The 71,014-nt window shown below is 40.9% G+C and overlaps 4 protein-coding genes across 7 annotated transcripts; all 4 read left to right on the top strand.

The window, feature by feature from the left end:
* Positions 1-715: 715 nt before the first annotated feature.
* On the top strand, positions 716-12,311 carry ankrd52a (ankyrin repeat domain 52a; the record flags this gene model as incomplete). Its single annotated transcript, XM_080031227.1, has 29 exons — positions 716-828; positions 1,668-1,751; positions 1,879-1,957; positions 2,543-2,613; positions 2,882-3,082; positions 3,457-3,544; positions 3,766-3,810; positions 3,963-4,105; positions 4,253-4,465; positions 5,106-5,184; positions 5,303-5,417; positions 5,548-5,630; positions 5,916-6,033; positions 6,152-6,220; positions 6,314-6,454; positions 6,779-6,841; positions 6,980-7,091; positions 7,845-7,916; positions 8,021-8,222; positions 8,346-8,433; positions 8,565-8,682; positions 9,469-9,688; positions 9,847-9,934; positions 10,061-10,144; positions 10,521-10,666; positions 10,840-10,922; positions 11,094-11,176; positions 11,391-11,482; positions 12,037-12,311. The coding sequence occupies exons 1-29, from the start codon at positions 802-804 to the stop codon at positions 12,309-12,311; spliced, it is 3,282 nt and encodes a 1,093-aa protein (XP_079887353.1). The 5' UTR covers positions 716-801.
* Positions 12,312-23,265: 10,954 nt separating this feature from the next.
* On the top strand, positions 23,266-28,204 carry rnf41 (ring finger protein 41). 4 transcript variants are annotated; one of them, XM_080030534.1, is made up of 7 exons: positions 23,266-23,391; positions 24,207-24,312; positions 24,425-24,540; positions 24,651-24,922; positions 25,462-25,597; positions 26,123-26,226; positions 26,572-28,204. In XM_080030534.1, exons 3-7 carry the CDS (start codon positions 24,451-24,453, stop codon positions 26,924-26,926), a joined length of 957 nt encoding a protein of 318 aa, XP_079886660.1. In that variant the 5' UTR covers positions 23,266-23,391; positions 24,207-24,312; positions 24,425-24,450; the 3' UTR covers positions 26,927-28,204. The 4 variants fall into 4 exon arrangements, with proteins under 4 accessions (XP_079886660.1, XP_079886662.1, XP_079886663.1 ...); XM_080030536.1 differs by having other exon boundaries at positions 24,207-24,303; XM_080030535.1 differs by lacking the exon at positions 23,266-23,391 and adding an exon at positions 23,398-23,786.
* Positions 28,205-30,554: 2,350 nt separating this feature from the next.
* On the top strand, positions 30,555-52,486 carry dgkaa (diacylglycerol kinase, alpha a). The gene is made up of 24 exons (XM_080030404.1): positions 30,555-30,678; positions 38,452-38,544; positions 39,072-39,148; positions 40,542-40,671; positions 40,863-40,937; positions 41,038-41,087; positions 41,289-41,363; positions 41,662-41,778; positions 43,465-43,582; positions 43,825-43,913; positions 44,029-44,148; positions 44,745-44,843; positions 45,064-45,150; positions 45,495-45,568; positions 45,654-45,728; positions 45,853-45,938; positions 46,251-46,340; positions 46,590-46,750; positions 46,849-46,913; positions 47,268-47,358; positions 47,496-47,670; positions 48,979-49,096; positions 49,328-49,388; positions 51,463-52,486. The coding sequence occupies exons 2-24, from the start codon at positions 38,469-38,471 to the stop codon at positions 51,541-51,543; spliced, it is 2,190 nt and encodes a 729-aa protein (XP_079886530.1). The 5' UTR covers positions 30,555-30,678; positions 38,452-38,468; the 3' UTR covers positions 51,544-52,486.
* Positions 52,487-53,849: 1,363 nt separating this feature from the next.
* On the top strand, positions 53,850-65,692 carry tamalin (trafficking regulator and scaffold protein tamalin). The gene is made up of 8 exons (XM_080030308.1): positions 53,850-54,164; positions 56,228-56,280; positions 57,402-57,456; positions 59,563-59,665; positions 61,279-61,372; positions 63,031-63,097; positions 64,251-64,317; positions 64,700-65,692. The coding sequence occupies exons 1-8, from the start codon at positions 53,955-53,957 to the stop codon at positions 65,218-65,220; spliced, it is 1,170 nt and encodes a 389-aa protein (XP_079886434.1). The 5' UTR covers positions 53,850-53,954; the 3' UTR covers positions 65,221-65,692.
* The last annotated feature ends 5,322 nt before the right edge of the window (positions 65,693-71,014 follow it).

The following is a 71,014-nucleotide window of genomic DNA, read 5'->3' on the forward strand; positions in this document are numbered from 1 at the left end:
TTTTATTTTTTAAAACACAAGATAACTGCATAATTTTATTTAGTTATTTAAAAATGTGAAGTTTAATGTTAAAAAAGACGACGTGTGTGCTTTGTCTCTGCATATACTTTCAAGAAATATTTAAAAATAAAAATAAAATAGCAGGGTGTAAACTGTAGCAGCCACTTTAGGAAATATGGTAGGAGGAACCTACTTACTAATGAAAGACATTCATTTGAAATTTTAATGATTTTATTTAGAAATCCGAGGCCATACCAATGGTCTCATTTAATTTATTTAAAGATTTTAGTTACACGTTTACCCGTTTATGTTAAAAAGTAATTCTGGGGTCTGTTAAAAATAAGAAAAAGGAAAAAAAAAACATGACAACTTTGAGTTAAATTAAATGCCCTGTCACTATACATTTGTTTTGTATTGGACTGCACTGCTCTCTTTGGCCTGAACTTTGCTCAATTACATCGGTTTCATAACTTGTATTAATAGGCTAGTTGTTCTCAATCCCTATGTCCCTGTTGACCTCGTACAAAGGCTTACTGTATTTCTGCCGCAAGGTGGCGCCAATTCACCCCGAAATGGCAAAACCAGAACAGACCGCCACGCCTGTAGGCGGACCAGCACAGTCGTAGCCTGCGTCGTCAGAGCAGACAGAGGATACAGACAACAACAGTGACAGATCGAGACCGCATTTCTGCTCGCAAACAGCAATGGGTGTAGTCTGAAACGGTGGATACAGTAGCGCACCGCCATATACCTCGAAGTTTTATCCTCATGAAGGAGCTCCGTCCGGGCTGAGTTTGGGAGATGGGAGTACTCAACATTGTAGACCAGGTGAGAGAAAGCGCTCCGTGGTAACGCTGCTGTGTGGCGCAGTCTAGTTGCTGGGAAGAAAAACCTGCTCTTGTGCGCAACATAGCAAACTACGTCTTATCTGCGGAACGGCTTGTTTTCATTTTGTCCTCTTGCTGGTGCATGGTTATTTTAATGGATATTTCAATAATAATATAACACCGTTCTGTGTTTGGAGATGCTTGGCGTTAACACACATATAATATGTTGTAGCTGCTCTTGTGTAGGCCCTGCTATGTACCGAGACAAGGGCCTGAAGGCCTCATTCAGGGTATTTGCTGGAAGGAAACAAGAATCATATTCGATAACTTTACGCTACAGTTAACGCTCTGAATGCTACATTTTAACATCAACATCCCGGTAGCACATTCAACCATTGCAGTGAATAGTTAATGGCTATAACCAACATTTAACCTGCCTAGAGAGAAGTCATAGTGCTATGGAAACAGCCGAAGCGTCACACGGATCAGCGTTAACGTAATTATAAGCCCTTCTATGTTGAGCTGAGAATACTTTTTTTTGTTCATTATCCTGAAATGTTTTGCAGCACTGATGATGACGGGATGGAATGGTTGTTTATTTGCAATGTTTACAAGTTGGCCTATTTTGTTGCGAAAGCCTGGAAGAAACGTCAGGAGGATGGTGTATTTTCTTAGTATGTCAAGCATCTACTTTTGGTTTCTGGTCTCTTTGTTTCAGTAATGGTGTCATGCATATTGTTTATGCATGACAAAATAATACAATTAAATAAATCCTTATAAGAAACCCTTTGATTGTTTTTTAATAGCATGACTTACTTTGCATCCATTTCTGCATTGCAGCCTCCTCTGGTCCAGGCCATCTTCAATCGTAATGCTGAAGAAGTTCAACAATTATTGCACAAAAAGGAGGATGTCAATGCACTGGTATGTATGTTATGATGCACGTTAAGTTGCAATGCAAAATACCATGCAGGATTTTGTGACAGCTGACAAATATGGATATTAAGTGTCATATTCCTCCTTTAAATGATCATATGTTTCTGTCCCTCAGGACCACGAGCGCCGTACGCCACTTCATGCTGCTGCCTGTGTGGGGGACGTCCATATAATGGACCTCCTCATTGAATCAGGTGAGATAGCCAGCAGAATGCTATAATTGTATAGTATACAATATTATTATATGTGACTGTGTGAATTTGCCCTGCGTTCCTAATCGCATTCTCTTCCTTTAAAAAGTTGGCATGCAGTACAATGCACGCAATTGTGACATACTTTTCCTTATTTATTTGATCACAACATTGTGCCTTAAACTTGCCTCTTGCTTATATATCCGTCGCATCTCTGGTTATTTTCTCTCTGAGACTGAGTAGATATGACGTAACTTCCACTGCACAGTGGGTTAGAATCTCCAGAAAAGCATACCAATTTCCACACCAAAAGTTACGACCGGATGTAGTAGGGCCTCCGGGATATTTCCAGCATTCTGCATGGGTCCACATGTATTAGGACATCCTAAATCTTTTTTTTACTAAGTAGCAGGGAAGTATGGGTATTGGAAGGCACCCACTGTCTCTTGTTGTGTTTGTGAAATTCTGTGCACACTTTATCCTCATGCACCACCTCGTAGTCAGCTCCCTTTGCAGCTGTATTGCTCTTCCCACCTCTGACATCTCTGTGACCCGTTTAAAAAAATAATGTTTCTCTTCCTTTGCCAGGTGCCACTGTAAATGCTAAAGACCACATATGGTTGACCCCGTTGCACAGGGCGGCTGCTTGCAGGAACGAAGTAAGGAATAAAATTCACTTGCCTTTTGCCATTTCAAAGAGTCTAATTATCTCTCAGTTAGATGACTTAATCCTCTTCCTTTTATTATGTGATCATAAAACTCATTCAGATCTGTGTGCCAAAATATTTTGCCGACTAAAAGGAAACTGCAGATATGATATATTTGCTTTAAGCCCATTGCTCCTCTCTCTCACACTCTCACTCTCTCTCTCTCTCTCTCTCTCTCTCTCTCTCTCTCTCTTCCCCCCTCCCCCCCCCCCCCCCCCAGAGGGCAGTGGCTCTGCTGCTGAGGCGCGGAGCAGAGGCCAACGCACGAGACAAGTCCTGGCAGACGCCGCTGCACGTTGCCGCCGCCAACCGGGCCTCGCGCTGCGCCGAGACCCTGCTGACCCAGCTGAGCAACCTGAACATGGCCGACCGCAGCGGCAGGACGGCCCTGCACCACGCCGTGCAGAGCGGCTTCCAGGAGGTCAGACTTGTCTTATTGTGCAGCCTCCCTTTAAAGGGGGAGTCAGCGATTCTGGAGAATGCTTGTTTTCAAATTACGTTTTGTCAAATTCAGTGAGTATCTGGTTTTAATACACATCCTAGGCTCTGTAAACTGGTATGTGAACAAAGGGGGCCCACCGTCGCTAACAACATGCCCGTTTTTATAGAGCCTAGGCTGAGTATTAACACTGGATTTTTTTTCTTCAGCGCACTCACAGTACGATCAGGTAGCGGATCGTGAGGTGATATTCACTGATCCAGAATCGCGTACTACACCTTTTTAATTAAGGTTAAATCATTGAAAAGATGCTGAGAGCCTGTTCTTCTGCATTGTTTTTCGTCTTTGTCTTGCAGATGGTGAAGCTGCTGCTGAACAAAGGGGCCAACCTGAGTGCCATCGATAAGAAGGAGAGACAGCCCATCCATTGTGCTGCTTACTTGGGTAAACACCTTTCACTTTGCCGCCAATGCTGATCAGCAAAATAATTTAATTACCATAGAGCATTAAAAGCTCCTGTTGTTCAGGGCCAGCTAACCTATAATAAGAAGCAATAACTTGATCAAGTCCTTGTGTCAAAATTTGGGACTAAAAGACACAACAATCACGATCAATGGTTGGGTGTCATTTCCTTAAATCTCTTTTTTTTTGGCCCTTTTACACAGATAGCGATCCGGGAATGTTACGGGAATCTTACTACCTCCGACATAGTAAGATTACCGGAACGATATGTTACGCCTTACACGGGCAGTGTGTAAAAGGGGCTTTTGTGGCCATTATTGCTTGGCAAAATTGGACTTGAATTTACGCTCGAGCTCATTCTGACATTGTTTTCTCCCTCTTCTCTTGTGTCTCCCTGCAGGATATCTGGAGATTGTGAAGCTGCTGGTGTCGCGCAGTGCAGACAAGAGCTGCAAGGACAAGCAGGGCTACACACCTCTCCACGCTGCTGCTGCAAGTGGTCACCTCGAAATTGTAAAGTACCTGCTGAGGATGGGGTCAGAGGTGAGGGAATAATTTATTTTCTTTTTTTAATCAAGCTGTTGTCTATTACTGACACTTGATTTGATATTGCCAATTATCCTTCTTTTCAGGCCCTAGTCTGATCAGATCATCATCTTGTGTCATGTTTTGTGGTGTTTTTCTAATTAGATTGACGAGCCCAACGGCTTTGGAAACACTCCGCTCCACGTGGCCTGCTACATGGGGCAGGAGGCTGTGGCGACCGAGCTGGTGAACCATGGAGCTAACGTTAACCAGCCCAACAAGTGCGGCTACACCCCTCTGCACCTGGCCGCCGTCTCCACCAACGGGGCCCTCTGTCTGGAGTTGCTGGTCAACAATGGGGCAGATGTCAACCAGCAGGTATGAAAAGAGTCAAAGCTGGGAGGGCGGGCAGCATCAATAGTTTAGGCAGGCGGGATGCTTTGTCCAGGGGGCCGCCTTAACTATAATGCGCTGTGGGAAACCCTGGGTGTGTATGTGTGTGTGTGGGATTGTAGCTGTGGTACAAAATCATTACATCAACCGATATGAAAATAATACACGTTATTTTTATTAAAGATATTTTTGGTGCATGTTTGCTTTGAATGGGCAGTGTAATGGAAGTCAGGAAACATCGGGAGAGAGAGGGGGGAATGACCTGTGATAAATGTTGCCATTATGTGTCATGCGCTGTAACCACTCGACTACCAAGGCACACCCTTATACTGTACTTGGTATTTAGAATTTAGCTGCCAAACATTTCCATTGTATGTTTGGAAAGGGATTGGTACTTCCTCTTTTTATCGCTTAAAATCATTTCAAATGTATACTAATTTGAAATTGTATCAGGGAGTAAGACTGGACACTAGTTATTAGCTTCTGTAACGGACAGAAACACATGTCAAATGTAGTTGTTTCTTATTGACCTGTATATTGTGATTCTATTGTAATGATCACTGAACAACACTCAAGATGGATTCATCAGAATTGACTTTCTCTTTTGTTTTGTTTTCTTCCACAGAGTATTAAAGGGAAGAGCCCCTTGCACATGGCAGCCATTCACGGACGCTTCACACGCTCTCAGATCCTAATCCAAAACGGTAACGCTGATTGTTCTTTCCGAATGATTCTGTGAGAAAAGAATATTGGATTAGGCTTTTCTCCCTCTCCTCCCAACAACCTTTTGATTAACTCCCTCTTCCTTTTCCTTCCTATCAGGTGGGGAAATTGATTGTGTGGACAAGTACGGCAATACTCCTCTCCACGTTGCTGCTAAGTACGGTCACGAACTGCTGATCAGCACCCTGATGACCAACGGAGCAGACACGGCCAGGTATCAAAGAAAGCCTTCAGTCATTTTACAGATGTTTATAATCACTGCGCAAGGTCATGCTATAAGACAGTTGGGTTGATACGTGGTTAATGTTTGCTGACATGTTGCTCTGTATTTTTGCCGTTTGCAGACGTGGGATCAATGGAATGTTCCCCTTGCACTTAGCTGTGCTGTACGGGTTCTCAGACTGTTGTCGCAAGTTACTCTCCTCAGGTTTGTCTTTGTTACATTACGCAAAATGCATTTTTTTCTGACTATTTTTAGACTGGGCTTTTTGGAAGGCGGAGCGTAGCTTAAAGAGGTGAATTACCAATGGCACTTTGAGAAATATAAAGTATTTTTTGGACCCTACACCATGAAAACAGTTTCTAGCAAAAACCCAAATTAAAATGTTGAACCTGAAAATTAGCATAATATGTGACCTTTAAATCTTCTGTATCTGTTTACATACACATGGACATAGCTGTAACCGCCTGCTGTGTCTCCATCACCTTGCAGGTCAGCTGTATAGTATAGTTTCATCTATGAGTAAGGAGCACGTGCTGTCGGCTGGGTTTGACATAAACACCCCTGACAACTTTGGGAGGACCTGTCTACACGCTGCTGCCTCTGGAGGGTGAGAGGCTAAATCTGCTCCGTCACTGCAATATTAAAACTACTCAAAATGTTCCTGTATCATATGCCATCTGAAACGCTAACAACATTTTCCTTCATGTGGTCGTTTTTCTTCACAGAAATGTTGAATGTCTGAACTTGCTCTTAAGTAGCGGCACCGACTTGAATAAGAGGGACATAATGGGAAGGTGGGTTCCGCTCATCCTTGTAAGATGTCTGTTTTTGCTGATGCTGTAACAGTTTTTGGACACCAAAATCCTGTCTGTATTGTCTTCCTTTAGGACACCGTTGCACTATGCGGCTGCTAATGGGAGGTACCAGTGCACTGTGACTCTGGTGAGCGCTGGCGCTGAGGTCAACGAGCCCGACCAGACGGGCTGCACTCCCCTGCACTACTCTGCAGCCTCACAAGCCTTCAGCAGGTTGGGACAAACTCTCTCTTCTTTTGTTCTGTGTTCCCATAAATAACACCAGAAGCAACACGAAACAAACCACCAAACTGTTCAAGTGTGGCTGAAAGGCAGCTGATTCACTGGTAAAAGTGACAAATTGGCAGGTGGATTACGAAATTCACAACAGTTGGTTAACAAACAAAACTTTACCGTCTCTCAGCTGTTAGTTTTCTCATTACTACCTTATGTTACTTATTCAGCACGATCAGTGTTAATACAGCAATACATCTGTAGTTTTGCAGTGATGTCTATGTTGATGTCTATTGAGTCAAATCCTTTCCTCCTTTATTTCAGAGTTGATCGTCATTTTTCTGGGAACCATCAGAACGATGAGGATGGGGCCAAGGAGTCGTACTTGTGAGTGTTTCCCCCCCCCCCTCATCTTTCCTCTCCTGCATCCGACCACGACTAATGCAACTCAATCAATAGACTGACACACCACACTGCTGCTCTTTATCACCGCTGTACTCTTACTGTGGTCTGTCTTCATACCAGCTGCCTGGAGCATCTCTTGGACAACGGCGCTGATCCATCCATGGTCAACTCAAAGGGTTACAGCGCTGTTCACTATGCAGCTTACCACGGCAACAAACAGAACCTGGAGTTGGTGAGTTTTTCTGAAATCTGAAATTAAGTGCCTCGTTAAACTGCAGCCATTGTCTCATGTCCTAATTGGTACGTGCAGTAGTGATATTTCAAAAATGTCACACGTTACACACACTCGTACAACATATTCCACTCATGCAGATGTCACAAATGTGGTCCATGGTAGAAGTAGGGTTTGCTCAGGTCAACATGTTTATTCATTATGTGTTTATGTTTATGTTTATTTTGTTTATGTTTATTTTATTCCACATACAAAATAGATTTAAGAAAACATGTAGTAAAAAAAAATTAAAAAATACATGTGTGGGTGTGGCAGAAACCTGTACAGGCTTATATAGAGCCACACCCAAAATACATTTACATATTAATATTAGCAGATCAGCACACAAGCGCGCACACACACAAAAAAACAAAAAAAAACAAAAACAAAAAAAAAACATAATATGTATAAATGAGAAAAAAAAAACAAACAAAAAAACACTGCAAAACAATCAAAGAAATTAAGAACAAAACCCAAGACAATAATAAATAAATAAAAAAATAAAAAATATACAAAAAATATACAAAAAAAAAAAAAAAAATACAAATTAAAAAAAAAAATCCTGCTACAGCTACAGATGTTGTTTATCCAAAAGGATTAGTTAATAGGATAGTTTTTCAGGTATAGATTTTAATTGGTATTTAAACGTGCATCGTGTTGTATTTTAACTTCTTTCCTTTGTAAAAAAAAATGTAAATCTACCATATTTTTCAGCTTCTGGAGATGTCCTTTAATGCACTTGGAGATATAGAGAGCAGTATTCCAGTCAGTCCACTGCATCTTGCTGTAAGTGTTTCACATTTTAACCAACCTTCTGCATTGACACCAGTAGTGATCAGGCTCTATTTTCAACCCATATCCTGACCGTCTCTCCCCTTGCCCCCCCCCAGGCGGATAAGGGTCACTGGCAGGCTCTGCGTGTGCTGACGGAGACGGCGGCCTACGTGGACATGCAGGATGCTGCAGGCCGCTCTGTGCTCTACCTGGCGGCTCAGAAAGGCTTCGCTCGCTGTGTGGAGGTTCTGTTAGCTCAGGGGGCGTCCTGTCTCCTCAACGACAACCGACTCATGTGGACTCCCATTCATGTTGCAGGTGCACTGCTCAATGCTGAATTATGTCATGAATTATTAAAACCCTGAATAGAGTTGATTTTTATCTTATATGGAGAATATACATACATATCTTTTAATCCTTTCTTTCTTCTTTTCATTCCAGCTTCCAATGGTCACTCAGACTGCCTGCGCATGATGATTAATTATGGGGAGGAGGGGGATCTTGTCAATGTTGCAGACAAATTTGGCCAGTGAGTTTTTTTCTCTCTAAAAATATGGCTTCAGTTTGACATTCAGCTTCTTCTCTTTTTTTAAACAAAAGAAAAAACAGTTTGACCAATGAGCTTGCAGCGATTTTAAAACCCCATCTTCTGCCCCATAGGACTCCTCTGATGCTAGCCGTTCTGGGAGGTCACACAGACTGTGTTCACTTTCTGCTGGAGAAGAGCGCGCAGCCAGACGCCAAGGACAAGAGGGACAGCACAGCTTTGCACAGAGGGGTAGGTCACAAACACACACAGTACTGCAGCAGAGCATCAGCTGCACCACAACAGACAGATTGGTGGTGTACATGTTAGTTAATAGAGCAGAAGTTAACGTTGATACTTGTGACAAGTGTTTCACCTTAATCCTCACCACCAAATATAATATAGTCGTTTGTATAATAAAGTCAAACTGGGGACTTTCCTGATAAAGTTAAGCTTCCTCCAGCAGCGTTGGCACATTCCCCTGTCAGCAAAAAAAGTGAAATATGATCTGAAAGAAATGATGGTTAAAGCCTCTATTTAAAAGTTCTATTAGCGTCATCTGTGAAGGAGTTAACGGTGGCAGCTGCAGAGTGGCACAGTAGGTGGCCAGTTTCCTGGTCAGGTATTACTCTTGGATTAAAAGCATTTTAATCTCTCAACAAGAAATCCTTTTCCAGGAAAGTAGCCTAGGTCTAATTAATGCAGCTGTGATCTTGCAGTAGAATATATTACATAAGTAGGTGAAAGGAAATCTTTAAAGGTACAGTGTATAAAGGGGAATTATATACTATATATTCACTTATTTATTCAACTCATGACTTCATATTGTGGAAAGGCTTGAGTCCCCCCTTGACACCCTGGCTTCTGTAAATTATCTGAACGGGAGCAGTTGGCAATGAAGGGAGCGTTGCAATCTAGAATCTCAACCACTAGATAATGCTAAAATACACATTATTACACACTGTACCCTTTTGAAGAAGTTATTTTCCCAGTGTGTTCACATTGTCTCATTGGGTCCCTTGTTGCTCTCTTGCTCAGACGGTGTTGGGTCATGATGACTGTGTTGTGGCCCTGCTGGAGCACAAAGCCTCTGCTCTGTGTCGGGACGCGGTGGGCCGCACACCGCTCCACTACGCCGCGTCCAGGGGACACACGGAGATGCTGGCCAGTCTGGTGCAGGCCGCCATGGCAACAGAGGCCCAAGATAAACTGCTGGACAACAAACAATACACCCCATTACACTGGGCTGCTTACAAAGGTTTGCTCAGTTTGATGGAGTGGAAATGGCTTATCACATACACACACACACACACACACACACACACACACACACACACACACACACACACACACCTGTCATCAGCATGAATCACAGTAACATCTGCTGTCTGTAATGCTGAGTGTGTCTGTTCTCAGGGCATGAAGACTGTTTGGAGGTTTTACTTGAATTCAAAACATTTATCCATGAAGAGGGAAACCCTTTCACCCCCCTGCACTGTGCTCTGTGAGTATTCACTTGCCTTATGATCTTGACTTGTGTGTTACTCAGTCTAAACAAATCATTTATACTCAAGAGTGTGTATTTTGGAATAAGATTACCCTTTTATGAACTCTGTCATCTTTGTCTTAGGATGAATGGCCACAGCGGAGCCGCGGAGAGGCTGCTGGATTCTGCTGGGGTCCACATGATTAACACCAGAGATGCCAAAGGAAGGTGAGACTGCAGAAAATACTTAAGACTTAACTACTGTAGTTTATTTGGGAACAACTGGCACTCTGAAAGAAAGCATGTTACCCAACCCCTAAAGAAGATTTAATTTGATCTAACAGTAATACATTTTTTCCCCCGAAGGGCAATTTGGTTTGCAAACATTGGAAGAAAACAACGCATCATACAATAGATAAATAGACATAGCAGCAGAAGATAACATGATAATAAAATTACATAAGGAGTACGTCATACTGTACTCCATTAAAAGGAAAGTTCAACTATTCCCCAGCTGTAAACTACTGTAAAATGTATTTTTCATCATTGTAGAGTTCTAAGTGTTGCATAAATGTCTTCCTCCTCCTTCCATCTTGGCCCTTAGGACCCCACTGCATGCTGCTGCGTTTGCTGAGGACGTGGCAGGCCTTCAGCTGGTGCTTCGCCATGGGGCAGAGATCAACACCGTGGATCAAACAGGACGCTCTGCTCTGATGGTGGCTGCTGACAAGGGACACAGTGGCACCGTGGGTAAGTCTGCTGAACTGGTAGTTTTTCTGGTGGGATTTTAATACACAGCCCTTTGTCACACTAGAGGCTTGAAGACGTTTGATGTGCTTCTCCTTTGACTGTGATTGTCAGATCAGAGTATCTCTAGTTTAAGGAAATAAATAAATAGTCTTTTGTGTCTCTGTTTCCACCAGCCATCCTCCTTCACCGGGCCAAGGCTGACTTAACACTGCTGGATGAGAACAAGAACACTGCCCTGCACTTGGCCTGCAGCAAGGTGAGCCTTAATACTATGTCTATTAGAAACAATTCAAGTCCTTAAGCAAGCACAGTTCCTCTTTTATAAGCCATATTTTTAACATCATGATATCAGTATTACGAGGTATCCTTTCTTAGATAGACAAAAGGACGTGCATTTTCTCAACTGTCTTCTTATTTTGTCCCCCAGGCTCACGAGATGTGTGCCCTGCTGATCCTGGGGGAGATCCACAGCCCAACACTCATCAACGCCACCAACAGTGCTCTGCAAATGTGAGACGCTAGTTACATTTCTAAGCTATTAATGAAAACAAGAGCAGAGAATGTATTTGTTTATCTGGATTTTCTGTAAATGGTTAATTCCTGAACAATTCACCTGGATGTTATATTCAAAGTTCAGGATATTTTTCAAATGTTTAATTGAAGTTGCATTATTTGTCAATTAACACAAGGCTATATTAAAATGTCTTCTCTCATCCAACCCCAGGCCCCTCCATCTTGCGGCGCGTAACGGCCTGGCCACGGTGGTGCAGGCGCTGCTGAGCAGAGGAGCCACTGTGCTGGCCGTGGATGAGGAAGGTGAGGCCTTATCACATCTTCCAATATCCTAATTTCCTTCTTGTTTTGTCAGTTGGATTTTGTGACACCGGCCTTTGTGTGTAAAATGCTGCTCAGTTAATGACTCTTCTTCATTTAGCTTGATTATTAAAACCTGCAGGAAATAAAGTTTGTGGCCACTAAGAGGCTATAAAAAGCATATTGACATATTATACTCTTCTTATAAAGGTATATGGGGAGTCAGTGATTTATTTAAACTATAATCGCCCTCTAAAAGTCAATGATTAGAGTAATCTTTCTTTGTCTTTTGCTGCGTCATTGAACACCGCAATGCGTGGGCAGCAACTTGGCAGACTGTAACTGTTAAAAAGCGAGGTTTCACAAAACGACGTAACCATACACGCAGCTCTCTGTCTTTCTTTCTTGTCTTTCAATACAAGTGACCCCTTTGACACATACACTGATCTATTGTTTGTATTAAAAATGTTGTTCGGAGACCTAACAAGTTTGCTCAATGTAATTCACGTCATGTTCAAGTCATACATGTGCACTAATGCCATTTCCTTGTCCCCCAGGCCACACCCCGGCCCTGGCCTGTGCTCCTAACAAAGACGTGGCTGACTGCCTGGCTCTGATCCTGTCCACCATGAAGCCTTTCCCCTCTGGACGGGACCCCTCCTCCTGCTCCTGCTCCCCCCCCAGTGTCTCCCCCTCCCCGGCTCTCAACCTGCTCAAGCACTGCGGCATCACCGCCACCTGCGCCCCGCTGCCTAGCAACGGCCTCCACAACGGCTACGTCAAAGACCGCCACGGAGCCCCGGTGGGCCTGGACGGCTGCCTGTCTGAGTGAGGTGACGTGCCCCCCTCAGCAAGCTGCTAACGCCATCACCAACCACCAATAGGAGAGGGGGGGTCTCCCTTTAAAACAAGGCCCAGAGGACCGGGACCGGGAGAGAGCGCCCACCCACGTGTCTGTACTGTGTATGTATGTTGTTTGTGTGCGTGCGTGAGTGTTTGGTCTTCTCTTGAGGTGCAGTCAAACCTAATATGCAATTTAGATCCCATTCCTCCATCTCCTAGTAGTGCTTAATAATAACGTAGAGGCGGCGGATTGCTCTACAAGGTCACTCAGATGAAGTGTGGCATCCCAAAAAAACAGAAAAACACTAGCAATCTGGCCAGCTCCAAAAACCATTTAACCCTTTAAAAACCATGTCGACATAATGATATAACCGACGTCTAAAGAGCATGGTAATTTCTGTATCCTCTTCATATCACCCAATATAAAAGTCATATCATGTTTAATAATAAGTTGTGGTGACCTTGTAGAGGAACATACAGCCTTCCCAAAAGAGTGATCAAAGAGTTTCTTTGTTTGTTTTTTGAATTTAGTTTTTTCTTCCTTTTTTTTCTCAATTGTCTGTTAGCCTAGATTTTTATGAAGGAACCACACAAGGGAAAAAAAATCAAAATTTTTGCTTCAGAGTGCAATGCTTGTGTACTACAGTACAAGCCGAAAAGAAACGAAAAACTTTTTTTGGAAAAAGGGTCACAAAGATGTTAATTCCATAGTGTACTTTAAATGTACGGCCTAGAATTGTTTGGCATTTTTACGATTGATTTGGTAACGCTGCTGAATACATAGGCATGGTCTCCTTCCAAAGGAGGGCCGTGCCCGGGAGGGGTCGGCGTGGTAACATCGATTTGTTCTCAAATGCCGACTCCGTGTTTTAAAGATGCTAAATATAAGTGTTTGTTAAGCTAGAATGTTTCGAAGCATATAACTTATGACCAAAGTTGATCAACACTATTATGGCTATAAATTATTTATTTGAGATGAACTGTACTGTATAGAGAAAGACAATAGATCTTGATATACCTCGTCAACTCGTTTAGCAGCTGCTTCATCTTCACCCAGGGTCCGTAGGCCTAAAGTTCTCTTTTAGTAGAACTACTGTAGGATAATAGTGACTGACAGAGGCCTTGTTTATTTCTAGATGAAGGCTTTACTAGTAATATCTGCCAACAACACCTCATCAAAGCATCATATATCTGAGCACATAAATGAACAAGCCATTTCAATTTATTTCCCATCTCTTTAACAGTGTTTTTTTTCTTTTCTTCCAGAAGTTAAATGGCCTAATTATCAAAAATAGAACGATAGTTTTTGGTTTTTAGGCTCTCGTGACATCATTATTATTATTATTTTTCTTTTTTGTATTTTTGTGAAATTGAACTGGCCATCATTATTGTGATTTCAACGAGCTCCCTCACTAATGGGGTATTTCCTTGGAGTTGGTGATCTAGTCTTAAACATCTGACGATAGCTCATATCTCAACATCTCAGTAGTCAGCTCTGATCAATTTGAACAGATGAAAAAAATTTTCTGCTATTTTTATTGGGCAGTTTTCAAGCAATATTTTCTTTTGGCCTTTTTTTCCGTTTAACGTTATTGAATAGACAATCACTGTCACAAGGGCTTTTGTTTCCCTGGAATGTGTTGATTTTTTTTTCTTCTTTTTTTTTCGTTTTTACTATTTCATGAAGAAGAAAACTTACCTAAAGACTAAACGAATGGCTCTGTGTGTGCCGGGCATTTTACTGTCAGTGTCAACACAAATGCACTGGATTGCCTTTATGGCATCTCATGAAATGCCTTTTGACCCATGCCTTCCGTAACACATTGTTTCAGTTGGATTGCTTAATGGCAGTAGTTATGATGAGCCCTGACCCATTTCGATAGCAACAACATTGAACCACAAGTTGCACCATTGTATCCAGTGGGAGAAATACATTTGCCCGGCATATATTTTCTATGTCCTGGCATTATCAATGACTTATAGGGACTTGACATCCCTCATATAAAAAAAAAAGCAAATAGGGCTAAGGAGAGGGATCTTTGCTTCGGCCAATACCTGTTGTTTAGATTTCAGGAATAGCAGAAATCCAAATATGTGCTTTTTTTTCCAGTGTTTCATTTTTGTTGTCTCCTCATCCCATTTCTGGTACTAAGCATACTAAAGAAGATTGTATCGGACCACTAGAGCTGTTTGTGACTTTTAGATGTTATATCTATCTATGCTATTTTGTTGTATTTTTTTTTCTTTCTTTATGTTTTTTAGACCATCTGCTGGTGGTTAAATAACACTGAGTCAGATTGTTTTCATCGGAGTGATAACTTCATATCCGCTGGTAATGAAGTGGCACAAATTGCACACATTAGTTGACCGGGTGAGAGATGAGGACCTAGATGTCGTAAAATATACCCATGCAAAAAGTTTTTTCTTCTTTTCTTTTTACCCCCTCCACGTCAGTGTTTTTTATTTTATTTTTATTTTTGAGTCCATTTAAGTGATTTCTCAGTAATCGTCATAGATTCGTAGTTGGCATTTGGATAACTGATTTAGATTAAATGGAATTAATTGGTGAGCCCAATCTTGGTTCTCTTGATCAATTTATACTTTCCAGGAGAACAGTTATACTATTACTAATATTAGAGATAAGTACATCATTGTTTTTGTTGTAACCTCAGGATCTGCGCTGAAGCAGCAGGCAGAATTTATTAATCCAATCAGATCTCAGCAGGATAATTATGTCTACCTTTTTTCTTTCTTTTTACAATGGGATTTTCCATAATTTAATTACTTTCTAACCCTAAATCCCACAGCACTTAAATTAGATAGTCAAGCACGCACTTTAGTACATTCAGGTTCAAAGTGTGCAAAGTAGAGCAGATGTATAATGTATGTACTTATGTTTACATGCATGGGTGTCGCTGCTGAATACAGGAAAGGAAGGGTTGCAAAAGTAAACAAAATTGTACTTTAATAACAATGCATTAATCAAAAAAAAAATTGAAAAAAAAGGGTCTCTAAGGACTTAGGGATAGTGTACACTGCCCACTGACTTTTTTTGTGTGTGTGATCTATTTCTGGGCGACCGCCCCAAAAAAAAAAAGCGACAAGGTTGCATTACCAAGCCTACTGTTAATAATACAGACTCTGGCCTGAGTCACTCACAGTCAGTCCAGTGATTCAACAAGTGACACCTCAGGCAGGCTCCGCTAAACACTCTGCATAACTCTCTCTGCCAGCTGTAGGTGCTGTCTGTATTTGGGCAGGGATTTCTTTTTTCTTTCTTGTGATGTCCTCATCTGACCAGTAAACGGAGCCATTGCCCCTGCAACTAATACAAGTTGCAACCATAGATAGTAAATAATAGGTTGCAACTGAATCCTTTTGTTATACCACAGTATTCTTATACATGCTTTTTTTTTTTTTTTTTTTTGAGAGTGAGTGCGCGCTTGTATGTGTGTGTGTGTGTACCAGTGATAACCGAGCGATTGTGCATGGAGCTAGATCACAATTTTTTGATAAAGTTGAACAAGTGGAGCATAATACAATATATCTGGTGTCAGAAACGGAAAGCAATGAAAGGTCCAATTGTAGCAATAGAGTGTGTGTGTAGTAGTTGTAGTGTGCAGCACAAATATTGCACTGCCATCCATTTAGGCCAATTCAGTAAATCATAGCATAAATGCCAATGGAAGATTTAAGAAAAAAAAATGCGGGTTGGATGTTATAAGTCTTTGCCAAAATGTTTCGAGAGAGGAAAAGCTCTTCTTAGTAAAGCAGCGGCCGCGAATTTATGCATAATATGTTGAAGCAGTTTACAGTCTGACCATCAAATCTGAGCCATGCATTTTACTGACTGAAATGAATGTAGAGTCAGTTTAGAGCAGGACAATTAGCTTTCTCCCGACTTTAAACTGTTGCTCTTCATTTGTCTTGCGTAGATATGACAATAATACAGGTAGCATGTAATAACCAACTCTCTACATATTCTACGGTATGTGTAGTAGTCTTCCTGCATCTGGTCTGGATAGGGTTCATTTTTTCTTCTTGGCATTAGTGTTGGAGTATAGGCCTGCTGTTATATATCACTCTTCTTTCTCTATACATATATATAAATATATGTGCGTGTGTGTGTGTGTGTGGAGTGTAGCCTACAAGGTGAACAAAAGGACAAGAGTTCAGATGAATTTTAACATTGACTTTCATCCATCTCATTGAGATTGCCTTACAGTACAGTACAACAGGAGGGACAAAAAGGTCTACAGTAGATATGATCACACATACTCGCAAATAGCCTATATTTGACCGAAATGCACCTAAGCTACACCCATTTAGTGCCATAGAAAACCTTTATTTGCCTTTAGACATAAATCATACTTACCTGGTCAGTAACTTATTCAGACGTAGGCAGGATTATTAACATTTTGTGTTTGGAGCTGCATGTCTTTTCACCAATTATATTAGTCCAAGAACAACTATACTATATACATATTTGCATGGGATATAAGTACTGAAATGCAAGTATTTTGTTAACATTTAGTGACGGTAGAAGTCTATTGTATTATTGGACTCTTTTTTTTTGTTGTTGGAAGAATATAGTTAATCCCTTTTTGTATTGGCAAAGCAATCCCTAGGTTGTTAGTTTGTTTATCGGTGGTTTCTAAGGTTCGTAACCAGGAAGAAAAACAACCTTTTTTTGATGTCCACAAAGGAAAATAAACACATGGTATATACGGCATGGAATTGATTTGCCTCAACGGATGACTCGGTTCTTACTTGAAGTAAAAATGGCAAATTTTCAATTCAACTCTCTGATCCACTGTTGAGCCTTTTTGCCTTAAAAGCTGAAAAAGGAAAAGATAACCTGGCAGTACCTGAGGAGCTGCATCACCTGAAAAATTAAGCTGCTTGGTTCGGATTGCTTAAAAAAGTAGTGGGGGGGGGGGATATTCTTGGGATAATTTTGGTCTTACAGACATCTTTTGGGTGTCGAGAAGCACACGAGACAGTCGAGGTAGCACTTAGCTGGAGGTTGCCACGGTGCAGAGATTGTTCTGAGAGGTTAGGATATCGCCATATTTGCCACTGTGAATGAATGAATTCAGAATTCACTCAAATAACAATCAACTTTGGCTTCTTTGTCATCAGGAGCCAAATGACACTTTTGGGGATATACTATATATATTAAAAAAAGAAGTGGTGTACCTCAAAAAAATTAATATTGTTGGAAAGGAAAAATGTTCATGAAAAAATGCTTGTACAGCTATGCTAACAAAGAGTTAAAAATATTGTGTGATCGATCTTTTCGTGTGTAGTGTAAATTCTGCTTAAACCAGCCTGAATCAGAGATGTGTCTATGCGGACGTGTTAGATTAGTGTCGGCACATGCCTCTTGTTTCCTACCTGACGAAGTGGGCAGCCGACTGCACCTTTGTACTTTTTATTGGACCTGCAGTTTTACCTCATCAGTGATATTTTGTGTGACGACGCTGACATTGATCCTCTGTGATTTCTTCTACATTTTTCCCCCTAATGCCAGTCGTTTAGATTGCTCTCTTATAGTGTGTGTGAGTGACTTTTCAATATATGCATGTCGATAACCTAAACATGCACAAGTCAGTTTTTTCTTTTTCTCAGAACAGAAAAAGCATAGTTACCCTTTTTCAACATGTTTCTCTTCATAACAAACAGATGAATCTGTTTTCTGGTGCAGGTCATGTAGGGGGTGAAAGGGTACGGTCTAGTTTAAGGTGGAAAATGAAGGTAGCTATAAAACTTTACCTCCTGTAACTCCAAAACGATACGATTTTAACTGTATGACTAATGCTAGTTTGACCGCCTTCCCTGCCTGCCTCAACACTTGGTTATTAAGTCCCCCTCCACCAATAGGACCTGTGTAATATCGAGCACAGTGGTGGAATGGTGCCTTTTATTTGTTACTACCGAAAGGTACGGTCTTCCATTTGTATTTCCCCTGAAGCCTTATAATGGGAAAAAAGGAATTACACTGAACATACACGATTACAGAAGATAGGCTCATGTTTATTTCAACCCTGTGTAATCTGAGTTGTTTGAAGAAGAAAAAAACAAACACTCCACCTGTATTGGTCCGGAGTTCACGTCACGATGCATTTTTTTATTTATTTTTCCAAGTGACTGAGTTGCTATACCTTTGGGTGGCAAAACAGATTGCACATTACCGATGCGATTTTGGGCACATCAAACATTGAATGGATGGGAATCAATAGTACGAAAGCACAAATCCAAAGAAGGCACCTCAGGGCTCAGTCGGCTCCCCTAACACCAAGGAGCTAACCGGCCCGTAGACCAAATTTAGGCAAAGATGAGAGGGGGCGAAAAATACATTGACTCCTCTGATTGGTCAGTAACACTTTAACTGTAGAATAGACCCATCGTCTGGAATTCCAGAGCAGCTTCTGATCGTCATCTTTCAACTCTCTTCACAATACGTGAAACTATGCGGTACCCACGCTCAAGATCAAGTATAGGCAAGCTGTTTGTGACTGTTGCAAATTGATTGTAGAGATTGTTTTGTGTTATTTAGGCTAGACTGACTACAAGTAGAGGGTTGCAGTAGTAGCTGTGTGCAGTGTTAAATAACGGTGTGATCCTACTATAGAAGTGACGTAACATTTTGTTGTCTTTCCGCGCGACATTAAGGCATGAATCACCTTCTCTCAAGCTGACCTCGTTCGAAATAGACAAAAGATTTTTAAAAAGTGCAATAACCTTTTGTTTATCATTGCTTCCTCGGTTGGGAATAAAATATATATATTATTTAATATGCCCTTTTCTGTTAACACCAAAAGTCACCCATCTGTAGCAAATGAAGGATTTCCTCTTGTTTGTGTTTACAGAGGTGGCGTTTGATAGTGTTTGTTATTACATTCTTAAAAACTGTGATCAATGTCCAACTTTTGAAAAGCTGCCTGCTCAGAGAAAGGACTGTGCACAAGTTGACTGATAGATTTGAGTAGGTGCATTATAATGATTATTATTGCTATTATTATTTTTCCTTCTTATGGATGGACTTTGATGGTATTGTAGTTTGGACTTCTGGTTGACAGCCGGGTAGACGTGTCCATTTGCATGTGTAGATGTGTATATGCATCCTCTCTTCCTCCTTGAATGAAATGTTTTTCTCTCAAAAATATTTAGACCTGCTGTCGGTGGTGTGTGCGGATAAAAGGAATTATGAAATGCCTTATATTTGTTTTCAATGTGTAAGCATTAATAAGGGTTCTTGCGTGTCCCTCCCTTTTCAGCGTGTAGCTTAAAAAGCTTGTACAGTTCAGAAACTCACGAGATTTATATCTACTGTATAGCCTGTGTGCGTGTTTATTTACCGAATTTGTTACATGGAGGTCCTGTGATTGTGCTTTTAGAGAAACATTCCCCTTGAAAGTGCCGTTTGTTTTCACCAGCAGAGGATGTGTCTTGGGGGGAGGGGTGGGGTTAGAGGGGTGGGGTTTGGGGAAATGTATTTACCCGAAGGAAAACAAACACTTTCCGGTGTTTACCGTTGAACTGAATGACAGAAAGTAGTCGAACAGGTGAAATAAGGCAGCGATCTTCTGGTGGAGCACCTTATCCACTTGCTCCTTCTGTGAGTCGGGGGTAGTCTCACACCAAGCTTGATTACTCTAAAGCAGAGCCATATCAGAGAATTTGCCCATTAGGAGCCCCCTTTGAATGTGCTATTAGGAATAGCCTACTGTAGGAAAGGATGTATATTGCATGTTCTGTGACATTTTTAGTAGTGGTAGTTTCCCTTTTCATGTTTATATTTTTATTTTATATTTAGTCCGCTTCACTGTAGACGTTGCCACCTCATTGCAACTCACAAGCTATTAACAATCCTCTCACAACTGGACTTAAAGCAGGCGCTGAACTGCTGCTCATGCAGCCTTAAATCATGGCAAATTTAAATATAAAAGAAAAAAGTCATGCTAGATAATGGGTTGCCTGTTGACTTTGAGTGGCTTATCTGGGGAAGAATACACAGAAGCCTTTGTCACTAGGAAAAGGACTTTGAATCACGGCATGTGATGAGTTACAATCAAATAGTTTCACAGTGCACCTTCACTAAAAATATGTTTGAAAAAAAAAAGTTGGCTCGTCCACCCAACATTCCAAAGTCTATTACATTTTCCACAGTCCTCCTGTCCCTTGCCGATTGAGGAGATCTTATTTTCTTGCTTTGCTCGTGAATGAAGTGGACATGACGTATGTCAATGACAGGGTTCCCTATTTAGCCTAACGCTGATTACCTCATTTACAAATCTGCAAATATAATATTCTACCGTGTGTGTGTACAAAGGAGTCAATGCCATCACCAGCAGTGTGGTCCCCCAGACCTGTGATGACAAACAGGACCAATGATGTTACTATGTTGAGATTAGCCAAATTTTAGAACACGATCAGTCTGGAAATATAGGGTTAAGACACGATTCAAACTTTTTGTAAGGCAGAATGGACCTCCTAAAGCTTTTTCCCTTTTGTTCAGTTAGTAAATCACCAAAGCTGCTATGCCAGTCTGCATGTGGAGCCATCAGGAAAAAGTGGCAGATACAAGTTTGAGATTTTCTGTGGGTTCTTAACAACAATATTGCACATTATTTCACAAAATAAAGGTGAAAATCTAACGTTACGGTTACACGGCGCTCCTTAAACGCTGACTGGGAATAGCAGCTGTCGACTTACGGCTCCAAGCCTGGCTTCTCACACCATTTATTTCAACGAACGATCATGTGTTAGCATCACTTTGCTGTTTTTCAGTAGCATTTTCTCCTACCTCCTTGTTTTGCAGCCTTGAGTATTGTTTCTCTGCATCTGTTCTGACTAGAGAGAAAAAAAAAAGTCTATTTCACAGTACGGGAATACAGATTTATCATAAAGCAATGGTAGTCATACATAGCAAGGTGTGCTTGGTTGTGCTCTATGTGTATATGTCTATTTGACGTTGAAAAAAAAACTATTTATGAGAAGCATTTATACGACAAAATACCACTGGAATGTGAAGCCAGTCAATGTTATGATGCAGATTATGATGATAGTCTATCCCCTTTAACATTCAGTGGCGAATGGTCAGAGGATACATCTTTTTTATTTTATTTTTTTTCTGAAGATTAATAACCACACATTGGCTTATTTTTTTCAAACACCATCTATTTTTTTGGTTTGCTCTTATGCGTTTACTTCCCTGTCGAGCCCTATAGTGTACAATTACTTCAACGTTTACAGCTTCATTCTGGGTCTGCCATTGTAACAATACCACAGGTTGTCACAAGGAAAATGGTATAATGGTGGATTTGTAAGTCCCTCGATCCGTTTGCCTTCAGATCCGTATGTTCACTCAGAACCAGATTCTGCTCCACAGGTGTCCGTTTAATGTCCCTGAACATTTCACATTCAGTTTGACTACCAAGGGGTCTAGGACAAGGTGAAAGGTTTGAGGTTTTCTGACCAGTCCCATACTCCTCTCCTCTCCCCACACACACACACACACACACATCCAAATACACACCCATTGCCTAATTACTCCAGGACAGGACCGGCCCCCACTCCCCTGTTCACCCACTCGCACTGTCTCACCTAAACCTCAAGCCATTCATTTTTCTGTTTTTGTTTTTACGACAATGCAATCCTGAAAGCACTTTGCCTTGTTATTCCTCTGTGTGAACACGTGAATGATAATTTGTTACAAAAAAATGTTAAATACGTAAAAGATCATTCACTGTTTTGGAAAAACCTGCATCTGTCTTTCTGACGTTAAAAGAATAATTTAAAAAAAAACTATTTAGTGACATTAAAAACCTGAATCTATTTTATAAAATGTTTGCTGCAGCCAATTGGTCTTGTCATTCAGTATTGTGGCTTAGGGTTGTTTGTGTTCAATAAAGTGCTATTGCTAAATAATTTCCTGAGTCTGGAGTTATTTCTTAACAACGAATGAATGCTTGTTTCATGTTACATTGGTATCACATTCACAAGTTTTATCCTGAATGATTACGTCCCAGCACGTCTCCACTCGTCATTTCAAATGTCAAAAAGGATCTTGTTTCATGTCTGAGCTGTTTATCTCGACTCCAATAAGGAACTGATAGAGATAATAATTGATAGGATTTATATAGCGCTTTTTTTTGGAGGTCACTCAAAAGACGCTTGAAGAGATTGGGAAACGATGAAAAGATTGGAGCATTGTTAAACCTAATGTAGTGGTCCAATTTGGGATTTTCAAAACACTAGTTGCAACAAAAAGACAATGACTTAAAAGAAAGAAAAATACTAATCCACTACTAACTGTATGTTAACAAGGCTAACACATCACTGCCTGGGGCTGGATTTAAGTTTCAACAAGAAGCCACATGGTTCGTTAAGAGAGCCCATTCAGTGTGATGATGACAATGGTTTAGGCGTTGTTTGAACATGCAGTCAGACTGGTAGAGAGTGAGTAGTGAGATTTCTCATGTTTGAGTGTCTCTGTCTCCCTACTCAGACACACAGACTGCACCCTAGCTGCAGTTCATTTCCTACATATTTACCTTATGATGGACAAAGCATGGCTGGGAAAGAGGTAGGCTATGTCATAATCGTATATTGTAAATGAAATACATAATTGATTTCCAACTTGTATTAAGTTACCTACTGATTTTCATGGGTTTATATAATAATATTCATGCCAGTTTGTCCAACATATGACTTGGCATTTAGAAATGTTATAATTGTAGTTTATTTATTATTTATTTTCCAATATATTCATGAACAACACAAACTGATATTTCACTGGTAATGACATTTCTATGGAATGTGTTTATCACAAAATATTGCCTTATTTGAGAAATGGTATCGGTTACCCAAAATAGTATAGTACAGATTTTAAGGACCAATCAAAAATTCCCAGTGTTGCGTCATGACGTCACCGGCCGCCTGCGTAGCGACGACGCAGAAGTGTAGGATGTAGCACAGGACGTGGCTAGCGAGCTACTAGTTACAGTAGGACGTCGGAAAATACACAAACGTCGTGATAGGGATCTGTTTTGCTACATGGTTAAGTGAGTATATGAGTCGGTTACGATTTTTTCGCCTAACGTTGCTGATTGTAAACAGACATTTGTCGGCGCAGTTTGCCCAGACTGAGGTCTGTCTGGTTAGCTCGATGGCTAACATCCAGAGGAAACCGACCAGTGCTATCTAGTTAGCAACAAGCGTAAGCAGCATTTAATTTATGACGAGCAAACCGGTGCTGACATCTGGACGCAAGCAATGGGTTTTTTATTTCAAGATGGCAACAGTTGAGCCCAATGTGAACCCAAAGGCATCGCTTTGTTAACCGCGAAATAACAACATACACGTAATCGGCGTTAGCACGGTGGGTTAGCTTTGCTTGTAAGGCATGCTGAGTCCGATAAGAGGAAAAAAAATGGATATGTGAATCTCCTCCACACTGGTATGTGCTGCTTCACTAAAAATTAGGTCAGACAGACACCCAGTCAGCTGCGACAACAAAGATGCTCTGCTTTGCCTGCTGTAGGCACATCGCTAGGATACTGTTGGTAAAAACCCGCACTGATTTCTGGATCAAAGAAGTCGCTATAGGCACTCCGATGTGTATGAATATGGCTGTGTTCTGAAACATCGTGAGTCATTGTGCCCTCACAGCTTTTATTGATTTCATAATAAGATAATAACATCTTTATTTAACAGCACTATTCTAGTAAAGAAATAATAATATATTTTGTCTGATCATGTTGAGGGAGCCTTTAAATCACACGGCCATTTAAATGTCTGTAGATAAACTGAATCTATTGATCTATTGAGTTCATAAACGCAAATAAACAGTGTGAATAATAGTTTATTTATTTTGCAGGGAGTGTCTGTGTCTCTGTTGGCAGACAGAGTATTTCTGCCAGAGGTGACGTACAGTCTTTACACCAAGAGCTGAATGGCAGCATTTGGGACCATTTGTGAGTGAGGTAGGCAGGCAGAGCAATTGTTGGATATATGTCAGTGAGATATCTATAGTCATATCTCGATGCTGTTAAATTGTCTGAAATCCTCTAATGTGCTCGGTTGTGTGTCACTCAGGAGGTTGTCAGTCCCAGTGATGTACCATGGGGTACGACGTAACGAGGTTCGTAGGGGAGGTGGATGAAGACCTGCTGTGTCCTATATGTAGTGGAGTGCTCGAGGAACCAGTGCAGGCAAGTAATCCCACCTGTCTGAAAGTGGACCAGCTTTTTGACTATATCAGCATTTTTCAAAAGTTAAATAATTGTTTCATTGTGCTCTGTGTTCCCATTTCTTATTCCAGGCTCCACACTGCGAGCATGCCTTCTGCAACGCCTGTATAACGCAGTGGTTCGCGCAGCAGCAGATCTGTCCGGTGGATCGTACGGTGGTGACGCTCGCTCACCTCCGGCCCGTGCCCCGCATCATGCGCAACATGCTCTCCAAGCTGCAGATCAACTGTGACAACGCGGGCTTCGGTTGCACGGCCACGCTGCGCCTGGACCAGCTGCAGTCGCACCTCAAGGACTGCGAGCACAACCCCAAACGGCCCGTCAGCTGCGTGGAGGGATGCGGGTGAGTCACTGAATTCTAATTGGCTGAAAAAATCTACATTGGGTTTGAACTGTTGGTCAGCAGCATTGATTATGGATTTCTTGTCATCCTGTAGAAGCAGTGCCACAGTAAATAGCTTCAAGTCTTAAGTGACAGATGTAGCTACACTAATAAAAGCAAAATAATTGCTTTAAGCAAATTAATTATAATCGTCAATATTAAAGGAGCACTATGTAACTATGGGTGTGTCAGCGAAGTGAACATTTTCTTTGGTATATTGTCATAACTGAATAAACAAACTTTCCTCACTGGGAAAATTGGATCCCCGGGAACACTGTTGGAAGTTAGAAAGTTTGCCGAAAGGTTACCGTTTCACTGATGATTACAGCAGAAGGGCCCACAGTTTTAGTTTATAAAAATATTCTAGTCTTACGTTTGGTTCCAGGTGCTCAAATATTGTGAATATATGATTTGCAAAAATGAATGACCTGTCCTCTGATTGCTTTTGCTTTAAATCCTGGTTTTTCTTTCCAGTTATTGTATCTCCTCCTCTCTCTTAGGCTTGAGATGCCCAAAGACGAGCTGCCCAACCATAACTGCATCAAACACCTACGGAGCGTCGTGCAGCTGCAACAGACTAAGATTTCAGATCTGGAGAAAACTGTCTGCGAGCATAAACACCAGTTAGGGGAACAAGTAAGAACATCTTGCTGCTCATTGATGTGTTAGTCATTAGAAAAAACTTTGAGAGCCTAGTCCCAAAAAATGGTGGAAACAAACGTCTGTGGAACAAGTTTAAAAATAGCCAAGAACATATATCTTTTCCATAACTGTCACCTTATATTGACAGTTTTCTACCGGATAGTAACTTTATTTTACTGTCGTTCAGTTAATGAAATATTTTTTTCTATCTGGTTTGGTAATTTGCTGAAAACCTTTAAATTAAGATTATAACTTGTTTTTATTTGTATGCTTGATCGGGTCCTTTGGATTACTTTAGTGTGAACTGCCTTTGTGGTACAGGATGTATGTCTCCTCTGTTTGATACTGTGTCTGTGTAGCACATATCTTAAGATAGATATTGAGTAGGTTTGGTGCTGTAGAATATCCTCATATGTGTGCAGTATTGGAAGGCAGCCACCAGACTGGTTAATATATTCATGTTTAGCTCCAGGAGATTTTGGGGAATTAGTCTTTGAAGATTATTCTATTAATTTCCAGAAACGGGACATTCAGCTGCTAAAAGCGTACATGAGAGCCATCCGCAGCGCTAACCCCAACCTGCAAAACCTGGAGGAGAGCATCGAGTACAATGAGATTTTAGAGTAAGTGAAGTTTCTATTAAAAAAAAACCCTTATTGTCTTATCACATAGGGACATACAATTCCCTTCAATTTAGAACATAAGACTCACATAAAATCCTACACACACTTCCATTAAACAGCAAAAGCCTGTGTGTAAAGCAAAGCTTCATTAAAAAAGTGTTGTCTATTTGACCTTGTTCAAAGTGCAAATTGCATTGGGAATAAAAGAGTTCTTGTACGTTTTCTTTTTTTAACCAGAGATACTCTCATGTGGTTTCCTGCTTGTTATTATAATATCAACATTGTCAGTCGGCTGTAAGCTTTGTCCCTAAATTCCCTATGGTTTCCTCTTTGCCTGACGTTCAGGTGGGTGAATTCCATGCAGCCTGCCCGAGTGACGCGCTGGGGCGGCATGATCTCCACCCCGGACGCCGTTCTGCAGGCCGTCATCAAGCGCTCCCTCATAGACAGCGGCTGCCCTCTGTCCATAGTGAACGACCTCATCGAGAACGCCCACGAACGCAACTGGCCCCAGGGGCTCGCCACGCTGGAGACGCGGCAGATGAACCGGCGATACTACGAGAACTATGTGGCCAAGCGCATCCCCGGCAAACAGGCGGTGGTGGTGATGGCCTGTGAGAACCAACACATGGGCGAGGATATGATCCTGGAGCCCGGCCTGGTCATGATCTTTGCGCACGGAGTGGAGGAGATCTTATAACTGTAAACAGCTTTGATTCCAGAGACTATTTGGGAGACATTTTGGCTTGGGGGACGATTTTTTTTTGCCGTGACGAGTAAGGTTTTGTCCCCCCCCCCCCTCCCTCGCTGGAGAGAAACCATCTGAATAAATCCAGCTTATTTAAAAAAATCTAAATCTTTTAAAGAGGTTCTCACTCCTAAGCTTGATATACCTATGCCTTAAAATAAGGACAAATATATTATGAACCTGTTTAAAAATGGAAACTTAATCTGACTGATATCCAAGATAGAAGACGAGATGGTATGTTTACAAGGTTTATATTTGGTGCATTATATGATCTGATTGTTCCGCTCCATTGGTCTAATGTAGTAAAAAAAAAGAAAGAAAAAAATAGCTTGAACCCTTGTTTAAATGTCCGCTGTTGTATAAATGCTTGTAAATACAAATACTATATTGAATTCTAAATGTCATTCTCTTTTTCCTCTCACTGTAATTAGATTGTGATTTTTTTTTTTTGCTTTGTTTATCTCCGTTTCATCAGCCTTGTGTTAATGTTTGCAGGAACGTGGACTCTGAAGATATTTGGCGTGCTTGCTTTAGTATTTAGTTTCCTGTGAATATTTTTGCAAAGACGTGTTCATTTCTCAGTTTAGATTGTCTAAACCTTCTGTGCCATTTTCTTTTTATTTATTTTGATGATGCCTTTTGACACAAACATGCTTGAAGATGTTACCATTTGACGTATGGAAATTTGCCTCTTTCGGTGCATTTGAAGTTCAGTGCAGGAAGAAAATTGATTTTGTGTTTTTCTTTGTTGCCTCAGTTGTGTGTGTGTGTGTATATACAGTATATATACATATATATAGTCTATGTTGGGTCCAGTTGAAGTTTTGAATTTTAACATTTTTGGATTTGACTATATATACTGAATTTTATTTGACAAATCATAATGGTTCACAATGTCTTTTTCTGATTGCAAAACAGACTTTAATCTCCTCATTCTTCACCATTAGCAAACATCTGTTCACTGACATGTCACTAATGACCATAGCTTTGAGATTGTACAAATAATTGAAAATTCATTTATGGCTTTGAGAGGTGAGGTGTTTCACTACTTATTGCTGTAGTAAGACTAACGACTGAAGCCTTCAGTATAAGAGCCCACACACGAGCAGTAAACGGATTCGTTTGAATTGTGCCCTTTATTATTTGCCCTGTCAATGTTTTTTGTTTGTTTTGTGTCTGTTATGTACTGTGTTGTACAGACAAGAAAGTAATAAAAAATGTCAAACTTCATTTCAAAGAAATTTATTTTTTCCCCAAATTATTTTATATTAAGACGTCTTAATTAGGAGGAAATGCAGTTCCTTAGTTTACCACAGCATGTCATCAGAGATCTTCAGGGTGGCGGGTGTATTTCTTGATAGCATATCAGCTGAGTACATTATGTATTATACATTTATAATGTCACAAACTATTTTAAAGGTGGAGTCAGTGATTCTGGAGAATACTTTTTGGAAAAATCTCACAATCTGCTACCTGTCCCTACTGTGTGTACGCTGAATCTGGTGTTAATTCACAGCCTAGGCTCTGTAAACTGGTATGTAAACAAAGGAAGCCCACCATAGCTTGCAACATGCCCTTTTACAGAGCCTATGCTGTGTATAAACACTTGATAATTATTTGTGTCAGCGCACACACAGTATGTACAGGTATTGGGTTGTGAGGAAATATTCACTGATTTTGACAACAGCAAAAATTGACAAGCATTCTCCAGAATTGCTGACTCCACCTTTAAGGTACTCAGGGCAGTGACTATGGAGTGGGGGCCCGTGGAATGCTGTTGGTCAAGAATCCAGATTAAATGACAGAAGAGGAAAGTTTAAGCACCAAACTCTTGACTGCTCTGACGTGACTCACTCTCCTTCTCTGTGTCTAGCCCAGACACCCACATGATCTGCGACTCTGTTCTCCTCTCTTACCGGCGGCCGTGTCCTCATTGTGGAGCCTATAATCCCTCACCATTGTGGTCACTGGAATGTGAAATCATGTGCTTTGCCAAATACTGACAATATGATGTGGTTGGTGGCTGCAAGGCCGGGAGCATTTCTAATATCCGAGAGCGTGTGACATATTTCTTAGAATATTTTTAGGAATATGTTTCCGTGACCTTTAATAACATTTATATAAAAATATACTGCACAAATACTTATGGCATGGGTGCAGTGGTAGAGGCCAAATCCAGATCCTGAAATATAAGTGTCAATACCACACTGCAAAAAAATAACAACTCCGTTATAAATGCCTTAAGCAGAAGTGACATCGCATCAATAAACTAAATGGTAAATAATGGTCTTACACTAAGGCCTGTATAATATGAATATTATTTGTTAGATAATGCTGTTGCATTAACATGTAATTACGGGTTTACTCTTGTCCAAGTATAGTAACGTGCACACAATGCCGGCTCTTTATTTTGTAAGGGCCATAAGCAATTTGGTTTTTGGGCCCCCCTCTCATTGTAAGGTGTTGCCATTTCACATGTCACTGAACCAACAAGTGTAGCCAATCGTAAATATCAGTAGCAACCCTGGGGTCTGGCTCTGGGCCTTCAAAGTTGCAAAGTCATAATGTTTTGTGGGTATTCATTATTATAGGCTTAACAGCTCCAACACACCGCTCAACAAATGTTAGGTTAAGCACACCTGTACAAATGAACATAAATACTTGTAAATGCCTTCTTAGGAGGAGCTTCTTAATTTAATCATTTGTAGTGACTATAGTCTAAATGCCAAAGTGTGGTGGAAACACCCACATTCAAATGTCATTTATCTAACTTGCAGTGTTGCAAACTGTCCAACACTTGCTCATTAAGATACTTCTCCCAGTTTCAGTTGACTTTCCTTTTTGTCTTGTTCTATAATTGTGTTGACCTTTTTTTTCTTTTTCTAGCTGACGTAAGATGTGCATCTGCTGTCTATTTGTTGGCAAAAATGGAAAGAAATGTTTTCAGTTTTTGAAGTTGAATTTGTATTTCGTTATTGTCTCATATTGTGCATTGAACAATATATTTTATATGGGGACCCTTTTATTATTTTGTGACGTCATCACAAAACGTTTAGTCTAGCATTTAGGACACACTCACATAATACCTATTGGCTTTAATGGCCCATGTGAGCAATTTTGATGGAACTTATTATTCTTGGTTTGTTAAAAGCATAACTCAGAAACAAATGTGATGCCTTCTGTTATATCCTATAGCCTACTTGCATCGATCAAGGAGAACGCTAATTGCATTGTCTCGTGACAGTATGAATGATTGGATAAACTCAGATTGGAATCAATCATTGAAATAAGGTTATTTCAGAGGGTGCGAACCTGGTTATAAATCAATCAAATTAATCAGTTACCCAACAATGTTTCAATTATATTTCCTATATTTATTTTACAATGTTGAATCAAGCTTTGTCTTCTGGGATCTGGGATACTTTTAAGGAGCATTATTACTTATCGCCTTCGCAGATAGATGCACGTCGCGCACCGCTCCAGTAGCGCGTGTGTATTGGTTAGCTGAGCAGCTGAGGCGGTGCTTGGCAGGAGGATCCGCTCCTCACCACACAGTCTGTGCTCTGCATTAGTTCACGGCTTCCACTCCGAAGACCCACTGCTGCATTCGCGCAAAGTTAACGGACACTTTGCTTTACATCTAAAAGCAGGAGTTTGGACCAGTGGGCCCACTGAGCTGCAACACAACGAAAGGCGTCAGAAAGGTAAAAGAAAAAAGAAAAAAAGAAAAAAAAAGAAACTATAAATCGCTCCGGACTCGACGTATTGATCGAAGTGTTCCTGCATATGTGAACCGCTTATAGCTGCAAACGATGAACAAGTAGGCTATGGGCTGATCATCTCAGCCTGTTGTCATGAATTTCGAGGGAAATCCAAAGGTGATGCACTTGATTACTGACAGTTTTCAGCTGTCGTGCATGTGAGCTTTTGATAAGAGACAGTGAGGCACGTAGTCGTGTTCTCATTACAAAGTAATACACTGAGCCCAACAACAGGGCAGACCTACTGCTTAGTAGACTATTCTGCCCTTTACTTTATTTTATTTTATTTTATTTTTTATTTAAAATAAAACATGCATCTTTTTATGTACCGTTTGCAGGGTGTCATGAATGTCAATCTACTTGGATTACTTTCGTGGGAACCCTACTCTCATCCTATTTAGAGAAGAGTGTAAGGTCAGAGTGGAGACTGAACTATTTGGGGTGTTAAGTCTGAAGATGCTTTGGGTGTAAAGCAAACCCGTATGTTTAAACTCGCCCAGTGTTTAACATGATCTTATCTGACCCCATCTAAGATTGCTGTATGTGTGTGTTCCAGGAAATGGTTAAGGACAATGAAACCTCAATCAGAATAGTCTTAAAATGCCCCAGAGAGTTTTCACTTTGTTTTTGTTTGCGAGATCCTCCATAGTGTGACGTAGAAGGGCGTGGGCGTTGGTGGACACTGTCACTGCTGTGTGGTATGTGTTTCACTTAGAGCTTTCAGAGTTATTTGGTGATTGCAAATAGTTGATTGTGACGTCCAGACCCGCATGCGTAACTGGAAAAACAAAACATAGTGGAAAGTCTTGATGCTTAATCTTTTTTTGCCTAAAGCCTCAGTTTCAGAGCCACTGTATTTCCTGGTGACTCTTCCCTTGTTGAGCTGTGTGTGTTCCTTGCACATTATTTCAAAGATCTGTCGTATGCAAGAGAGTTTTCAGGCATACACAATCAATACTGTAGTAATGACATCATCTCATTGTTGATGTAATCATCTGAGGCTTTATATAAACCAACATTTTAGAACATCTGTGGTTTTAGTTTCTCAATGTTATAGCTGTCATATGGTGCAGCAGCTAAAATGATCAGAGAAATGCCATGATGCCTTTTGTTTACAGACTATTTCACTTCTCTAAATGCAGTGTTCTAGCTTCTATTTAGTCTGCACCTCCTTGCTACATCATAGCATCGACCCACGTCATGTATTAATGACTAGGAATTAACCCGGTTAGCTTTCATTAATATACTATCAAACAGTCAATACTTTATAATCACGTTATATTGATGTGATTAGAATTTGCCTTAGTGCGGCTCAAGTCTCAAATGCTGTAACTTACAATTAACTGTTACTATAACCTATTCTGTTCTAGTTAGGCTCACCTAATAATATTGAGACCATTATTCACACGAGCACATTATAGTGGAGAACACTTTGTGACATTTAATGTTGTTTCATTTTCAGTTGTGGATAGATATGTGGCCGAACGAACCAGGCCAGACTGCTGATACGTGCTCACACTTAACACTTACACCATAAAAGCAATGTGGCTATTGTGTCACAGCACAGGTCTGGGCAGGTTTGAGGGTTTGCGGTTTTACTCAGCTTGGTATGGTGTTCCACAAGGCTGCCTCCACAGAAATCCTTTTTATATAAGTCACATTCAAGTCTGAACACCCAGAGATCATTGGTAGTTCTCACCAAAGCGGGTAGTGAGCAAAAGCCTCGCCTACATTTTCCAAGAAGGCTGTGATTCATGCTGTGGTGAAGAATAGTCTTTTTGTTTTTTTTACTCATGTTTTTTTCCGATTTACAATCCATGTTCATTGTGTTCTCTACTTTTCTAAGGCTTCTACTCACTGGAGCCCGCTGTAGTTTGCATACCACTCAATTTTTCACTCAATGTTATTTGAGTAGACTAGGGAAAGCCCTTTTTAAACAGAGAATGCTCAGCCCTGATTCTGGAGTCACCTTTGACCCTACTTTTTGCATAATTACATAACAGTCGTTTTCAATTGATAAATCTAACATCAGCCAGATCTGTTTTTTTTACTTAAGTAATCCACCTCTCCAGGACAGTGCATGACATTATTTAGTTTGATAAGAATTCTCTTTTCCTTTAAAGTAGCTTAGACAATATTTCATGTTTTTGTTGATTCTAAAAACGCCCAACCTCGTGCCGGCGGCGCGTTAATTTCTTTAGGAAGTGAGTGAAAAAGAGACCGCAGGATGCACCGGGATGAGGTAATGATATCATATTTGAATATGAGATTAATAATGGTAATATGACCATGGTGAAGCAAATACACTTTGATTTAGTCTCGTTCATAAACACAGGATTTTCCGATCTACACGAGCAAAGGCATTAATAATGATTCAAATAGTATTCTTTTCACTGATGGTCTTGTTTGCTGTTACAGGTCATTTATAATCATTAGGGGAAAAAAAGTTTCTCGTAGGCGGTTTAATAGAACAAGCAACACATATACCAGTGCACAGTGCAGTGATATTTACTATACTGAACTAAAGTGAAGCCATAAAACGACCAGGAGAAGTAACGGTAAGGGGCTGTAGGGATACAGAAATGTGACGTAGTGGCTTTTTTCTCTGATAGTTTCCCTGAGAAGATCAAATATTATTGCTGCTTTGTAACTTCTGCCTTGGCCAGCACAGTGACCTGACCTCTATGAGCAAACAGTCCAGTTATAGTAAGGGAGTATTCCCCCTGTTCATGCAATGAGTCACTGTAGCACCTGCATGTAGAATGCACTTTGTGTGGCCTCTGGTTTTGAAGGCCAACCTAGAATCTTCCCAGTTTTCCAAATCGCATTCTCGTTCTTTCGACTATTCTTTCTACTACAGCTGATCATAAAAAGTATGTAGTTTGCATGCAGTAGGCACACAATTGGGACATACTTTTACTTTCATCATAACATCGCACCTTGAACTTGCCTCTTGCTTATATTTCCGTCGCAACGCTGCTTGTTTTCACTCGGAGGCTCCTTCTAAGTGATATAACTTCCAGTGTTCAGTGGATTGTGGGTCAGAATATCCCAAAAAAGCATGCCAATTTACACACTAAACAAACTACTACGACCGGATGTAGTAGGGCATCTGGGGTATTTTTCAGCATGCTGCATTTGTCCACATGTATTGGGACATCCTAAATCTTTTTTTTACCATACTAAATAGCAGAGAAGTAGGGGTATTGGAACACAGCCTAGGGTCATGACGTGGGGGGAGTTGGAGTTGCAGGGGGAAGACTGACGCAAGTGACTGGGCTCCCCCTACACAGAGTGGGCTGACTGCCTCTCTGCTCGTTGGCTAGCGACCCGTAACAGACAGCACTCTGACGGAGAGCAGCTGATGGAGGGAAACACTTTCCATAGCAACAAAGCATGTCCATCCACCCCCATTCTGATAGCCTGATGCAATCATTCTGTACACACACTTCAGTCAAGAGTACTGTTGTAGTTTCGGGAGGGAAAAACAATTGCCTAACATTTAGATGTAGACTTCACTGTCTACCCGGAGAACCTACGCAGCAGTGTTTTCCACCCACAGGATGACGGAGTATATGGCTGGCTTGCACTACTGCAAGTCTTGCAAAACAGCAGATTTCCTTGATACAAGGCGTGGGCGTTATGACAGCTTGCACAAACATTAGCCTGCATGGAAAAAGGTCATCCCCGAGTGTAGGCTACCACCTTGAAATTATTCTTGTGAAGAGAGCGTTGTATGGTCGCTGACAGTTTTAGAATGAGACATTAAGGGTTCATAATTAAATGCATGGCATGTGTGAAGAACTGGATTTTTTTGAATATATATATTTGCAGTTGCTCTGTTGTTTTTCAGTTGAGCGTTCAGAAGTAAAAGTGGGTGCCAGGCTATAGGCAGATGGTTTTTCAAGGACCTTGGGGGAGTAGAAGTTGCTCTCCCATGCTGTTGCTACTTGAAGAACCACTTGAACATTTAAACAGTTATTTTCTGCTATATGACCACTTTCCTCTGCGTAGGGCCAGGAGGCTCCTGCGCATTTCAGCTCAGTATGCAGCACCATATATTGTGTACTGAATATATGTAGCAACATTTTATTCAAACAGAATTATAACTCCGACTGGCTTTATTTAGTTGTACAAGGAACCAAAGTAAATCACACTGAATGATAGCTATGTGACTCCTGCTAGCCCAGATTTAAATCCATGGCATGTATACACAACACAAAGTCTCTATCACATTAATGTTTCTATAAACTAAGGCAACGTAAACAATTCACTCGTAAAGCACCTTCTTCCATTTAACTTCAGCCCAGCAGTGTCTGCTTATCGAGAGCTTGCCTGGAAGTACTTACTCATGGTCTGTAATATTATGTCCCTCCAATCCTCATACACATTTTTCAAACCTACTGAATTATTCATACTTCATTTGGATGGTGGTGCCATTGTTTTTCATGTTTGCGAGGGGAAACAACTTCCTCGGTTTATATTACACCATTCATCTTTCCTGCTCTAAGTGCAGGGAATGCCTTTTTCCTGCGCCCTGCCCTCTGCTCCTGATTCCCATGCATCATGCATCATGCTGCATGCAAATCATTATCTAATCAGGAAGAGAGGAATCAGATTACTCACATAGCCCTGAGATCTTGTTCAACCAGACAATAATGCTGATGATGATGATGATGATACTCAATCGGTAAGGAGGAAAAATAGATTTTACTCGTGATGTCGAGATCTGGAAAACCCAGCAGTTGTCTAAAATAGAGTGTGTTTTATTTGATATATATATTTTTCATTTAATTAGTCATTCTCTTCTCTCCTTTTTTAAACCATTGTTATTTTGGTTACATAATATACGTTTATTTATTTAGATAAGTATTGATTTTTTATTATTATTTTTATTTTGAAGGCTTATTATTGATGTCACTGGTACTGTAGTTATGGCTGTAGTTAATAAGGTTATGTCCACGACATATGGAGGAGCATAATTGTATGTCAACAATCAAGGATAGATGAGCATAGGGTGATGACAGTTGTAGGGGTAATCGGGGGCTGTTGCAATTATTTTTTAGTAATTATAAAAATTGTTAATCATAAAATCATGTTTCTGAAATTAGAAAAAAACAGTGTCCGAGTATGAAATCAGACGCATATTTTAAGAATGAACAGAACAGTGTTTGGGCGGACTTAGTAGAAGGTGTTTTGTTAAATGATCCAGTTTGCTGTCAGCCGCATAAACAGAGCTGCTAGGCAAAGCTGTGACCTTTTGAGGGATTTAAATGAGGACAGTGTGAACCTTTCGGAGTCCTGAGAGAGACAGCAAATGGACCCAAAGCACATGTAAAGAGTGGCTGCCATTTCAGATGATTTCATTTATTTTATCCTCAGTATGTTCTTTGTCCTTTGAAATACTGTGATTTTCTGTTTATCGCAGACAGCTGTCACTGATACCTGCACTGGCTGCACTTTAATGTGTGAGATAACACTCGAGATAGCAGTGTGAAGAACACCTTAACACTGAGGCCCTATTCATCAGACTGAGAAACACCACACAGTCATTTATTAGCTTTAGTTTTGTATTTGAGTACCGGTATCTGGCAATAGAATGGCCTTGATATCTGACCTGATTTCAGATATAAAAGTTACCACATCTTCTGAACTGTTGTACCATGTTTACTATATTTCCCCTATTTTATTCAACCCCCCCCCCCCCCCACACACACACACACACACACACACACACACACACACACACAAGTTATTCCCTTAGCAACAATAACATTGCTAAGTGGGATATTCCCGGAAATTGCGCACATATGCTTGGTTATGAGCCAACATGGTGCTCTTAAAGGACCACACCAGTGTTGTTTTTTATTTTTAGCTCACATAATAATTACTGACCATTTTTCTAAAGCATGCTGTAGAGTTTCTCACACAGAAATTGCATTTCCTACATTATGTTCCAACCTTCTGTTGCCATCTATTTCAGTTAACTAAATGATCAGAATGTTTAAACTGTCCTGACTTGTGCATTCCAACAGCATAGAGAAAATACTTTGTTTATTGTATTGGAAGGTCCATCGTGAAGTGCAGATTGATTTAGATGGTATCCCACTGCATTACCCTATAATGGTTGTGTTGCATAGACAGAGCCTAATGCAGTTTGCAGTGATGGACTACTACACAAACAATCTAAATTAATACAATAGGAAACTATGGATTGCAATATATTCTGCGGATATGGAACATATTTATTAGCTAAATGATGTGAAATCACAGTCCTTACCTATAAAGAAAGACTATGTAACTTTTATTAACAAGTGATGATTATGGGATAATGGTCAAAGGTCAAACAAAGTGTATAAGGTTGAGGAGAAACAAGTAGAACCAAAGTCAGTTAATTGACCCAGCAATGCCTATCAACAGTTTGCTAACATGAGTAAACGTAAACTCATCAGAAAAGCATAATGTGGTATTTCTCTGTGCTTATAACTGCACCACCATCAGTGATCTAAGCTATGTCTTGGCTAGCACAGTTGCTTTACACATTGATTATCAATTGCATTACACATTCTTCAAATTATTCGATCCATCCCCATATTGCTAATAGCATCATTGTATTGACATGCATCTGCACCAGCAACTTCAAACAGGATGTCAGGCTGGCAACTTTTCCCCCTCCATTAACGAGTTCCTCTTCTTTCTTCAATGATTGATGGACTAAATACATTTGTCTTGTTTGGTTTGCTGTCATTAGGGGATCTCCTTCCATTATGGTCAAACAGCATGTTTGCTTCTGACTAATGTATTGCTACTCACGAGCACACCACCAAATGTTCATCTAGAACTAAGAACGACACGCTAGGCCAATTCTCATTGCGATTATATTTTGACCGCCTTTTCTGTGTCATATTCTATTTCATGCTTTCTTTCAGTTTTGTTTGACATTTAAGTCCCTTCCTTTTGTTTTGGCGGGGAGGTCCCCTGACAAACCAGTGCGTTTTTTTTATACCTCTCCACAGAAGAATGCATTGTTTATCTGTCCTTTAACACTTCACTGTACTCTTTGTGCAAAACTAAACCGAACACTCCCTATATATGGTCTTTTATAAATCAAATATGGGCCAGTGAGTGTGTGAAAAGACATTCTGGGTGTAGAGAATCCCTGGAGTCAGATACCATGGGTATTTTTAGCCTCATTTCTACCAGACTTTTGGCCTAGTTTTGAGGGGTCACATGTAACTGATGGTGAGAGATATAAAACAAACAACAACAACAACAAAAAAATGTGTCAGTGTAGCTGCATTTCGAGATAACATTATCCACACAGGCGTAGGGAAGACTTAGGCTAACCACCATTATGTTTTATGGACCACCATAAAATATAATGGTGGTTATAACCATACAAACACATTACAATAATTCATTGTGTTCACCACACACGTTCTACACGGTTCTACATTTCCTCTTGCAGGTACTGACTTGCTTCTGCTTCACTCAAACGTTGAGTGTTGACTGTAATCCTCTGTGTGAACAACTCTCATGGATTTCTACAGTGCATGGCAAGCTGGAAAGATGCTATCTTTTGCTTGCAGCCATACCTTTATGTTGTTACAAAGAGGCAGCAGGCTACTGTAGTGTGCGCCCACCTTCACTTTTCTCTCGCGTCTATACTCTATACTTCACAGCCTCTCTCTCTCTCTCTCTCTCGCCTCTCTGCAGGCAGTCGGTGCAGAAGTATGTCCACCCCCACAAACCCAGAGGTGAAGGAACTGAGCCCTGTCGACTTTATCCAGCTTCAGCAATACATTGAATGTGAGTATACAGTCAGACAAGCGGGCGGGCGAGCTTTCTCAGCGCTAACAGACCCCCCCCCCCCCCCCCTCCCCACTTCCACTTCCACCCACCCACACACTCATGTACACTCGCTCATGGATTCTCATATCTAAAGGAGGCAGCAGTCAGCCACATTCTCTTTTTTTTTCTTTTTTTAATCGTGGTAGACATGTTTTGTGTTCGCCAGATGAATAATGTAAATGTATTGTGCCATCATACGTGTACATGATATTTACATGATATTTCAGATATGTGGATTTAAAATTGGTTATATACAGTATGCTTTTGTTTTTGTTGTTTGTATTGCACTAATGTATCCTTTTGCTAAGCACTTTGTAACCTAGATTTTGAAAGTTGCTGTATTAAGTAAGATTTTACATACTTTCTTACTTACAGTGGAGTAATATGTAAAAAAAAAACTATCTTTTTGAGAGCTCATTCTCATCTACAGAAGTGTATGTGTGTATCTCTATGTATGTGTGTGACCTGCGTGTCTTTGCTTCCAGACTGCAGCTTGAAGGTGAAAGACGTGCTGAGGGAATTTGATGCAGACGGCCGCCTGGCCCGGCACAGACATGGAGAGGTGAGGGGACAGAGTGTCCTGCTGTTCAGATCCACTCGCTCACACAAAACTCACTTAGGTGATGTCAGCTATGAGGCACATTACTGAACTGAAATATAGCCCTCGGCGGGGCAGTTTGTCGAGAAATGAGAATTAGATTTATGTTCATCTGGCAGTTATTAATTGACCTAGGCTGATAAATTACAGTAAAAAGCATCGATCAAGTGGTCTGGGCTGTCTTTGAGAAATATCTTCGGCGCTCTCAGTCCAGGTTGCATAAATAAATTGCCTTCTTGGGTTTGCCCACGCAGCAGCAAGCCCTTTCTTAACAGCGTGCTGGCCGGCCCTCATGCAGTGTAAGCTCAAATGTAATTGAAAAGAGATCGTTCCAGTGCTGTACATCAGTGGAGGACACCGCTGGCTCATCTGTGCAGGAAGCAAATGCAGTAATGTCTAGGGTTAATTTAGCCACATAAAGTCTAATGAGATAATTAGGAGGAAATGTTTTAATGGGAGAATACTGCCATATAGTACTAGTTAATAGCTCCCATGATACACAGAACAAGGACATTATTTTTAAATTATGGTTTGTAAAGGATAATGATGCAGTTTCCTTTGTTTTACTCTGGTTTGCTACTTTTTTATTATTTTTTATTCTCTTGCCGTGACATTATTTATTACTGGAGAAGCTCTGCAGGGTATCAAACGGCGAAATAATGTCAACTAGAAATGGGTTTGTGGTTCACCATTATCGAGGGACTATTGCTTGTCAGCCCCGCAGCGTATTGGCATGTGAGAAAGAAAGTAACCGGGTCAGACAGATGGACTGAAGTCTTGGGTCAGGAGCTTGTTTTTTGTTTTAGGCCAATTGTCACATTAAAAAAAAACCTTACAACCAATACAACTCTGGAGAATTGAACAAAAAAAGTATTGAGAAACATCTTGGACTTTTTCAATCTGGATGCAATTACATGAGTCATGACGCTCAAGCTCTTAAACAAGGCTGTTACAACAAGAAACAACATGGTGGCTACAATGTGATCATCATCTTATTTTCAGAGGAGATCAATTAAAAAGAATGCAGAAGTTGATTTGCACAACACACGCCCATATGTTTTAAGGTGCTACGAGGAACTTTTAAATATTTCTGAAACAGTCAGATTTTTCCTCTGATGATCACGTAACAGCAAGAGACCATCAGTGCAAAGAATGCTACTGTATATGTATATATGGTTTTTCTTAATGCCTTTATCATGGGCACGCTCAGCCAGGAACAACAGCTGGTGTAATAAAAACTCTAATTTGCTTTTGTCCAAAGGGGATGCAAGAATGAACACAAACTGAAAGTTCCTTGAAGCACCTTTTTACGACACTGTATACAAAAATTGCCTCTCTCACATTCATTTTTTTCCAGTGCATCAATGAAGAAGGATTTCGTCTATTCCTGAAGACTTATTTAGAAGTGGAAGACTTCCCAGTGGATCTCTGCCAGCGACTCTTCAGATCCTTCCAGAACTCTGAACCCACCCAGGAAGACAGTGCCAGTGAGATAACACAACATGTATTAACACAACTCACTTGTCTCTACCACTCTACTCTGCACTATGCCCTTATCAATTTACGCCATGGCCTATTTGGCTTACAGTCAGTTATCAACACACGCAGTACTGTTTGGGCAGATATGGTAACCAGAGTATTCACAGCCATCCCTCTGTCCCCTCTCTCCGTCTTGTAGAGGAAGTCTTTCTGAAGGATGTTTCATGTTACTTTTCTCTGCTGGAAGACGGCCAGCCCAGAGACAAGCTGGAGTGTGAGTCCGTTGTTTATTTTTTATGTCCCTAAAATAACGTGAGGGATGACTTAGTTGGTTCCATAACTTCCACTCTCATTTCCTCTCCTTTTTTCTTTAGTTGCCTTCAAGCTCTATGACAGAGATGGCAACGGCGTGCTCGACAGCTCTGTAAGTTGCTGAGAAAAATCTTAAATATATCTTATTATAGGTTTATAAATTGTGACTGTACAGATTCAATGATAATTTTTTTGGCTGAGCTGTTGATCCTGCTGATTTAATTCAAGGTTGATTAACATCTTGTTCACCATTTAAAATAAGTATTGTGTCAGCGACTCCACTAAAACAAGTCTTTTGTTACTTCTTATACAGGAAGTTGATAGGATTATCGCTCAGATGATGCATGCTGCAGAATACCTGGGGTGGGATGTGTCAGAGCTGAGGCCGGTAAGCTCTCAAACTTAAATGAGCATGTACATATTTTTCTTTGTGCCATGACAGTTAGGTAAAGTACGTATAGAAAGACACCTTTGTTTGAACAAGATACCTGTTACATAATTACGCTCAGTATATGGCAGTTCTTGTTACTGATTTGCTAGGGTTGGTCAGGTGATAAGATTATCCCCACCTATACCATAAAAAACAAATTCCAATGCATGACCCGTTTCAGAAATCATATGGCCTTTTTGAAGTAATAGAAATGTATATGCTGATTGGATGATACAATTGAATGTCATTTCATCAGGTTTTGAAGGACATGATGACAGCCATTGATGCAGACAGCAGCGGCACTGTGTCTCTGACAGAGTGGGTGGAAGGAGGCATGAACAACGTCCCCTTACTGGTCTTGCTGGGTCTGAAGGTAAAAAGCTGCACACTCATCTTTTCATTAGGTGTTGGCCCCACACTCCTAGTTTTGTTTAATTTAATTTTCCATTTCATTCAAAAATAAAAATATGTTTATTTTTTTAAGTAAAAGGAAAATGACAGATAATACAAATACATAACATCCACAATGTAGCACATCTAAGTCCATGGTAAAAAAAAAGTAAATAACGAAGCAGATGTCTTGTCAAAATGCCAAGAAGTAGATGTTTAAGAGTACAAGAAGAAAAAGAAAAAGTTCACACATATCCATATACAGTATACAGTACATGCACAGTAAAGCACTATAAAGCAGCCGCAGCCTGTCCATTAAAGAATCTCTGTACAGGGTCCCATATCTTATCAAACACATCTCCTCTATCATGGTTTTATTATGTCAGTTTCTCATGTAGAGAGTATTTCATTTTTACAGCAAGTGTCTCACAAAGTGGTATAGAGCCTACTTTTACTGCTGTTGTGAAACCTTGGCCTTGCATGTCCTTCGCTTCCTCCCTGTCCAGAAGGCATTTCTGCCGACTCAGTGCTACAGGGCGCGGTAATGTCATCTCATCTCATGCAAGCTCTGCACCATTCAGAGTGCTGTGATATTTTCCATTTACTTTGCACTATCATTGCCCACATTTGACAAAGTGCTTGCTTGAAAATAGCAACCATGAGGATGATGCACTATATGCACTTAACTAAGGAAATTAACCACAAGACGAGACACTACAGAAGTTGATATTTCTGGTTCAGAGTGTTGAAAAAAAAACAGATAATGGCCGTTAAAGGTGGTTGTATAGGAAAAATATTCAGACGCAAATTACAAAAAGTAATGCAAGCAAAAGATCGAACAATCTCAAAATTGACAAGGGCTTGAGAAAAAGATGTGTATGCCTGCCGTGTCTCACCGTAATATTGGATCCATAAAAAATAGTTAAACCAGGGACTTCAGTTTATGTTATGGGTGTTGCCATGAATATAAAAGACACTTACTCTTAGACTGCATGCTTGCCCGATCACTATGACGATATAAAACCACAAGCTAGACTTTGTCACTGGGTTTGGCCTATACAACAATGCCAGGGACTTCCCCTCAGGCTATTTCTAGCCACCAATGGTCATTTGAAGCCCGGTGTGCATGTATTCAGCCCCCTCACAGTCGCTATGTGCTGCCTCAAGAGCTGCCAGCTTTTCCCCATGAAGTAAGTGATAGACTGCATCATGTCGGAAAAAAGGAAAAAAAATTTGTCATCTAGATGATAGCTCTGGCCGCTTTGTGAACAGAATGCAAACAACCCTATAAACTAGTGTTGAGGATGTGAGATGGTAGTCAGTGTTGATTTGAATATTCGTGGTTCTGTGCTGCGCTGTATGACATGATATGTACAGCCATTACATGCTGCATAATCAGCAATCTCGTTAAGGAAAGGTTAGTCATGAGTGGGTGTGAAAAACAACGGTGAAATGCAGGCCATTCTCACAGTGGTTTTTGTAAAAGGGTTTATGTGGTTTGATGCAAAAATTTAACAGTTGAAACCAATGAAAGCGTTTTTTGTTATGAACATTCATTTTTCTATTTAAAATGCACATACGTTTTACACTGTGTCAAATATAGTAAACCATGATGTTCTTTTCTGTCTTGCATTGCTTTCTTCAATGATTGCTCTATAAAACCAACCAGATGACCCAGAAGGACGGGCAGCACCTGTGGAGAATGAAACACTTTAACAAGCCTGTTTACTGTAACGTGTGCCACAGCATGCTGCTGGGGCTGAGGAAGCAAGGACTGTGCTGCACCTGTGAGTACCTGAACCCACCACAAGAGGGCGACATTTGAGTGACACTTATCACTCAAACTGTGGCGTCAAAAAGGAGACTTGCAGGATCCTTTATAGCTGAATATTCATCTTTTAGCAGCCTCTTATTTGATACGGCATTTTTTGATACTTAGTATAAATTGCTTAGCGCTTCAAAGAAAGCATGGCATTTTTTTAAAAGATTACCCGTGTTCTGCATGCATATAATGTGTCTTGTTTTGCAGGCTGCAAATACACAGTCCACGGCCGCTGTGCCAACAGGAACCCGGCCCCCTGCACCAGGACGTATGTGAAGTCAAAGAAAGAAACGGGGGTATGCCACTGTCTCCATGACAACATATACAGTGACACTTACAGTCTCAATTGGCCGTTTTTCTGAACCTGAGTGCTCTTATGTGCTCGTTGTAAACGTTCATCCCACATTTCAGGTTCCAGCGCACGACTGGGTGAGTGGGAACTGTGACTCCAAGAAGTGTGAGAAATGCCAGAAGAAGATCAAGAGCTTGCAAGGCTTAACGGGCAAACACTGTGTGTGGTGCCATACGATGGTGAGAAAGCATCTTAGTGTGTTACTGTTTTTTAAGAATATATGGTTATGTTGTTTATGAGCAACGAGGAGAAATGTGCATTTGTGTTGTAAGGCGAGTCAGCGATTGAGGAAAATGCTTGTGGTCAAGATCAGTGAATGTCTACTCACCGTCCACTACCTCTCTGCACTGTGTGTGTGCTGAAGAAAATTCTGGCAATTCTAATGACACAGCCTAGGTTCTGTAAATGGGCATCTAGTGAGCTACAATGGGCCCCTTTGTTTACATACCCTTTTACATAGCCTAGGCTGTGTGTTAACACTAGATATTTTCAGCACACACGCAGTACGGACAGGAGGTGGATCATGAGGAGATTTGAACAAAAAGTGATTTTGGCAATAAGTATTCTCCAGAATCGCTGACTCCAATCTTTAAATGTCCTTATTGTAGGCCATGCACCTGTAATGCCTTGGGTTCAAAGTAACTTTTTTTTCCTCTTTCCACTGTACGCATTAAACAAAGCAGAAATGCAAAAGTTACCTTTTTAAAGACAGATGTGGCTGTCATCACGTTTGTGCTGGTAGTTTATATAATGTGTCACTGTTTATTTCTTACAGCGTCATGACGAATGTGCAGAGCAAGAGCCATCGGAGTGTAGGTGTGGGCTGCTTAGAGACCATATCCTGCCTCCATGGGCGATATATCCTGTTATAAAGGTACAGAACTATCCGTAGGCACATGCACAGTACAAACAGAGCCTGTCACACCAACACAGATCATAACACCAGCCCTGGGGTGTTTATTGTTTTTGGTAAACGCCTCTCACCTGTGTTGAACTTCAGTGTGTATTGATTTTTCTCTGTCATCAAAAGGGAAGAAAAAGCTATTCCATTTTCTCTTGTTCACTCACACTACGCCTTCTTTTGGTCCCTCAAGGAGAGAACAAACTGTGTGAAAAATGGCTGCTCAGGCTCGACAGACGACAGCGAACTCAATATTACTCCTGATGGACAAGTGCTTCAGGTATTATTCTGCTAAACAAAGGCTTTAATCAGTGCTGAATATTACCTCTGTATCATTTGTCTTGGAACTTTTTTATTTAGTTATTAATTAATGTATCATCGTTCTAAAACTTGAACTGTATAGACTACTCCTTGCCCAGCGCTCTCTTGTTGCCGCTGGCATACTCCTGTTTCTGTCGTCTATATGTAAATGTTTGTATGGTGTGTGGTCTGTTTAAATTAAATTGGGCTTTGGGATTAAAAAAAAACAAAAAACAGTTTGAACTAGAACTTGATTACTGTAAATCAATAGTTTTTTTTCTTCATTTGATTGATAACCAAAACATTTATTTATCATTCCAACAGATCAGCCCTGTGCCAAACACCCATCCTCTTCTAGTGTTTCTCAACCCTAAAAGTGGTGGCAAGCAAGGAGAAAGGTGAGTCTAAAAATAGGGAATATGTCGTTGAAGGAATACATATGTAATACTTGCACTCTGTTTAGTTTGATTTTATGTATTTCAGAGTCCTGCATAAATTTCAGTATTTACTGAATCCACGGCAGGTATACAACCTTTCAAACGGTGGACCCGGACCAGGGTGAGTAATGAATAACAATGAGATATAATTACAGTGTTAGATTATTTGAGAACACATTGACCTGAATGCTCTTAGGCTATGTGTCATGCTCTGCTGTTAAAGCTCCCGTCTTCTTTTCTTTCAGACTGAGTTTCTTCAGAAACCTGGAGGATTTCAGGATCCTGGTGTGTGGGGGAGACGGCACAGTCGGCTGGATTCTAGACGCGATAGGTGAGATGGTAGAATTAAGGCGAGACATGACAGGCAAAAAATTATATTCTTTTTATGGAATTTTAGAGATTTTTTTCTACTTTGCTTCCATAACATATCCGACTTATGATACATTTTCTTCTTAAAAACATGCAGGAAATAAACTTTTAAGACATTTACATAGTGTTTTTTGATTCATAAAATGAAAAATGTGGACACGAATATGTTTTTGAAATAAAATAAAGATTTTAACTCCATTATCCAACATCTAGATTTTAGTTTTTTAAAGAGATACATCATCATTTTGACACACTTTTTCTTTCTCTGAATCAGACAAAGCTAACCTGGTGTCGCGGCCGCCTGTCGCTGTGCTTCCTCTGGGCACAGGGAATGACCTCGCGCGGTGTCTGCGATGGGGAGGAGGTGAGAGATGACAGTTGGAGTTTTTATCTTTGTGTGTGTGTGTGTGTGTGTGTGTGTGTGTGTGTGTGTGTGTGTGTGTGTGTGTGTGTGTGTGTGTGTGTGTGTGTGTGTGTGTGTGTGGTGTGTGTGTGTGTGTGTGTGGGTGTGTGTGTGTGTGTGTGTGTGTGCGTTTGAATGATTGTGCTTCAGCCAAAGAAAAGTTCTCAGAAGAAAATAATTTATTTGTGTGTGTGTGTTGCTATTTCAAAGGATATGACGGTGAGGACTTGAGTCGTATCCTTAAAGACATCGAGGGGAGCTCTCCGGTGCTGATGGACCGCTGGAATGTTCAGGTCATCACAGACGAGAGTCAGGAGAAGGGCGACCCCGTGCCGTATGAAATCATCAACAACTACTTCTCTATCGGAGTTGTGAGTTTCCTCGAAATCTAGCACACAAAAGGGAAGTGTTTATTTTTACTGTTTTGTGTTGTGTTTTACATTTTTCTGTGTTGTGTGTGTGTTGACAGGACGCCTCCATCGCCCACCGGTTTCACACCATGAGGGAGAAACATCCACAGAAATTCAACAGCAGGTACACACTTACCTCTTTGGTGGAACATATTTAGCCTCTAGGGCACTAACAGTATCCCGCATAGTAACACACAGAACACAGTTTTTAAAATCATACCTAATAAACAACAAAGCCGACATGGGCAACACTACATTTTTTAGTATTCAGTTTTTCCTGTTTGCAGTAACGGATATTCTTGAAGTTTAAATGAACTGTTTACAGGTGGCTGCTGCAGATGTCTGTGGTAGCAAGTGTTGCATCTCTTCTCCTGCCTCTGAGGAGCTGTGTGACCTCAAAGCTGAAAGTATTCCGTGAAAATGAAAGAGAAAAAAACCTAAAAACTGAAAAAAATTACCTTTTTTTTCATGACTGCAGAATGAAGAACAAGTTGTGGTATTTCGAATTCGCCACTTCAGAGACCATCTCTGCTTCCTGCAAGAAACTGAACGAAAGTCTTACAATCGAGGTGACAATACAGCAGCAGCATTATTGCTGCAAATGCAAATGCTGATTTTGTATTGTGTCTTTGAAACAAAACGGATTCTGTTCTCAAAACCAAAACAGTGTACTGATGCTTGACATTGTCTCTGTCATGTTCATCAGTGCTGTGGGACTCCCCTGGATCTCAGTGGCCTGTCCCTAGAGGGCTTGGCTATCCTAAACATTCCCAGCATGCACGGCGGCTCCAACCTATGGGGCGAGACCAAGAAAGGGGACACGAGTCAGGAAGACCCCGAGGTGATCGTCGACCCAGAAATCCTCAAAGTTACATCCCAAGGTATTTTGTCTTTCATTTAAACACCCATGGATGGTGACCTTAGACCAGGGTGCGTATGAGCTAAATACATGCCACAAACAATGGATCAAGCAAGGATTGTGTGTGTGATTGTGATTATAAAGATGTCGCTTGTAGTGATAATCCCCAATCTCACAGTCTTTCAATTCCTTTCAGTTCAGTTCATTGATTTGGTTTCACAGCAACACAAACTCTGCTCTCTTCAACCCCATTATTTAGAAAGGTCCTGATAAGCCTACCGTGTACTATATTTTCATCAACAAATAGAGCTTAAAGGAGAATGAATATTGGACCAACATTTGTCAGGGGGTCACAAAGAGGACACACGATGATCGTGTTTCTATGTTTACTGGGTGTGTAAACAGGGAACGGTTTGCTAGAACGATTAACTACTTTAAACGGTCAGATGAGGTGTTGGATTCCAAGTGGTCAAATAATAAATGAATGCAGCTTCAAATATCTTATTCACACACACATATTTAAATGCATAAAATGAGACAGGCTCCCATGTGATGAAACCATTAGCTTGATTTGATGCTTTTGATTGTTTTCAAGCTGTTCTGGTATTTTAAATACGTACAACTGTAATGGATTTCTGGCCACTTGAGGGCAGCAGTAACAAGTCAGTACAACACAGAACTTGCCAGTTGATATCGCAAACCTGACATCGAGCATTATTTTTTTTCATCTTATTTTGAGTTATGTATGTGTCCACCTGTCCAATATTCACTTTTCCTTTAGGTATGAATTTGGTCTCCTCAAACTCCTGGGGAAAAAAAGAGGGAAAATATTTAGATCTGTTTGCCACTTGATGGGAATGCTGTTCACATACTAATGATCCATCAGAGAGATCCTCCATTCTCACAGGATCCATTTGTTAATGATAATATAAGGATCAAGCATCTGTGAAACACATTTCCCCTTTGATTTGAGAACATATTTTCATTTTATTATTAGCCTATACCGTTCATGTATCCGGTAATGTAATGGATCCACCGAGATTGAGTTACTGTATTGATTCCCACTCTGTTTCCTGATGCAGGGTAAATATGATGACATGTTCCCCTTACCGAATGGAAAATACTACCTTATAATAACACTCGTAACGGATTTTTCGGGATGATAAATTGAACCAAGTGTACTTGTTAATGCATCTGCGCCTTGTTATGTGTTGTATTTTTTTTTGTCTACATAATAAAATAAATAATTAGTTAAAACATGTTAGAAAAATGTGATGACTCATATTTAGGTTTTTTCTCAGACTGACCGATGTCCATTTGTTGTTGTCAGATCTGAGTGACCGTCGAATAGAGGTGGTGGGCCTGGAGGGAGCCATAGAGATGGGACAAATATACACAGGTCTGAAGAGCGCCGTGAGGCTCGCCAAGACCTCACAGATCACCATCAGGTGAGAAGCAGCCACACAGAGACATGTTCAGACCTGTCCTGCTCTGGGGTCTTTATCTCAACAATAGCTGGTAGTTTACTGTGATCACCGGTTGAGGGTGACACTTAAAGGCTTTTAACATAACAATAATTAAGTGTTCTGGCTTTATGTGTGGGTTTTTTAATTTCAAATAAGGGCAATTTATTTTGTTACTGTAAGCATTTCTTTGATTCCTCTGTACTTTACCCCCAGGACAAAGAAAGCATTACCGATGCAGATAGATGGAGAACCGTGGATGCAGCCTCCCTGCACGGTATGTACCACAACAAAACAAACGTGGCTTCTTCTATAAAGGTGGAGTCTGCGATTCTGGAGAATGCTTGTAGTCCAAATCACTTTTTGTCAAAAAATCACTTTTTGTCAAAGTCAATTAATATACAGTCATATGAAAAAGTTTGGGAACCCCTCTCAGCCGGCATTATAATTGACTCTGCTTTCGCAAAAAAAATATAAAAGTGGTATGTCTTTAATTTACCAGGAACAGCTAAGTACTGGGATGTTTTCCAAACAAAGATTTTTTGAAAAGCAGTATTTGGTTGTATGAAATAAAATAAAATGTGAAAAACTGGCTGTGCAAAAATATAGGAACCCTTGTGGTTTTGTTGATTTTAATGCCTGTAACAGCATGTAAAACTGATGACTTTAAACACAAACTTGGTTGGATTATGTTGTTAAGCCTTGAACCTCATAGAAATGTCTGTTTAATCATGAGAAAATGTATTTTAGGTGCCTAAATGCAAGTTGCACTTCTCTTTGACTCTCTGCTGAAGTGAGACAGAATGGGATCATCAGAACAGCTCCCAAAAGATCTGAAAAACAAAGATTGTTCATTGTCATGGTTTAGGGGAAGGCTACGAGAAGCTTTCCCAAAGGTTTCAATTGTCAATTTCGACTGTAGGGAGCGTTATCAGGAAATGGAAGGACACAGGCATAGTGGCAGTTAAACCCAGGCATGGCAGACCAAGAAAAAAACAGGAGCGGCATAGGTGGAGGATTGTGAGAATGGTTGCACACAACCCACAGATCACCTCCAAAGACCTGCAAGAACATCTGGCTGCAGATTGTGTATCTGTACATCGTTCAACAATTCAGCGCAATTTGCACCAAAACATCTGCTTTTTATAAAGACCAAATAAGTTAATTTTTGTCTCATCAGTCCAAAGTATTTTCTTCCAATATGAATCTGGCTTGTCTAAATGAGCTTTCGCATACTCCATGCAACTGTATCTGTGGCATGGGCGCAGAAAGGGCTTCCTTCTCATCACCCGGCCATACCGATGTTTTGGTGCAAATTGCACTGAATTGTAGAACCATGTACAGATACACAATCTGCAGCCAGATGTTCTTGCAGGTCTTTGGAGGTGATCTTTGGGTTGTGTGCAACCATTCTCACAATCCGCCGCATATGCCGCTCTTGTACTTTTCTTGGTCTGCTAGACCTGGGTTTAACTGCCACTGTGCCTGTGTCCTTCCATTCCCTGACAACGTTCCTTACAGTAGAAATTGACAATTGAAACCTTTGGGAAAGCTTCTTGTAGCCTTCCCCTAAACCATGACAATGAATAATCTTTGTTTTTAAGATCTTTTGTGAGCTGTTTTGATGATCGCATTCTGTCTCACTTCTGCAGAGAGTCAAAGAGAAGTAGAACTTGCATTTAGGCACCTAAAATACATTTTCTCATGATTAAACAGACCTTTATATGAGGTTCAAGGCTTAACAACATAATCCAACCAATTTTGTGTTTAAAGTCCTCAGTTTTACATGCTGTTACATGCATTACAATCAGCAAGACCACAAGGGTTCCCATATTTTTGCACAGCCAGTTTTTCACATTTTATTTAATTTCATAAAACTAAATACTGCTTTTCAAAAAATCTTTGTTTGGAAAACATCCCAGTACTTAGCTGTTCCTGGTAAATGAAAGACATACCACTTTTATATTTTTTGTGTGAAAACAGAGTCAATTATAATGCCGGCTGAGAGGGGTTCCCAAACTTTTTCATATGACTGTATCCTCATGATCCGCTACCTGTCCGTACTGTTTGCATGATGATGTTAATTAAAACCCTAGGCTGTTAAATGGTAAGTGAAAAAAGGGTATGTAAGCAAAGGAGGCACAATGTAGTTGCTACATGCCCGTTTACAGAGCCTGGGCTCTTTATTATCACCGTGAGGAGATATTCACTGATTTTGACAAAAGGGGATTTTGTCAACAAGCATTCTCCAGAATCGCTGACTCCACCTTTAAAGGAAATGTTATTTTGACAATAACATGTTTTGGTTTGATTATACTGTAACATAATGGACATTTACATTTCCTTTTCAGATTCACATCACACACAAGAATCAAGCCAGTATGTTGATGGCTCCACAGGGCAAATCATCTGGTTTTTTCAACTACAAATAAAAAACCACCACTGTGACGCAGCCACATGCACTCGTTTACTGTAAATAGAGAACTGACACTTTTCTGCATGTCTGTAACACGTAACAGAAGCATACCACTGTATGAATGCAAACTGTATTATTATTATTAGAATATGTAAATTCATCTGACCAAATTTACTCTGTGTTTTTATCGATACTCAACACGTACGAAGGCTTCACAGTTAGTGGACATGTTGCTGTGTAGGAAAATATATCATGCCAAAAAAACTAATATTCAGCTTCTTGTGCCTTTTACAAGCTCTCTATGGTTATGGCTTCAGTAGAGGACAAACAGAGGTTTGTGTAGGCATGCACTTTGGACATACACCTTGTAGTATTGCTGTTTGGATGTGGCTGTAAAAATGCTGTGAAAGCCAGATATATATTATAGTCTTTCAATATTGAACCAGAAGTGACGAGTAGATGAGATTATATTAATTAATTTTCTTCATACAATTCAGAAGATACTTGAAAGTGTTTTGGGGAACAGGAATTGGAAAAGCATTGCCAAAAGGGCTGCATGTTGATCCACAGCAGCCGCCAGCCTACACTCTGCTGTTCCTACACGTGTGTGTGTGTGTGTGTGTGTGTGTGTGTGTGTGTGTGTGTGTGTGTGTGTGTGTGTGTGTGTGTGTGTGTGTGTGTGTGTGCGACGTGCGTGTGTGTGTGTGTGCTTGCGTGTGTGTGTGTGTGTGAGAGAGAGAGAGAGAGAGAGAGAGAGAGAAAGAAAGGAGAAAGCCTTTTGCTGTAGTTTTGTGGCGCTGAAAAGCTGAGATCTGTTGGTCCAGACTGGTCTAAATATATGTAGTTAGTTATTTAAATGCTATATTTGTCATATCATTTCAATGTATCTGCAAGATGTTAATATAATAAGCCTGAAATAACACACAATGTAAATGTTTTAATAAATCGTCTGGACGTCAGTGTATTGTGTAAGTATGTTGGAACATTTAGATGGATTTACCAATACAAATAATGCTTCTTTCATTATGTGGTATGTTTTTTTTTCTACCACAAGGGGGCGGCATCCACTATTTAGACTAGAGTGTGGCCACAGACAGCTGCAACATGATCTGATCCACTGTCTCCAAATAATTGTTTTCTCTACTTATTTGTGACTTTACTTGTAATTGCACAACTTAATCTCCTTGCTTTAAGAGAGATGGTCTGTTGCTTAGAATAAGTACTACTTTGTTACTTTTAACTTTAAGCAAGTTGCATGGCCTGCCAGAAAACACATGCTGCCTTCAAATGTTGTTGGAATAACCATGACTACCGACTTGATTGCATACTTTATGGTTGGAAACTTTGCCAACAGCTGTGGTCAGCGATTTACACAACTGTTTGGATAGAATAAGCCAGTTGTATAAAGAATTATGTCACACGTGCCTTAGGACAGCTCACAGTCAGTGAAGTATATTTAGAAAAGCCCTATAGTTCCCCTCAGGACTTAATTTAAGATAAATAAATAAACAAATATATACTTTGAATACATTTTCCTAATTTCAAACATTTAAATTGTGTAATTTTCGCACTTTTTCATGTTGAACAGGACTCTGCACAAACATCATTCTGCCCAGTGGAGCTGGTCACAAGAAGCAAAAATCAGTTTTGACCCACTTTGAACTTAAAAGTCCAGTTACTCTCCACATAGCATTGTTTGCATGTTTATGGAGCAATAAGTAGAATTGTAACCCACAAGTTTATATCACAACATCACCAATGAGGATCACTAGAAAAATGAAGTCCCACATGGCTGCAAGAACTCACACAAAAAAACGTCCAGTTCAATAAAGTTACCTGGATTTCTAAAGAAAGAAATAATACAATCACAACTATTCACTGAACAAGTTTATTTTTGCCTTTCTGTTATTTAATTTAATTCATTTCTTAAAAACCAAGGTGATGTCTTCAAATGTCTAGTTTTTGTCAAATCAGACCAACACCCAAGTTTGTTTTAAGGATGAATAAAAAGATTGAATGATTTATCGATGAATAAACTAAATATCCTGCGTTGATCATGACATGCCTTTTGTAGGCCTACTGCTAATTTCCAATAGAGAATACTACATTTTTGCTGCGTTTAGAACTCCTGAATCACTTTAAACTTCCACAAAACAAACTACGAAGTAGGAATGTCCGAGGCGCCCTTGAAGGCAGCACAAAGGATGCACGTCAACATCCCTATTGGCACTCATCTGAGTCCTTCACAACAAAGTCCCCGCCTCCCCCCTCTGCGCCTATTCAGAACAAACTCAAGTGACACTGTAGTTGGCTCCACGTTGAAGCTCCGTCAGCATCTTTGCCGGCTACTTACTTCCAGTCTATCTTTTCTCACATAAATATAAACCTTTTTATATATAATTCTGAACAACTTTCCGGCTCGTTTGAATGCTCACCATGACGTTTAGGAGGCTGAAGAAGGTGAACTCCAGCGGGCCAGAGAATGGACCCGCTGCATCTCAAGACAACGACATTTATTTCACTTCGTCAAAGTCAGACAGCTGCAGGACCGTGGAGTTACCGAGGAACCCGCCCGAGGTTTACAACTACAAGACTCTGGCTTACTCCGGCGGCACTCTGCCCAGGAACTTCAAAAAGGTGAGTTTGTTTGGTTGAGTAGTTTATAAAGTGAATTTGTTTTATTTCTCATTCACTTGGTCGGTTTCTACAGTATCTGGACTTAGCAATATTGTCTTTCCTATCGTGGACACTAGACATTAGCTTATTAGTGATGTATTGCTGTTTATAATGGTTCTGTATACATATTATTTTAACTATTAAAAGCGTTATTTGTTCATTCAAGTTATTTACACGTGTTTAATATCATGTTTTTCCACTTTAGAAGCAGGATACTTTCCTTATTGGCCTCTAAAGTAACCAACAGTCTCAGTCTCTGTGTCTCTGTGTTGTGGGTTTCAGCTAAATGGACACTTTGTTTGTGACTATTTTACCCGCCATAAGAAGGAGATAGCATAGTTTGATAACTAACCAATCTAAAAGTAGAAATGTTTAGTCCCGTGGGATGCTGTCTGCTATGATGTAAAGTTTGTCTTGTGATTCTGAAACTGAAAATATTTGGAAGCATTTGCTGTAAGCTGCTCCCAGGTCATCCACAGAGGGCATCTCTTTAACTGTGGGGCCATTAACAGCAGTCACCCATCCAGGGGGCCAGTGAGGACCACCCAAACACTGAATCTGATCTGTCTTGTCTCAGGTTCACCTGGGCTCTGTACAGTACCTCACATGTAGACTCAAATATTGATTATTCGTCCTGAGCAAAATAATGTTGTTGTTGTTGTTTTTTAAATATGCAATGAAGACTGTAGTGGAGACCCCCCCACAATACAAGTCTGAACCTGAAAATTAGAATAATGTGCTACCCTTGAAGTCAAAACCTGGAAAAACTCAATTTCAGACACAAATAATAGCGCATTGAAGATAACTTCATGTGAGAATAAAAGATCAAACCATTAACCAGATAGCAGCATGTTTCCCTGGTTTAGTTGAAGCACAATTGAAGAACAGGACCCAGAAGTGACAGCCCTCTTGTCTGATGGTCCAGGATGACACCATGCTTTATCCGGTGTTTCATAAGACTGTCTGAAAGTTGGCTTGGCTTGTGGATCACTTAGCACAATTTCCCGGCTATTGTGTCATAAAAGCTACTTTTATGCAATTGTGTAACTTCACTTCCATTGGAACTTTCTGAAGAAATCAAACACATCTTAGCTGAAAACCTAAACATATGTAACAGTTTGCTGTAAAGAGAGCCACAACCCTACATACATACAGACTGTGTGCAGTGGCTTGAGTACATTGGGCTACAACAGTGCATTGTGCACACACAGGCACGGAGATCCTGCTCCAGCCGCCCCCTCCGGTCTCTGTGGGTATTTGGGAATAAATGCCCCCATTGAGACGACGGCGGGACAATTCTGTAAGTGTTGGGACATAAAGAAAGCAACATTTTACTAGCAGAGGGACGGTAGCACAAAGCAACCTTTCATAGAAGCTGCATTTGAACATGATTGAGTTGGAACAGAAGAGGAATTGATTGTGAGTGATTTAGTGTAGCCCTCTGGACAGTTGCCTTCCGTATTTACACAGTCAGGTATAGGGTACGGTCGGTGGTGCTGACCTACTGTTGACTTGGGGTCCCACTCAATGCTCTTATTGTGGCCAGTTCTTCTAGCCCCAAGTGAGCGTGTGTTTTATTTGTTTTTCTAACGGGATGATGGAATTTGTACCAACTGCTCCAAAATGATCTTAATATTTCAGTTAGGCTAGGTCAACAGTTTGTTTTCCCTGAAAGGCAGTGGATTATTATAAGTGTGAAATTAAGGCTATATTTAGTTGCTCTAATGTTGTCACTGCTTCGAATAAACACGCAGCAGCCTGACGAGCATTTCTGGTTTCGGCTGTGAGCTTTTCATGATTGTTCAGCCAGTGGCATTTTAAAAACACAAAGTTACCGCACGGCGCACGTGTGTTTGTGCTGCTTCAGGACTGGCCCGACCGGTCGCTGCACCGATGTAGGTAAAAGGTGTGTCCGGGAAATGTTGTTGTTTTTTGGTGGGTGGGTGGGGGGGGGGGGAGAAACCCGTCATGAGTCATCCTTCATTTACCTGACACGCTCCATCTCTTTCGTTTTCTCCTCACAGAGCGGCGGACTGCAGAAGTGGAAACCCCTTACACTGACACCAGAACCACAAAGGTACAATCCCCACATCATCACTTCAATGGCATTTCATCAATGTTTACACTTTACACTCATCTTCTCACGGCAACGTCTTCCCCATGATGTCAGAGGGAAATGTCCTTTTATTCAAACGGTGATCTTTAAAGGTGCAGTTAGCAATTCTTTCTGGAGAACGCTTGTTGTCGAAATCACTTTTTGACAAAATCAGTGAATCTCTCCTCACGGACCGCTAACTGTCCTTACTGTACCTAGGCTCTGTAAACTGGTATGTGAACAAAGGGTATACAAAGGGGCACACCTTAGCTAGCAACAATCCTGTTTACAGAGCCTAGGCTGTGTATGGACAGGTGTACAGATCATGAGAGATATTCATTGATTTTTGACAACAAGCATTTTCCAGAATCGCTGACTCCACCTTTAACTACAGCAGCAATTGTAATTCATGATATTCCTTGCGAGAGGATTTTCATGAATTTGCATGAGAGACGCTTGTACTTACGTCCATCAGACCAACAGACCCTTGTACTGTACACTGTAGACGTGACGTCCAGACTCTGCCGGACACAGAAGAAGTCCTGTGCTGCCAGCAACTGTTATGCAATTTAGATAAGGGCAAGAGTGGAATCCAGAGTTGGCCGTAAACATCTAATTGACCTCGTCCTTGGCCTGTAGTATCGATTTCACACAAAAATGCAGTTTTTATCATTACCATTAATATAAGATCACATGGATATGCTATAACATTGAACAAATTTTGCTTTATTGGGAAGTTTTCTTACACATCAAAGTCTATTTAAAGGACTTTGGAGTGCTTCAAAGTCTTATCGCTTCAATTTTGAACGTTTGACAAGGATAATAAGTTAATCAAACCACAACTTCTCAATTCATCAAAGTAAAGCAAAAAATTCTACAATTTCAGAAGCTTTTCATCCATAAAATTGCTTGAGAAAAATACGTAATGGATTAATTCAATTATCAAAATAGATTTCTTCTCAGAGTCTAGGATGGCTCAACTACAGAGCTCACATACAGTTTTTTCAGGGGAAAAGTTATGATGGACTGCATTGTTTACACAGAAAGAATCCAGTTGAAATAGAAAATAATAACATGTCTTTGTCTTTCTTTTATTTTTCCAGAAAGGTGGTGGTCCTGGAGAAAACCGAAGAGGATTCGTTTGGTTTTGAGATCCAGGTAAGAGGATTTACAGCTACGTACTGTATACATACAGTGGGGACTTAACCTCTGGAGTGCCATTTAACAGGATTCTCTCCATCAGCTGATGATGATACTTGAGAGACAGAAGTATGTACATTTCTCCCTGTACATCTCATAATCCAAGCGTTTAGTTGTAGGGGTGAGAGGTCACGAATCAGGCAGATAAATCGTTAATGATTGTCCCATGACTCGAGATGGTTTTTTTCTATCTCCCAGTGTGTGTGTGTGTGTGTGTGTGTGTGTGTGTGTATTTTAAGCCATGTGGTTGTGCCATGTTAATACCTGGCTCGCTCTCAACCGCTCAGCAAGCCCAGACGCTTAACACACATTTGACCTCAGTATCTCTCTGATCTCTGTCTCCTCCGCCCCTGGAGCGCTTCCCTCACAATGACAGCTCTGTCCTGCGCACGCTAATTCTTTAAATAGTTCGCCCTGAAATGATAAAAATGACGATACGGCTTGTTGAAAGTTTCTGGAAGTGGAGGAAAAGACATATTGTTCTGTTGACGGTTGCGATGGGAGGTTCCCGCCCTTCCTGCCTGGCACTGTGGCCATGCAGGAGGAAGTGAGATCATGAGGCTTTTGTGTTTCCTGAAGGGTCTTTTTCCCTCGCCGTGCCTGTTCTGTTAATGTAGACGTTGGACGGAGCTGAGGATGTTAATGTGATATTTGCATTTCAGCCATACTTTGCATGCTCCTGTGTTTATCTCTCGGCCTGACGATAAGGGGAAGCTTTCGGTGATCTGAATCTTTGCAAATTTGCACAGGAGACACGTGTCCCCTCCACTGTAGCCTAGGGGAAAGCTTGAGTGTTTTATTTTGACAAGAAAGTCTCATCTTTCTGAGTCTCCCGACCAGTTTGTCGAGGGAAAGGCCCTGAGTTTCAGTCCCCTTTAGCAGTAGCATTGTGTGGACTGACTGATGGATGTGTGTGTGACAAGGGGAAGTCTATCTATGGCCCGCAGTGCTCTGACCTTCTGCAGAGAGCCTGCGGTGACTGAAACAAGGAAGATGCACGCAAATGCATGTGGAAGTAACCAAATCGGTTTCCAAGGCAACACAATAATAGATGCATAATAGGCAGGTGTTTGCTTACGACAAGGTTCTGCTTTTTTGTTTCTTAAAGGAATCTTATGGGAGCAACAGCTGTATTAAGTCTATCTTAAAACAATGTTGACATGTGCATTAAAAGAGTTATTGGTAGCTGGATTATTGTAAATTTAAATCCACTCTTGAAACGATTTCAATGTTATTGATGGGAGAAAAAAAGGTCACACACACTCTGTGCAAAAACACATCTCAAAAGTTTGGTTAAAGGTAATCTGAGGTTAATGCAGTCGAATTAGACAGGTCAGATGGGCATCATCCAAAGTTTCTGTTTTGTTTGGAATAAAATTCCCCCTTTGTGCCTCCACGGACGTCATTTTCTAGGGCAGGAGGGATGGTAAACAACACAGAGGGATTTTTGTACTTGAGAAGATAATATATCCTTATGACTTGTCTGGCTCAGTCTGGCCCAGCAGCAGACCCGGGTTCGATTCCCGCCCGCGGTCGTTCTCTGCATGTCACTCCCCTCTCTGCCCCATTTCACCTCTGTCTCTCTGCAGTCTGCACTATCAATAAAGCATAAAAATGCCCAAAAAATATCTTTAAAAGGAGAGTCATTAATGTGACTATGGAGTATATTTTTACCACAAACTAAAAATCCCCATCTCTTATGGTCAAACAGCGACCAAGTCAGTAAGAGCAAAATGCAAGTCAGTACGGTTTAAATGTCTACTGGTGGTTTCTGTTCAATAAGCCTGGAGAAACAAACATTTTAGTTTGCATGGTTGCATCATGTCTCTGCATCTTCACTGATATAATCTGCTTTCCTGTAATGGTCCGTCATGGCTTCCTCAGTTTGTCATTCAGTGGTTTATCGCTGCAACATTGTACGTCTGCATGATGTCAAAACATGCCCACATCAGTTACCCTTGTGTAAGACAACGACAATAACCCTAAACATAAAGAATAAGGAAGTGTTTATAAAGCCTTTTCTGTTGCTTTTGTTAAAGCGTGATTTTTTCCGTCTCTTTTCAGACCTACGGCCTTCACCATCAAGACCAGAACTCAGTGGAGATGTGCACGTTCGTGTGCAAGGTTCACGATGACAGCCCGGCCCAGGGAGCAGGACTTAAAGTTGGTGAGTTTGAGAAAAAAATGGTAGTTCTTGTTTATATTTGAACCTAAAATAACCTGTAAAACACATGTAACAGGCACGAGGAGAAGTGAGCCAGTCAGGAGGTTATGGTTTCGACCGACTGACATTCATGTTCCGAACGTCAACAAAAGCACTCGCGTGTATCAGCCGGCTGTTTAGGGAAGTGCAAATATGACCGTGTGCCACTGCCCACTCATTTTACCACAACAAACAAAGTTAGTGAGCCACTATTTGAGCCGACACCTATCTGCCAGCTCCTCACAGTAACGTGCCAGGTGGAGTAAGGCAAAGACAACCACTCAAATGACAGTTTAAGTTTTAAAGGAAGTGTTGTTTTTATTGGGCAAACATAGTTCATTTCCTTTTGGGTCCTTCTTTTTAGAAATTGAGTATGAATAAACCAGCTTGTGCAATCTTTGTTTAAAAAGGTTGAATCAGCGAATCTGGAGAAAGCTTGTTATCAAATTCACTTAATGTCAAAATCAGTGAATATCTCCTCATGATCTGCTACCTGTCCAAACTGTGTGTGCAGTGCACTGGAAAAAAACCTCTGTGGTTTATACACAGCCTAGTAAACTGTAAACTGGTATGTAAATAAAGGGGGCCCACCCTAGCTAGAAATATGCCCAGCCCGTTCACAGAGCCTAGGTTGTGTATTAACACTGGATTTTTTTTAGTTCACACACAGTACGGACAGGTAGTTTATCGTAAGGAGATATTCACTGTGTGTCCAGAACTGTGACTCTACCTCTAATCAGTGAGCTGAGAAGAATATTTGTCACAGTGAGATGAGAGGAAGAAGCAGTGGCCATTAGATTCTATAAATAATCTCTGGTTTTCAAACTCATGATCGCTCAGTCTCAAACTAGCTGTGCTGGTGATATTGCGGTGTTTCCCTGCCACTGCTGTCGCTCACTCCTTCACCCGGCCTGCGTATGTCACTTCAGTTTCACTTCCCACATTCCTAGCATGCCCAGCTCTATTGTTTCCCTGTGCCGTGCTGCGAACACAGTGACTTCATTGCATTGAGCAGATTAGGCGGTGGTTTTTGAAAGAGGCAAACTAGTCTTTGTGCTGAAGACTATGACACAAAGGCCCCTGTCACGCATTCAGAGATCAAACCACAACTAATAACAGCTGAGCCTAGAACGGTGTCACTCTGTTTACCGTGTTGAGCATCATGTTTATATGATGGGGACAGATGCTACCACTTAGACACTTAATCAACACATATACAGTGTACAGCATTTATAGTTAGTGCTTATTTACAATGCTGGTCTTTTGAAGGGCTTTTATACAATCATAAGAAAATGGATTTACATAATTCCCCTATATATACAAATGTGTCTTTCCAATGAATTGACTGTGGCCTGCGTGTGTGCCACGAGTGCACACGCAGGCCACAGTCTCCCACATTTGTGATGCATATGTGTCGAGGTTTCGTTTAGAATCAAACGAGACTCAGTTGGCGGCAGCAGCTTGTGGTAATTGAAGCCACAGTGGATTGAAATGCATCTTGGCCTTATGACTGCTGGTTAACACAAGTGTGATGTGTCTCTGTGTGTTCATGTGTGTGTGTTTGTGTGTTTGTGCAGGGGACACCATCGCAAGTGTGAACGAGGCCACCGTGGAGGGATTTCGGCACAAGGAGATCGTTCAGCTCATCAGGGCCTGCGGCAACACACTCAGGTAGAGTAGACGCACAGAAAAAAACACAAGCGGTGGATGTTTGGAAATGTTTTCAATCACAAAATGTGTTAGTAATGTTTCTAAGATTTGAATACATTAAAAAACATATTTTGTTGTATCATACTGATGAAATTCTAAGACTATTTAACAAGCTTTTGATTGTCAACCAAATAGTCTGTTAACCTCAGTGAACATTTGTTTTGGACACAAAGAAATGCTAACCACGCTATCAGAACTCATGCTTAATATACAGTGTATTTGTTGAGAGGGCAACATAATATGTACATTACAGGAGGGATGTATGATATCTTCACAAGGAAAGACTTGTTAAGATATCATACATCTAAGGAAAGACCGATAAGTGATGCTCACTGTGCAAACTCATCAGTCAAATCCCAAATGTTATGTAGTTTAACTTGTATTTTTCATTTTCACAACAGTAACTCATGAGTAAGAGAAGAGTTATGTTCTGGATATTGATTCCAGTTTCCCCAAAATCTATTAATAGTCATTAATAATGGAATTCAGCTTAAACAGGGAGGCATGACTCCTCTCGGTTTCCAGATGACAGACATTTAAGAACTGGTTTAAGTCATTAACTTTGCCAAAAAAGTAAACCTTAACATTTGCTTTGTTTTATCCAGTTGATAAATATGAGCACTTGTTCTTGTTTTTCATCCTTTTCACTTGTGTTTTGGGCTGTTGGTTGGACAGAACTGGGACAAGCTTCTGGCCAGGAAATTAAAATTGGGCACAAAAAGGGCTGAAATCAGTTTTTCCATAGAGAAGTTATAAACAATGTTGTTTTAATACAGGAATAGTTCTCCACATTTTTAGGCCATCTTTCCCCAAAGTCATCCATAATGTTACACTTGTTTGAAAGAGACAGAAAGTTGTGTGTCCAAAATGACAACAACAAAAAAGCTACAGAGAAAGAACTTCAAACCCCGGTTCCTTTCTCAAAGAAATGGTCACACACAGCCCCCCCTCTGTAATGGGAAAGGTGTGGGAGGAGGGGGATTTCAGAAGCTGTTCAACCATATTAAAGGCCCTTCAGATGAAGCGTAGGCTACTGCCAGCTTAACAGTTAAACAAAAAAACAAAATTTAAAGTCTTAAACGTTTTAAACATCGCTGTCAGGATTCAAAACCTGAGCTTTTAGTGGGAGTGTAATCCAAACCCTTCTTCTCCTCCGCTTGAGAAAGATTAAAAGGACAAATTAGCGCGGCCCCCGTCTGTGAGCTTATGTGAGTGAGGTAAACCGCATCAGAGTGCCAGCGCAGGAACACACACTTTATGGACTGACATCATTAAATCATAGACTCACATCTCCAGTCTGTTAGAAGTGTTAAAGTGAAAAACGAGCTCTATAAGGTGGTCACTTACTCGGGTAATTCAAAGGATTTAAGGGATTTCCCTCCCAGTGAAGTGTCTCCAGTGGAAATTGTATCCTCAACCCACCCCACCCCCTTTCTCTCTTGTAAACTCATTTGACACCACCAGACCCGTTCCCGCCACCGCCTCATGAATAAAGCCTTTCATATGGTGGAACTTGTTTCTTTAAATTGCTGTTCTCTGCCCTTGTAGTTTTCATAAGTGCTTCCTGTTAACGCTTATTAATCCTATTGCCTTCTGTTCTGGTTCCTCCACACTTACAGGCTGGAGACGGTTTACAGCGATTCCATCCGGAAAGCCGAGTGCGAAGCGCGGCTACAGTATTTGAAGGTAGGTTTTATTTTAAATTATTTTTTTCATTGTTGATGCAGCCGTTTGTTTCACTGTTTGTCAGAGGTGAGTCAGCCCGATTGTGTGTCCCACCTGCCACACACACGCGCATTCACACAAACACACACACACGTGCGCATTCACACACACACACGCACGCGCGTGCACACAAACACACACACACACACACACACACACACAAACAAGCACACAGACTCACACACCTGTTGTATGGCAATACTTGTGAGGACACTCATTGGAATAATGCATTCCCTAGACCCTTACCCTACCCCTAACCATCAAAACTAAATGCCTAACCTCAACGCTTATACAAACCCTGACATAAATCTAATTCATAGCTTAATCTTAAAACCTAGTCTAAACCCTACAATAGTCCTTTAAAGTCCTGTATGAAAGTGAGAACCGGCCAAAATGTCCATACTTTCAAAAAAAAAACTCAAATTGTTTCTCACAAAAACAGTTATACACACACACAAACGCGCACATTATGTTACATGCTACATATAGGCCCACCCCCACTCTCCATCCACACCTGTCTCCCGAGCAGCAGCACCTGTTGCCTCAGCAGTTCCTGCTGAATTGCTACAGACATTCTTGCTTCGTGGCTGTTTTTTTATAAAAGGGGCAAAGGGCTGTCCCTGGGAAAGTAGGGTTCAAGTGAGCGAGCTTTCCCCCCAAGATTACAGCAGCTGTGCCGCTCTAATCCACCAATGGCCGAAATCTGCAACACAGCCGTTTAACACACTGAGTTTGATGTACTCCAGAGAGGAAGCTGTTGGTAGATTTCTCATTAAATAAGACAAAAATTAAATAAAAATAAGTGAAACTAACTAAATCACTGCGATCATATTTTAGCCTGTAGCCCAACTCGTTACTAGTTTTGTCAATGAAGTTTTTCTGTTTAACACACACACACACACACACGTCATGAATGTTGCGAATACTCCCTTTGACACCACAACTAATTGAGCAATTACTTAACGATGCAACAGCAGTGTGTTTTCAGCGGCTTGTTTTGTCCGTCACTGAATCTTCTATGTCCTTCTGTTTGGTTTGTTATTCATTTTGTATGGTGTGGTTTTTCTGGTCACATTCCTTCAAACCTTTAACACCTCTTTGTCGTCACTTGTAGCAAACTCTTCACGAGAAATGGGACGAATATCGGTCGTTGATGGTGCAGGAGCAGAGGCTTGTTCATGGTAGGTCCACCAAGTCTTGTTCAATCAGTTTAATTCATTTCAACAGGTTAATCCACTTAGCGTCAACTGTTTTTGCTTTTACATTCATGAAAAACAAAACAATAAACGTAGTAATAACAGTAAAAGTATTTGACTAAATCATAGATTTACAGTAACATCCATTTAAAAAAAAATTGGATAGTTTTGGTGTTATTTTTTTCTTCATACAAATAGGGGAGGCAACACGATTAAAAACAGATAAAAGAAACGTTACACTAATGCTACAAAAAATTCACTTTTTTACGCCCTAATTTGAATTGTTTCCTGCATGCCTGTGTGTACATCAATACCTACTTGTCCCAGTGCACTATCCTATCCTAACTTTGCCCCTCCCTTCCTATAGGCATCGTAATGAGTGATGCTGCGGTGTATGAGTCCCTGGAGTCTGCGGGTGTGTATGGCAGCCTGGGCACCCCCAGCCCCGCGGCCCAGCGCGCGCTCCGCTGCACAGGCAGCACCAGCAGCAGCGCCAGCTTCCTCAGCACGGCCACGGAGGACGACCCGCTCTACCAGAGCCTCTACCAGGCCGACGGCAGTGTGGGCTCCAAGGACAGCGTTAAACCAGAGAAGAAGAAAGAGCAGCTCAAGCCACCACCACAGCAGCAGAGGCTAAACCGCCTGCGACCGGCCAGCGAGCTCTTCACCTCGGCCAAGACCTCGCTGACCCGCAGCGCCAGCACACGCAGCTACATCATGAGGGGGAACTCCTCATCGTCTTCGACAACAACCACCTCGGGGGAGAAACAAACAGGCGGGTTTAACTCTCTGCAGAGGAAGCCCAAACAGAAAAGCTTCCGCCGGCGCATTCTCAAGTTCATCCCGGGTTTGAACCGACCGCTGGAGGAGGAGGAGAGTAAACTGTGAGAGGCACAGTCGGCTTCACAGACCCAAAGACTTAAAGCACAAGTGACTGTCAAAACTAAAACTGCCGAAGAGAAAAATTGTGCAAGCTTAACCCCCAAAGAGCAGAGAGACAGAGACCAAAGTTTAATGGTTCTACAGTTGCACCTCTTTATGTTTGAGCAGACCCTCGACGAACATCTGGCTACGTTCCGAAGGCCTCAAGTGTTTCACAGCTGTACATAACGTTTTGTTTCCTTTTTGTTTAGTTTACTTTTAAATTATTTAATTTATTTTGACAAGTCGGATTTATGTACAAAAATGAAGGATTTTCTTTTCTGTTTCCACTGCATGCACCGACTGTTTTTTTTTACAGCTGAATAAAGAACCCGTTGTTAAATATTGTTATTGTGAAGCACAACGTTTTGTAAGTTTGATATCTTCTTTAGTTGGTTCAAATTGACCCAGTTTTTATTTGTTCTGCCTTCAGTTTACGGTTCCCAAAAATAAAATATGTTTAATTTTCACATTATACGCTAATTCTTTCATACATAACTTGCAAGAAAAGACATTTTGTTACACGAGCCACAAGTGTCTGTGGGAATTGCAGCTGCCAAGCTTGACTTAGTGCTCAGATCTCGAGTGTACACACAATCTGTTTGTAATTTCCCCTTCGGAGATGCGTCGTGCTCCATGTGATACTTTTTAAATATAGTAAGCCCTGAACAGATCCACAACTATTCCACCCGTTTACGAATGTTATATTTTGAATTTTGGAGGTTTGTGTGTGGTTAGTGATGGTTTGAGGCTTTTTGTGTAGAAAGGTACCCAGAATGGAGGCTGTTGTGTGGACTATGACACAGTTTATTGTCGGGAGAATAGTGAGGAATGTGCGGAGAAAGGCATGACCCAAAATTCCAAATGCAACCGCTTTCTTTCAGCTCCTGGAGACACACGCTGAATCCTCCTCTTCCACGCTCCCATATTCCCATGGCGGCTTCAGTTGTCCAAGAGCTTGCTTGGTGTGTGTGTGTGTGTGTGAATGTGTGTGGGTCTGAGGCCAATTTGAGTTATAGTCCATTCAAGTGAGGACATTTGGTCCAGTTCCCACTTTGGGACAGGCCTTTAAAGGGCTGTTTTAGTTTTAAGAATATGTTTCAAGGTTCAGGTTTGAAAAAGATTTAGGTAAGGGTTAGTGAAAGGGTTGGGGTCAGGCAATTAGTTTTGATGGTTAGGGTTATGGTAAGGGGCCAGGGAAGGCATTATGTAAAAAAAAAAATCCTCACAAGTATAGCCATACAAATGTGTGTGTGTGTGTGTGTGTGTGTGTGTGTGTGTGTGTGTTAGGGCGGGGGTTGCTTGGAGTCTTTTCATTCCTGGCTCCCGGCTGACCCGTGAGGTCATGGTGGTCACTCTCTCTGTTAGCTCCGCGGCGTTGATCCCTTTTGTCCTCTGCGGCCCATTCACAGATGCTTCAGGAGTGTTGACGATGCTGAGCGATGGTATGCGGCCATGTGTTCTAGCCCAGGCCTCTTCGTGCCCTCTCCTCGGACTGTTGTGGGCCCATTAAGGGACAGGGGAGGGGGGGGGGGGACGCTGACATAAGGGATTGTTATGCGAACTCGCCGGTGCTTGAAACATGGGGCTTAGAGCGAATGGGCTGAATGTGTAACGAGGGGATAATTATTCAAGATGATGGTACACTAAAACTACTGTGTGAAAGGGCCATTTAGCAAAGACAGAGGGCCTAAGACAGGGAGGTCGCAGCTCAGCTATTAACCCAGTGGGAGGCTGTTGGTCACTATTACTGTGTTTAGAATGTTTGCATAGCGCCCTAATGCTAAAACATCACTGTCAGTTCAAATACTGTGTGCTGAGTTTGGTTTGTAAGTGCAGCAGTGTGTCTGGGCATGAGCTGCACATAGAGTTCAGCTTCTGCTTCTTGTGCTGCTGTTTTGCAACTAAATTAAGTGGAATTACTCCTTTACTTCCCAAAAATCTGACCTTGTGTTCATCTCTACGTTGTCAATAGAATTTATGGTTATTCTGATTATGCTGAGCGAAGCAGAATTACAGTTTTTTCTCAAATATGTTGATTAAATATTTGAAACCAAAAGCCTATCTGAAAGACCAAAAGGTCTCGTGTTTCTCAAAACAGACAATCAACAAAATGACATACCAAGAAGAAATACTGCATCAGAAAGAAGTGGATCATTAAGTGGAACTCAGGGCTGCAAATGATTCACTTTTTAGTATGGGTTCAACTGCCAAGTATTTTCCAGATGAAATTATTTATTATTTTGTCTATAAAACATCTGAAAACTGCTAGGAGGGGGCAAAAAGAAACCTTAACAAAAATCAATATTGGTTTGCAGTTGTATGGGCAGGTCTTTAATGGGTCATGGCTGTGTATGGCCTGAGAGGGAACTATATCTGAAGTCCTATAAATGGCCTAAAGTGATGTCACTTCCGTCGGCGTCAGCTGGGTCTGAAAATTACTAGTTTTAAAATCCCAAATATATCTGGGGGTGTGGAGTAAGAAAGAAGTGACTTCACCAGACCTTTAGCTCGCTGCTCATCTCCTCATCTTTGAGGCTAGTGAGGCAAAGTTACATTAATCACTACAAACATTACACATATTTCCAACTAACTCTTTTTGGTGAAGTTGCATTGGGTAATGTAGGAGCCAGGTTTCAAAAGAAGAATGCATGGAATAAGACGTTATCTGTATAGATAAAAACCAAAAGCCTTTTTGTAATCTGTCAAGTGTGTTTCCGTTAAAGGACTGAAAGGTACTCATTTTATTATAAAGTAGGTCAGGAATTCTCCCTTTACACATTGAGTCAGGCCGGTGGGTGGGCACTAGCGAGGAGAATAGGCTGTGTACTTTTTGTGAGCTTGAGGAAATTGAAAATGAAATTCATTTCATTTTTTATTGTCCGTTTTACCACGATTTGAGATTAAGTTTATTCAAGAAAGTCGATGTAAAAGAAGTTCACTATATGTGTGATACTGATATGTTAGCTTGGCTGTTCCAATACAGAACTTTTTTAATTGCTGACTTTATTGAAAAGGCGTGGGCAAGGAGGAATATGTCTCTTTATGTTTAGTGTTTTTTTTGTTTTTTGTTTCATGTTTGTACTACACACTTTGTGTAGTTATAGCGGTGTCTTGTAATCCTGTGTGGGATGGGCCACTTGTGTGGCATGACACAAAAATAAAAATATCATATCATCATATCATTCATAAAGGCCTTGGATGGAGACAGGAGGGGAAAACTTGATTAAGAAATGTGTTCTGTTTTTGCAAGTATTTGAAATCTTGTACTAAATGTTCTGCAAACCTTGCTTTCAATGGGATAGTCGTGCGACAGTGAAAGCATTTGATGTGTCTACCATTGCATTTTCAGTTCTAAAAACACAGTTACAAAAGACCTTCTGGTCCAGTGCTGTCACCGTCTGTCAGTGATGAGAAACGAACTCAGAGAGAGAGGAAGCAGAAGGACAAAATTTAAACTCTGTGGTGTAACAGCTCAGACCGAGCTGCTATTTCTCAAGCATGACGTGCGTAACGGCTTCAGATGTGTCACTGGTCAAATGAATGGATCAGGGCAGACGTTCTTATTGGTTCAAAAAAACAAGGAAGCTGTGGGATGCAACGCTTTAGCTCACATACGCCAGAGCCCAGAGGAGACGCCACAAACTTAAGTCTCAAGCAAGAATGTGAACCAGGTTGAAGCTGAATTATCAAGCAAAAGGGAAGTTGCTGGTATCATACACAGCGTGGGTGGCACTGTGTGGCATCTTGGTGGTGTGTGTTTACTGTGTTTGACAGAAAGATAAAGGAGCTTGAGCGGGCCCAACAAGGCAGAGGATGTGGGTAACAAATGTGCCGGAAATCCACCATAAAGATAGGAGAATAAAACTATAACTGCAAGGGGGGGATACAGCATCATATGTCTCCCTGGTGTGTGTGTGTGTGTGTGTGTGTGTGTGTGTGTGTGTGTGTGTGTGTGTGTGTGTGTGTGTGTGTGTGTGTGTGTGTGTGTGTGTGTGTGTGTGTGTTTGACAAAGAGAAATTAAGGCGAGCACATCACTAGTCTTGACACCTGCCCGAAGAGAGGACCACAGTTTAGCACGTGGCCAACCAGAGGAAATGAAACTGTCCGGCCTGACGTGGATGATTCAGCCCAACGACTACAGTATCTCAACACGTGCTTAAATGCAAATCATAATTTGTATTAAAGATAAAGAGTCTGTATTTGGTTTCCAAGCAGCAGCAATGAGCTGATACGTATCTATATTGCCGCTTTGTGGCTTTACCAGCCTCTTTCCTGAAGCCACTGATCATAATTTCCATTCAAAAGCTTGTTAATGGGAAGTTTAGCTTTTACATATACCGTCAGTCACAGCCTCTTATTTAGGAAATTGGACAGCGGTGCGTTTTATCAACCCCTAGATCCACAGTCCATAAAAAGTTTTCCAGTTGCCGCTAAGGCTCTGAGCATTTGAACATAGTCTACAGTGATACTCCTTCATAAAAGTTAATTTGAATATGGAAAAAGCAACTTAAAGCTGTAGTGCGTAACTTCTGTCGCCCCCATGAGGAATTCTGAGTAATTACAACAACACTGTTGACGCATTCAGTAGCAGTAGAATTAATAACTGAAACACTTCTTGGAATTTTTCTGAGCTCCTGCGCTGGTGATGGGGGGGGCGACACCAGTTTGCAAATGATGCCATACTGAGAAAAACACAGAGAGTTTTATGGAGCTGATAGGCTTAACCAACTTTCAACTTGTTGGGCGATGCATGGCTTGAATGTAACAGACATTCATTCACATGAAAAAGTTATGCACTATAGCTTTAAAGGCTCTAAACATCACTGATCTAACAAAACACACAGCCCTTATGAAGCACATTCACTAGATTTGTGAATTTTAAACTCTGAATAAATAATAACTAAGGATGTGCTGGAAGTTAAATATCCAGTTTTGAATGTTAAACGTTGCAGAGAGGGGCTTTGACTTGGATCTATTGGTAAAGTAAAACCAGATCCAGTGTGATATTAGATCAGTTGGACTTCATTGTTGGAAAATTGTTATGTTTTCTGTGGCTTGCATCAAAGGGCAGCTGAAGGACACGCAGACTGGGAATCTACCACAGCGGTAAATAAAATATTTTGGAGACAAGATCGTCCAATAAAGGTCAAAGAAAGACTGAAAATCAACTGTAAGCTGCACTGGAGACCAAGGGGTAGAGTTACACATGTGGAATCTTAAATTCCTATTATGCCTTTTTAAATAGTAAGTTTTACTTTCAATTTAAAGTAAAGCTGTTCTAATCATTTTGAGGCAAGAGAAGTCACTGATCTATTTTGCTAGTGCATTGTAGATAATGGATGTATGTGTTACTGTCACGGGAAGAGGTAAATGAGGGATAAGTTATTGTCCACAGAGACAAATGGACGCCATAGCTATTTAGTTACTGTAACATCCTATTCTCCATGTGGCATCAGCTCCAGTTACAAAGAAAGACCTTAAATGACTTCACACACCCACCCACCCAACCCATCAAACAAACTTCCACCCCCACACACACACACACACACACACACACACACACACACACACACACACACACACACACACACACACACACATTTATGTTTCCTGTTAAAGCGAGTGACAGGTGTGAAAGTCCATGTCACTGAATATGCTTTTATTTCACTGTGCAGCTCATGTGTCGGACAGTCATGACTATTTTGCCTAAATGCCAATACAGGAAACTGAACAGCTGCCATGTTGCTAAATCTCAGT

Source organism: Ammodytes marinus (genome assembly GCF_949987685.1).
Source record: "Ammodytes marinus genome assembly, chromosome: 7".
Lineage (NCBI taxonomy): Eukaryota > Metazoa > Chordata > Actinopteri > Uranoscopiformes > Ammodytidae > Ammodytes > Ammodytes marinus.

Coding starts and splice junctions, on each gene's coding strand:
- rnf41 (XM_080030534.1), top strand. CDS start 24,451: ATGGGGTACGACGTAACGAGGTTCGTAGGGGAGGTGGATGAAGACCTG. Junction 25,598..26,122: donor AACACCAGTTAGGGGAACAA/GTAAGAACATCT, acceptor ATTAATTTCCAG/AAACGGGACATTCAGCTGCT. Junction 26,227..26,571: donor GAGTACAATGAGATTTTAGA/GTAAGTGAAGTT, acceptor CCTGACGTTCAG/GTGGGTGAATTCCATGCAGC.
- dgkaa (XM_080030404.1), top strand. CDS start 38,469: ATGTCCACCCCCACAAACCCAGAGGTGAAGGAACTGAGCCCTGTCGAC. Junction 41,364..41,661: donor ATGTGTCAGAGCTGAGGCCG/GTAAGCTCTCAA, acceptor TCATTTCATCAG/GTTTTGAAGGACATGATGAC. Junction 46,341..46,589: donor GTGTCTGCGATGGGGAGGAG/GTGAGAGATGAC, acceptor GCTATTTCAAAG/GATATGACGGTGAGGACTTG.
- tamalin (XM_080030308.1), top strand. CDS start 53,955: ATGCTCACCATGACGTTTAGGAGGCTGAAGAAGGTGAACTCCAGCGGG. Junction 57,457..59,562: donor CGTTTGGTTTTGAGATCCAG/GTAAGAGGATTT, acceptor GTCTCTTTTCAG/ACCTACGGCCTTCACCATCA. Junction 64,318..64,699: donor GGAGCAGAGGCTTGTTCATG/GTAGGTCCACCA, acceptor CCCTTCCTATAG/GCATCGTAATGAGTGATGCT.